The sequence below is a fragment of the Emys orbicularis genome, chromosome 19, assembly GCF_028017835.1.
Source record: "Emys orbicularis isolate rEmyOrb1 chromosome 19, rEmyOrb1.hap1, whole genome shotgun sequence".
Taxonomy (NCBI): domain Eukaryota; kingdom Metazoa; phylum Chordata; order Testudines; family Emydidae; genus Emys; species Emys orbicularis.
In genome coordinates this window covers 19,424,575-19,494,471 of record NC_088701.1, presented here as the reverse complement: position 1 = coordinate 19,494,471, position 69,897 = coordinate 19,424,575, and the positions used below count along the sequence as shown (strand labels likewise).

Sequence of the window (69,897 nt, the reverse complement as noted above, 5' to 3'; positions counted from 1 at the left end):
CAACCTGCTAGCCTAGCCCTGGGCTCCCCCTCCCTACCAACTATTCAGGTTTCATGACCTGGGCAAACAGCCACTAGGTCCAGGCATGGGACCAAAGCTCTGAGACCCAGGGCCACCCCCCTGCCCCCTCCTCCCCCAGTAGGGTGACCAGATGGTAAGCGGAAAATATTGGGACCACTGCAGGGGGGGGGCGTTTTGGTTTTTTTTACACTCACCCGTCCAGGTCTTTGGCGGCAATTCGGCGGAGAGCCCTTCAGTCGTGGACGGGCTTCGGCGGTGGGTAATAAACCTTGCCGCCAAAGACCGAAGCACCTGCCGCCAAAATGCTGCCGAAGACCGTCCGCGACTGAAGGACTCTCCGCCGAATTGCCGCCGAAGAGCAGGAAACAAAATATCGGGACAAATGGCATCCCGACCGTACTCCGGTCGGGACGCGGGACAAACTCCTCAAAATCGGGACAGTCCCGATTTTATCGGGACATCTGGTCACCCTATCTCCCAGTGAGGCACAGAGGGGAGTTTTGGATAAGGGGGACATTTACAAACCAATTTGGGGGGGTCTCCCCCAGATCCCCCCGCTCTCCAGGAGTCTCTCCTTCATTCCCTGGCAGCACGTACCCTCTAGAGAAGCCTGGCTGATTGCTCTTTGAGATCCCCCCCCATCCCATGGGAATAGGCCTTATGCAGAGAACCCCAAGCTCCAGCTGTCCAGGGACACGTGCCAGGGTGAAACTGTCCCCCCATGATTCTGCCTCCCCAGCTGTCTGTGCCAGATCCTGCGCGCATGCGCCAACGTGGCGAAGCAGGACTAGAACCCGCATCCTCTAGCTCCAGAGATACCTGCCCCCAGGGCCAACGAGAGGTGTGGGGAAGCCAGTACAAATTACCGGGGCCCAGTGGTCCGGAAGGGGGCCTGGCTTCCCCGGCTTCCCCCCCTCGTCGGCCCTGTTTAGCCGGTCCGCCCTTGCTGGGGAGCCAGAAAAAAAATTTTCACCGGGGCCCGAACCCGCTCTCAGCGGCCCTGCCTGGGTCTGGAAGCCATGGGGCTGCTGACATTTCCCCGTGGGCCCAGCCACTGCAGCAGCTTCACGCCCACCGAAAGCCGGCATGTCGCACGGTGCGTGGCTGTGGGTCCGTCTGTTTAGGGCAGGTTCAGAGAGGAACCGGGGGAAAGCCTCGCTCCCGCTGGGCTGGTTCGTGGGGGGAAGATCCGATCCTCCCGGTTGGTTCGATGCAGAGGGAGTTTGTTGCACAGAGCTGGTGGGCAGCGCTACTTTGCAATGTGTTGCAACACACAACACACACACACACACACACACACACACACACACACACACACACACACACACACACACACACACACTCTAACCCACAGAGCTGGACACGGAACCCAGGAATCCTGACTCCCAACCCTACCTCCCCGCTCTAACCACTAGCCCCCCATACCCCTCCCCGAGCTGGGAATAGAACCCAGGAGCCCTGATTCCCAGCCCCCCCCCCCGCTCTAACCACTAGACCCCACACCCCTGACTCCCAGCCCCCGCCCTCTCTAAGCACAAGCTCCCTCTTTCAAGTAGCAAGGGGGCAGCTGGGAAATGGGGTCAGGTGGCTGGGGGGGGGGGGGCCCAAGTCCAGCATCAAGGGGAAAAGCATCTCCTGCCTCCACCCCGCGCCCCTCCCTCTGGAGACCGCTGCTCCCCAAACAGCAGCGCTTGGCTACCTACTCCGGAGCCGACTACAATCTGGGCCTTGTGCTGCTCTCTTGGCCACGGCTCAAGTCAAACACCAGGGCTGATTTGTTGCCGTCGGTGGCAGGGGATGGAAAGGCGCGCACAGGTCTGAGGGGCCGCGGCCGCCACTCCGGGCGGCGCGGGAACAAGGGGGGCATTGAGGGGAGAGGTGGTTCCCCCAGGCTGTTTCCCGGCAAGCTCTCCCAATATAGAGATTTGGGGGGAGGGGGAGCTGACGCAGAGCCCTGCAGGGTGCGATGATGGCTGGTGGAGGAGGCCAGGGCTGGAATGAACTGGAGCTAGTCTGCCGTGCCCACCAGGACGCCCTCTCTTGGGAAATTTGCGAGGGGTGCCCTGACCTCATGCCGGCTTGTCCCCCACACTGCCCCCACCCCCCACCCGGGGCGCTGTGCAGAGAGGGGGCAGCCCTGCGTTTCCCCCTCCCCACGACCTTCCAGCCGAAGGGATGGCGTAATGGAGTTTGCACACCCCCCCCCCCCCGCTCACTACCGGCCCCTTGTGGTGAATCGTGGCGCTGTAGATGGAGAGCGCCCCCTGTGTTCACCAGCGGGTCCTTTCTCTCCGGCCTCTGGGCCGCTCCCAGCCCTGAGTTAACACAGAATCTTCTTGTGTAGATTCCAAGGCCAAGGGACCGTCGTGATCATCTCATCTGACCTCCTGGGTAGCCCAGGCCTGCAAATCTCCGTCTCCAAGAGCCCTTCCTTCCCCGCGGATCCTCCCCGGGCCAGCCCCCGCGGACGTTCACTAGCCGCCCATTCGGCATGGGCTCCTTTAGCAAGTAAGCCTGAGAAGCCCAGATGGGCCATCAGTCCCCCTCCCTGGTTGACCTGCGCTACTCAGGGGTTGACTGGAGCCAGGCGCCCTGGGCCAGCTGGTCTGCCAGTGCGAACCGGTGCCTCCATTCTTGTGCGGCATAAAGCGAGTGAGTCTGGGGAGTGTCTCTCCCTCCTGCCCTGGCTCATGAGGATACAAAAGGCTTCTCCTGCCTGAGGGGTCCCAACAGCCCCCCTTCACTGTTCGGCTCCAGCATGGGGTTGTTTATCACCAGCTCCTGCCTCCCTTCTCCCCCTCCCACCCCAGCTCTGTTGTTCCCCCACTCACTCACATCTCTGCAGCAGACTCCAGGGTCCCAGCCAAGTGGGGGAAGAGTCCCCAGGGTGGGGGAGTCTCCAGGCCAGTGGCTTGGATCTGGGCTGAAGCATTGAAAAAGGAGAGAGGACTGGGGATCAGGACTCCTGGGTTCTCTGTCTAGCCCCAAGACAGTGATCCGGGCATTAGAGCAGGAAGATTAGTAGTCAGGAGCCCGGGGTTCTCTTGCCACCCGTGTGTAGCCTAGTGTAATTCAGCACTACTAGTGGTTTGAGCAGGATGTGGGAGTCAGGACACCTGGGTTCTGTCCCTGGCTCGGGGCGGGAGTGGGGTCTGGTGGGTTAAAGCTGGTGGGCTGGGAATCAAGACTCTTGGGTTCTATTCCTAACTCTGAGAGGGGGATGCTGGCCAGCAGTTAGAGCAGGGAATCAGGACGCCTGGGTTCAGGAACTCTGCGCCCCAGGATGTTGGGCAAATCACTTCCCCTCTTTGTGCCTCAGTTTCCCCCGTCTGTACCACAGGGATGACAGGGGCCTGCAGGGGGGGAGGCTCCATCCTGACAGCCCTTGGAGGTCCCTGGAGGACAGAGCTAGAGAAGGGCCTAAGGTTCCCCTGGAGCCCCAAGCCCCAGTGACTGCACCTCGCTGCAAGGCAGCGCATCCCCCGCACAGGCAAGCAGAGAGGGCCTGAGTGGCCAGCGCTGCTCCCTGCAACTCCCCAGCCCCAGAGAAGCAGGAGGCCGTGGGATCCAGCCCCACCTTCCCCAATGAAGAGCTCCAGGGACTGGCGTGAAACCCCAGTTTCTTATGGAGACATGGGGCAGCTTCTAATGGAGCGTAGGGTAAACAGCAGCGCTACCACCGCTCCGAGCTCTCAGCTGTGTGGTCAGGCCCCTGAGGCAGTTCTAACTGGATCAGGGCTGTCTTGGAGAGGTAGTGTCCTCTAGTGGGTATGGCCGGTACTCAGGACACCAGGGTTCTACTGCCATCCCGGCTGGGTGACCTTGCACATGTCACTTCCCGTCTCCGGGCCTCAGTTTCCCCTCCTGCCCCTGGCCTATTCCAATTGGGCTTTCTTGCTCTGTGTCTGTGCAGTGCCTGGCCCAATGGGGCCCTGACCTCCAACGGTGCCTCTCGGCACAGTTGCAGCATAACTAGTCATTTCGGTGGCTGCATTCTGCCAACCGAGGGACTTTATGCTTCAAGTCGTCTCCCGGCTGTGCAGCTGTTAAAGCACTGCTGTGTTCCGCACCAGAGGTGGCTGCTCTTCAGTGCTGGGTGAAACCAGCTCAATTTCTCTGTGTGGGGCTTTTGGAGCAATTGGGATCTGACTTCTAGCCTTGAGCAAGTGTCTGGGAGTCAGGACTCCTGGGTTCTACTCCCTGATCTAGTCAGGAGTGCGGCTTGGTGGTTAGCACAGGGACTGGGGATCGTGGCTCCTGGGTTCTGCTGACACCCTGTTTGATGTTCGGCAAGTCACAGCCTGTGCCTCTGCCTCGGTTTCCCCATTTGCAAAAAGAGGACAAAGGCCAAATTTGGCAAATGCTCAGAGATGCATGGATGGCACGGGCGTGCCAGCGAGAGGGGGGAAACCTGCGCCCTGTCAAGCCCCTTGAGCCCCGGCTTTCCTGTGGGCAGAGCGCTGAGAGCCCGTGTCCAGCCACCCCGTGTGGTAGGAGGGAGGCCAGTGTTTCTGCAGGCTCGGCGCACGGGGATGCTGCAAGCACCTTACGTGTGGGGAGCAGAGATTTCCTGTCTCTAGGCCTCGGGGATGGCAGCCGCAGACCAGCAAGCTTCCGACGGCTTAAAATACCCTCGCCCCAGCAACAGCGTTTCCTGCCAGCAGCTGCCTCTCACCCTCTCGAGGTAGCGGCAGCTGGGGCCGGGCGCTGGGCGGAGGCAGGGGAAGGGGATCCAGCAGCACCTCCGCTGGGGACAGAAGGAAGCCCCCTACCTTGCTCAGCAGCAGCCCCTCCAGCCAAGGCACTGAAATGGGTCCCAACTAGACCATCAGGGAGGGACCAACAAGATGGCGCCTCCCAGCCAGCAGGGTGGAGCAGTGGGGGGGTTGCCCTAGGTCCTTCTGGGATGCAGAGGAACCCCCAAGCATGGGGCTGGGGACTGTAGATAACTCCCCCCTCCAGAACCAAGAGACCCCACGCACACAGCAGGGCAGAGGCCATGGCAGAGCCAACCTCAGCACCCTCTGTTTCATTCAGCCTCTGGGGGTCAAAGGCCCTTCAGCCCCGCTTCAGGGCAAAGCCCCCTGGCCTCCCTGCCAAGCGCTGGATGGGTGCGGGCTACGGGTGGAGGAAAGAGAGATGGGCGGGGGGGGGGGGGGCGAAGAGAGAAAGCAAGTGTAGCAGATAGAAGAGGGATGTATATGGGGATGGGGGGGTGTATGAGGATAGATAGATATATAGATAGATATATAGATGGGATATGTCTGGGGATAGAGAGATAAGATTAGATGGAAAGGGGAGATGGATGGATGGATGGACAGACGGACGCACGGATGGATGGATGGACAGACGGACGCATGGATGGATGGATGGATGGATGGATAGATGGACGGACGGACGGATGGACGGATGGACAGACGGACGACGGATGGATGGATGGACGGACGGATGGATGGATGGACAGACAGATGGATGGATGGACGGATGGATGGATGTGTCCCATGTGTCCCTTCTGTGCTTGAAGCTGAACTCAGGGGCGGTTGGGTTTGGAGTGAGCCATGGCGCCCCTCCTGCCCACAGCACCCCCTGGAGGGCAGAGGAGAATCAGGTCATGATGGGTAGCAAGGTGTCTCTACTGAGGGTGCTGGGCACAGACAGGACTGTGGGGTTTGCCAGCTCCCAGCCTGCATGGCCTGCTGTCACCAGGAGGGGTCTCTCTAAGCACCAACCTGAAGGTGACCCCATGTTCGCATCGCCCTCCCCACGGGGGGCAGAGACCCATGGGCTCTGGGCATGAGTGAGAACCTTTAGAGTGAGAACCAGCCCTGCCCATCTCCCCACCTGGCCCCGGGGCAGCGCTTGGCCTGTCCATATGTCTGTCTCTGTGAGTCTGTCTGGGTCCCTGTGATCAGGGGCGTGTCTATATGTCTGTTGCCGTGTAGGCTGTGTCCCCCTGTGTGGCTGTGACTCACTCTGTCACTGGGCAGGTGTCAGGGTGTGTGTGTGTATGTATCACTGCCTGTGTGTGTCTGCGTGTGTCTGTCTGTCTCTGTGTCTGATTGTCTCTGCATGTGTTTGTGTGTTTGCGTGTCTACATGTGTCTATGACTGCCTGTCTCTATCTGTGTCTGTGTCACTGCATCTCTGCATGTCTGCGTGTGTGTGTCCATGTCTGCCTGTCTCTGTGTGTGTCTGTGTGTCCATGTCTGCCTGTCTCTGTGTCTACAGCTGCCTGTCTCTGCATGTCTCTGTGTGTCTATGTCTGCCTGTCTCTGCATGTCTCTGTGTGTCTGTGTGTTTGTATCTCTGTCTGCCTGTCTCTCTGTGTGTCTGTATGTCCATGTCTGCCTGTCTCTGTGTCTACATCGGCATGTCTCTGTGTGTCTATGTCTGCCTGTCTCTGAATGTCTCTATGTCTGTGTGTTTGTGTCTATGTCTGCCTGTCTCTGCATGTCTCTCTGTGTGTGTCTATATTTTCAATGTGCCCCTAGTTGCCACAGCAACCCCCTGGCGTGTGACGAACCCTGCACTGATGTAATTCACCAGGGATGATGCAGCCAGCGGCCGCGGCGCCAAAAAGCTACATGAGCTCCGCAACGCTGTCCCTCCCCCGCTGCCCCCCAGAGAGGGTGGCCCACGCCAGGGCAGCCATGGCCAGAGTGGGGGAGGGGGCCTCGGGGGCTCTGCCCTGCTCCATCTCCTCCCCCTGCCACTCTGCTGGCAGAGACAGCTGGGGGCTGGCACTGGGAGCAGAGCCCCTGGCCTGGGCCTGTGCGGCTCGGGGAGGCACTGGCGGGGCTGCTGGCTCTAGAGGAGAGAGGGGCCTGAGCCAAATGTGGGCCCAGATCCCAGCGCAGTGTGTCCCATTTCTCCCATAAGCCATGTCAGCTTTCCTCCCCTGACTGCCACACACACCCGGACATGATCCCCATTTTACAGGCAGGGAAACTGAGGCACGAAGAGGGGCATAGACACAGAGTCCATAATACAGCCCAGGAGTCCTGGCCCCCAGCCCTTCCCTGCGCTAACCACTAGGACTCACTCCCCTCCCAGAGCCAGGAATACGACCCAGGAGTCCTGACTCCCAGCCTTTCCCTGCGCTAACTACTAGATCCCACTCTCTCAACATAAACATTTCCCAGAAACAATGGCCCATTTCTCGCAGCCACCTCCCGTACTGCCCAAGACACCCACCCCACCAGCTGCTCCAGCCCTGGCCCTTTCCCAGTGTTCCCCACACTCCAGTGCTGTACCCGCTGTACACTTCCTGTATCACTCAGTTTCTCAGCCAGGCACTGGCAAGCACTTTCAATGAGCATATGAAGGGTTAGGACATTAGGTCAAATCCCTGCCATCCTATAGTACAATGGCAAAGGGCATCAGGGGTGCCTGATTCTCAGGGCAATACGGCCCATTTGCATCACCTAGCTGTACCTAGGGCCATCGACGTGGGGGCAAATATCACCTCAAGACCCCTTTGCACTGCTAGAGCGGTGCACAGGGGCCTCAGCATGAATCCGATCCAGGCCTGGGGCGCACCGAATGGCGACGCGTCTCAAATGCAGCGTTAACCTGCGGAACTCACCGCCACAGGGTATTAGCCAAGCAAACAGCTCTGCTAGACTAGACCACAGTGCCTCTCGCCTACGATGCTACCGGGGATTCTCTTTTGGCTCCGGGGGCTACAGAGCAGGTGATTCTGGGTTCTAGCCCGCCTGGTGCCAGCTGATAGGGCTCAGTCCCAGGGCCCTTTCCTTTGATGGCAATATGGCTCATGTGCTTTAGCCATGAGCGGCTAATGGTCCAACATCCAGATGGCTCTTCTTGGCTTGATAGGGGCCCACCTTTGACCCCTGATGGCGAATGGTCATCCCCAACTGCATGGGCTCTCTTTGATGGAGGAGGAGGTGACAGCAGAGGGGGTGAGCGATGTTGGGGTCCACCCCACCTCGAGTGCCCAGCCACGGCATCTCTCGGGGGGCCAGAGATACAAGCCATGCCAGACCTGGAGCCTCAACTGCCAGGGGGTTGATGCCAGGGGGCAGGTCAGATCTCCTGCCCCACAGCGGGCAGCTCATGGGCTACCAGCTCCTACAATGAGCAAATCATGCCATATCTATCCCCATGGCTGCCCAGAGCCGGTTGGAAAGGGGAGGAGTGCCCCCTGCTGGCAATCCCAGGCTGGAGCAGGCATGGTGATTGCTGATCTCATAACATTACGGAGAGTAAAGGGGGGCCCATATCTATCCTTCACCCCACCTGGTGCTGAGGATTCCCACCCCGTTCCTTCTATTTAAACCATAGGGCATGAATACACAGCACCCCCTCATGCCGCATCCCAAGGGAACTGGCCGTTGATACAGGTGAGAGTAGCCCTGGATTTAAGGTGCTCAGTTTGTCACCCCAGGGCCTGGTATTTGCAAAACCCCCAAGGCCTCCAGTTTCAGAGGCGCTGAGTGCCCCCAGCTGGAGTCAGCAGGAACTGCAGGGCCTTAGGGCTCGCTCAACCGGGCAGGTGGGGTAGCCAGAATCAGTGGCTGCCTCCGAGCGTTGGGTGCACTGGCCCTGTGCCCGTCACAGCATCCGTCGCTCGCATCCAGCCCCCTGTGAAATTCTGTATTTGTCCTGCCGGGAGAGCAAACGCCGAACGTTTCTGTGAGCTCCCGGGGGCCGGGGCTGCCTGTTTGGTCTGTGTTTGTACAGCGCCCGGCACAGTGGGGGCCTGGGCCACGCCTGTGACAGCGATACAACTACTGCGCGGACTTTGTACCTGGGCGCATCGTTTTAACCCCCACCAGAGCCGACCAGAAACCCCCCCAGAAACGCCCGCTGGCTTTGCAAAGGGACCAAGGGGCTGCAGCAAGGGGAGCTGGGTGTCTCATTGCCAAGTGGCCAATCCCAGCCCGTAGCCGGGGGAAAGGAGGAGGGAAAGGCAGCTCCTTTCCCTCCCAGCCCTGTTTAACGATGAGCTTTTCACAGCGGAGCTGGGTAAGAGAACCCAGCGGGACCAGGCACGTGCTGGCGCTGGAGCCTTGGCTGGAAGCTGTTGGCATCTCGCTGGTGAGCAATGAGTTGGCTGGGCCTCGGCTCGCGGGCAGCCCCCAGTGAGCGTGGCGCTGAATGGGTCTGAAGATGCCCGCTCACTTCTCAGCACTAGGTGGCAGTAGGAAGCCACCGGCTCAGGCCTTCCAGTGCATCTTCTTAACCCAGCCCTGGGCCCACGGGTGCCCTAGAAGGTGGGCCCACGATGGGCTCCCACCCGCTCCCCTGCAGTGCCCAGCCCCCAGCAGCGCTCTCTCCTCCTGGACGGGAACCCCTCGCCCGGCAGCTCCTCTGCCAGGGTTTGGGGGAAGGCACATTCTCCGGACACCGGAGATTCCACCTCATCCACTCCCAGTGCCTGGCCCTGAATGCTGCCCCACCCTGCAGGGAGAGCCGCTGGAAAGCAGGAGCTAGGGCTGTGTGGTCTACTGGCTAGCGCGCTGGCCTGGGCATCAGGACTCCTGGATTCTGTCCCTGGCCCAGCTGTGCGACCTTGGGCAAGTCAGTTCCCTGATCCCTCTGTGCCTCGGTTTCCCCTCCTACCCTTTGTGTGCTTTTCAGGGCAGAGGCTGGCTGACCCTGTGTGTTTGGGCAGCGCCCGGAGTGGTGGAGCTGCTGCTGTGACCCAGATACTAATGAAGACGGGGCTGAGTGCTGTGTGGTGTGGGAGGGATCCAGGAGGCTGCCCCCACGAGGAATCCTGTGCCACACAAAGTTAAGGGGCACGGGGGTGGGGAGAGAAGGGGGACAGCATCTCCTGCTTTTGCCCAGAACCGGGCCAAGGGGAGCAGACAGGCCGGTCTCTGCAGCCTGTTGGGTGAGATGAGTTGGGGGGGGGGGTCTCAACCCATGTCCTAGGGGTTGGGGTTGTTTACAAAGTTTCCACCCCGTGTCAGCACTCGGCAGACAGGCTGTGCACTCCTCTCTGCCCCCGCCAGAGCAGGACTGGACACGCTGGCAGGGGGCAGGTGGGCCCGGGCGGCACTGCTTCCAGAGCTGGCTGGCGGCTGGCTGGGTCCCTCGAGGCGCAGCTCATGTCAGACAAGGCAGGAAGGGGTTGGTTCCCACCACTGCCTGCTTTGCTGCCTGACCCAGATTCATGCTCTGCCCCAGATATATTTAGACTCCTCCAGCGGAGTGCGGCGACGTGATGCACGTGCCAAAGCCCAGGCTCCCACGGTGCCCTCGGCAGGGGTCCCCCACACGCCACCAGCTCTGTGCTGAGTCCCCGGGGGGGGGGGGAGGGTGCGGATGAGGCCGTGCTGGCATAAAGTCCCTAGTGGAGATGCACCCGGCTGGTGCAATGCAGGGCGTGCGATGGTGTAATACGGGGGGGTGCCGGGGGCAGCCCGCCTGGGTGAGTCACAATGGTGCAAGCCCCGTTTTGCACTAGTGCAATGTGTTTGCACGCCAGCCCAGAGAACCCTCCCCCTTCCCCTCCCCATCACAGGAGCCTGAGAGCTGCTCTGTCCTGCAGCCGTGATTGGTGGGTGCGAATCACCTGTCCTTGGTTCCCCCCCCACCCCATGCACACGGCCCTTAGCATCTCACCCAGAGCGGAGAGCTACATTTGAAGACCGTCTCATAGGTCAGGCTTGTGCTAGGGCTGCTCTCGGCAGGCTTTTACCCCACGGGCTGCAATTCCTGCTAGAGAGAGCGAGAAAATGGGCTAGAGCAGGGGGCTGGGGAGTCAGGACTCCTGGGTTCTATTCTCATCTCTGAGAGGGGAGTGGGGTCTAGTGGTTAGAGCAGGAGGCTGGGGAGACAGAACGCCTGGGTTCTATTCCTAGCCCTGTTGCACACTCGCCCTGTGACCTTGGGCACGTTGGTTTCTCCTTGCCTCAGTTTCCTTGGGAGGGGCGAGGGTTTAATTCATTCAAGTTTGTAAAGTGCTTTGAGATCCTTGGATGGCAGGTTCTAGAGATGGGCAAAGTCACTGCAGGAGTTCCCCTAGGCTCTGGCTCAGCCACCCGCGGTTAACAGTGAGGGCAGCCGCCGGGCTGGACTTCAGATCTTTCGGCTCCAAAAGCCCAGCACCGCCGCCCACTTGAGCTAAACCTCCAACAGCTTTCGGCAGTAGAGGGGCCATGACACACAGCTGAGCTGCCATTCACAGGGGGGCAGGGTTGGGACGCACACACAGAGCAGGGCTCATCCCCTCCATCTGGGGGTAGCAGGGACACACACACAAGAGGGCAGTACTGGGATACACACATGCACATACTCTGAGCATGTTGTCTCTACAGCAGGGGACACACACACACAAGCCCATTCCAACCCTTCCCTAACTCACGTCTGGCGGGAGAGGGGAGTTTGAGGCTTAAGCTAGTCATGCTGCTAAAGCACTTGGGGATAGTGGTGGTGTGTAGATGGGGCTAGTGGATGATGGCAGTAAGTATTATCATGTGTCTTGAAATATCTCCCCTCCCCCCCCCGGCCCGTATGAGACAGCTCATGGTATTTATGAGCTGCTGAGGGAGGAAAAGGAGCCTGCCCAAAAAACAGCCCGAAGGTGAGATGGGACATGTGGAAATAAGTGATGACTTTTAAAAAACAAATCCGCAGTCATGGCCAGAGTTCTTGGCGTCCCCGCAGTCCCCAGCCTGGCCATATTTAGTGGGGGTTGGTCCTGCTTTGAGCAGGGGGTTGGACTAGATACCTCCTGAGGTCCCTTCCAAGCCTGATATTCTATGATAACACGCTGGAAAATGCTGACACCCCGGGAAGTGGAACCGTAATAAATCCCCGTCAGCATTGATTTTATGGTGCTTCAGAGCTGTGCCCAAGGGGTGTGTGTGTGTGTGTGTGTGTGTGTGTGTGTGTGTGTAAAAGCCCAGCTCTTTGTGCATTCACGTGTCCCCTCGTGATGGCCCGCAGCCCCGGGGGAGGGGGGTGCTCTCTGCTACAGCAAAGCTTGACCCCCCCCTGTGACGTTTGATTCTAGGTTTGTGGGGTCTGCTCGCTGTGGCCCTCTTGAGCGGGGCATTGTGGGGGCAGATTGGCCCGGTGGACTCTGTGCAGAGCTCTCTGGGCGTGCCAACCTTTGCAGCTCACCTACGGAGGGTGCCAGCAGGAATCTCAGGCCGGGTCTGCCCTAGTCACATTTGCCCGTGGAGCAGTTAGGGGATGATTATTTCTGGGGCATCTCTATGCTGGCCAAAGCTCTAGTGTAGACGCGGCTACGCCGGCAAAGCAGGGCTCTTGCTGGGGTAACTTATTCCACTTGGGAAGCCGGTATAAGCTGTGTCCACACTAGGAGGGCTTGCTGGGATAGCTATGCCGGAGAACCCCTCCTACTGTAGACCTAGTCTTTATAATGGATCCGTGGCCACCTCACACTATAACTCAGCTCCTCCCAGTCCACAAGCCCCTCCTGCTGAGCTAAAGGAGAATCGCCACTGGCTATTAGTAGCATAGGGGGCTATGACACGGAAAAGCAGGTCTTATCAATTCCATCCAATAGGGGGCAGCGATGGCACGTATGCACAGGTGCACACGCACACACCCCATCCAATATCCCCCCCCCCCCCCATTCCATATGCCACACACACGTGCACCATAGCCGGTGTTTCTCTCTCTCTTTCAGCCCCCCCCCCATCCCCGCTCCAATAACACCCCACCCCCGGATCGGTATGCCTGAGCTGCTGCCTGGGGGTACCAGGCCTCACTAGCGATGGGACTGAGGGCCCCTCTCATTTAATTCCCAGTCCCCTGGGGTCCTCACAGCTCTGCCTTCTGAACCGATGGAGCAGTGAGTGCTGGGACCTGACTAGGACTTGAGAGAGCAGTGCATGCTGGGACCTGTCCCATGCTGTGGGGGCTCTGTGGATCCCGGAGGTCTCCACCCTGCTCAGAGCCGTGACTGGAAAATTGCCTGGCGCGAGTGGGCTCCGAGCACGGATCTAGCACTCTGCCTCCAGGGACCTCAAAGCACACTGTAAATGGAAGTGGGTACCACCGTCCTCATCTTACGGAAGGGGAAATTGAGGCACGGAGCAGGGCCCTGACTTGCTCAGGGTCACCCAGCAAGTCTGTAACAGAACGGTCATCGAACCCAGGAGTCCTGTCTATCTCCTTGTCCCTGTAATGTAACCCACTACCCCACCCTCTTCCCAGAGCTGGCAATAGAAGAATACTGTCTTCCCCACCCCCCTGCTCTAACCACTGGCCCAAACTCCCTTTCCAGCACCAGGCTGACCTAGGGCCTTTCAAAGTGTCCAGCTCCCCAGGCTGCAGTCCTGCTCCTGGAAATCAATTCCCAAGCTCCCATGGGGGCCGGGTGTCTACGTGCCGCTCCCTCGGGCCGGGGTCTGCCTGGCAGGGGGCTTTCCCCTGCCCGGCAGCTGCGTCCCTGGGAGGCTGAGTGTGGGCACAGGGCAGCCTGATGAGCACAGGCCCCGTGCAGGGCTCAGCCGGCTTTAGGAGCCAAGCGTGCTTGGCCTTATGGAGCTATAAATACAGCCAAGGCCACTTTGCGGCGGGACCCGTGACCTGGAATATGGTGAGAGGGGGCAGGGCCCGCGAGCCACGGGGCTTTCTTGCTGGGTGCAGCTATCCGGCTGCAGAGAGCAGCTGGGCAGCCCGGGAGCATCTTCCCCAGGCTCTCTGCTGCCTTCCTCCCCTGCAATTACCCCAGACGCTCCTGTGCCCCCCCCCCGCCCCCATGTGCAGCTCTGCCTGCTGCCCCCCTCCCTGCCCTATGTATTGCCCCGCCTGTTACCGCTGCCCCACCTGTTACCCGCCCCCTTGCTGCCCCGCCTGCTGCCGCCCTTGCTGCCCCTCTCCCTGCCCCGCCTGCTGCCGCGCCCCCTGTTGTGTGGGCTGTTGCCACCCTCCCCACCCCCCCTGCTGCCACCCTCGCCCCCCCTGCGGGTGCCTGGCCTGTTGCCCCCCTCCCTGCCACGGGTGCCACCCCCCTTCCTGCTCCGCTTGTCGGAGGCCTGGAACCCGGCTCACCACCAAGTGACCAGCGCTCGGGTCTCTCCAGATGCTGCCGGATCCGCAGGCCCGGGGGGGCCGCCCCATCTCTGCTGCAACCGCGGCTCTGCTGCGGTAAGTTACCGGGGTCCCCCCACCCACCGTGACTTACCTGCCATGGTCAGGGCCGAAGGGACCGTGCAGGCCAGGACACCAGCACCTTGGACACGTCCCTGCAGCCTAGCTGGCCTCTCGCCCTGCTCCCACCAGCTGATGCGCCCACAGAGCTGGGGAACATTCCCCTGGAGGGTCGGAGACCACAGGGGCTCACGCCAAGACCAGGGACAAGGGCAAGCGAGGGAGCTGTGTCCCCAGAAATCCCCGGAACTCTGCAATGGGGTCCATTTGCCGTACTAGTAGCCAATGCTGTGAGCTTCCCCGCAGCAATGCCCAGCCAGGACACCTGCGCTGTGAGCTTCCCCGAAGCAGTGCCCAGCCATGGACTCCAGTGCTGTGAGCTTCCCCGAAGCAGTGCCCAGCCATGGACTCCAGTGCTGTGAGCTTCCCCGAAGCAGTGCCCAGCCATGGACCCCAGTGCTGTGAGCTTCCCTGCAGCAGTGTCCGACCAGGATGCCAGTGCTGTGAGCTTCCCCACAGCAATGCCCAGCCAGGACACCAGCGCTGTGAGCTTCCCCAAAGCAGTGCCCAGCCATGGACCCCAGTGCTGTGAGCTTCTCTGCATCAGTGCCCAGCCATGGACCCCAGTGCTGTGAGCTTCCCCACAGCAATGCCCAGCCAGGACACCAGCGCTGTGAGCTTCCCCGAAGCAGTGCCCAGCCATGGACTCCAGTGCTGTGAGCTTCCCTGAAGCAGTGCCCAGCCATGGACCCCAGTGCTGTGAGCTTCCCTGCAGCAGTGTCCGACCAGGATGCCAGTGCTGTGAGCTTCCCCACAGCAGTGCTCAGCCGGGATGCCAACGCTGTGAGTTTCCCAGCAGCAGTGCCACACTGGGGCATTGTTGTCAGCCTGACACAACCCGGGGAGTTCCAGGTGGTTCCCAAGGCTTCAGTAGCACCTATATCCCCTAGCTGCCTCTTGAATGAGGAGAGTGGTAAAGTCTAGTGGTCAGAGCACAGACCTGGGTGTCCAGTTCTGGGCTCTTTTCCCAGCTTGGCCCCATCACCCAGCCCTTGTATGCTGGACCAGCATCCGTATTCCGATTCTACAGGGGACATCGTGGGAACTGAGCCCAGGGGTCCCAGCCCCCGTCACGCAGACACCCAGAGCTGCTAAGTGCTGGAGTAAGGACCTAGGGCCCCGGCTTGCTGCTAAAGCCTCCCAAACAGGAGCCTGGGCTGGGGGCTGCCTCGACGATGCCGGCACGGCAGCGAAGGAGGCAGGACGGGGAGCAGGGAGCTGAATCAGGGCCGGGGGCACAGTGTGTATGTTGCTGGGGCTGACTCCCAGGAAGCAGGGACGAGGCGAGACTCTGGGCATTGGCTCCCCTGGCTCTCTGGTGGTGGGGTGATAACCCGACCGCTCCAGGGGCACTCAGAGGACGGCGGGGTAGCCCCTGAGACAGAGTCCTGCAGGAGGTAAGGGGAGCATGCCATTTGTGCAGAGACAGACATAATCCCAATGGGCCGTGGCACTTGCCTGAGGCGGCGGACCAGCATAGTGGCAGAGGTATTTGCACGAGCACAGGGGTATTTGCACGGGTGCTGGGTGTTTGCACAAGCACAGGGGCAGGGCTGCCCAGAGGATGCAGGGGGCCTGGGGCAAAGCAATTTCGGGGGCCCCTTCCATAAAAAAAAGTTGCAATACTATAGAATACTATATTCTCGTGGGGGCCTCTGTGGGGCCCGGGGCAAATTGCCCCACTTGCCCCCCCCCCGCCGGCGGCCCTGCACAGGGATAGTTGCATGGGTGTTGGGGTAATTGCACAGGGACAGAGGCATATTCTTGAGCACCAGGGTGGTTGCATGGGGTGGGGTATTTGCACACATGGAGGGGTATTTACCTGGAGGAATAGGCACATTCTTGAGCACAGGGATATCTGCACACGCACATGGGTATTTGCATGGGTGCTGGGTATTTGCACAAGTACAGGGGTAGTTGCATGGGGGTTGTGGTAGTTGCACAGGGACAGAGGCATATTCTTGAGCACACGGGTAGTTGCACGAGCACACGGGTAGTTGCACAAGTGGAGGGGTATTTGCATGACCACAGGGGTAGCTGCATGTGGGCTGGGGCATTTGCACAAGCGCAGGGGTAGTTGCACAAAGGCTAGGGCAATTGCATGAGCACAGGGGTAGTTACATGGGGGCTGGGGTAGTTGCACAAGCAGAGGGGCAACTTGCACAGGGGCTTATGTAACCCATGCCTGCTTGGTGTGGCGCTCTGTCTGGCTGTAGTGGCACTTCGACCAGCCAGCAATTGAGGAGTCTGCTACAGCTTTGGCTAAGCGCCACGTGGCTTTTAGCTCATGCAGTAGAGGCTCTTGCACTAAGTCTCAGAGGTCCTCGGTTCGATCCTGACGACCAGCATCTGTCAGCGTTACGCTTTTGCACTGAAGTAGTGATACGGCTCGGGGGAGTGTGGGAACATGGATAGCTGAACTGCGGTGAGGTCCCCGGATTAGCTCATACCCCCACACCCCGGCCCTCTCTTCCCCCGCACTGTGGGATGTCCCAGCAGGTTCTGCTGGAGCTATGGTGACCAGATAGCAAGTGTGAAAAATCGGGACGGGGTGGGGGGTAATAGGAGCCTATATAGGAAAAAGCCCCAAATATCGGGACTGTCCCTATAAAATCGGGACATCTGGTCACCCTAGCTGGAGCTGGTCTTGGGGGTGCTTTATGGCTGGGCCGCGTGTTTCACCCCTCATGCGTCCCACTAGGCTGGGCTGTGTGTGTGTGTGTGACTCAGGAACTCCATGGGGGGGCATCGTTGGGGGATCCCCCCCATCCCATCTACCCCACTTACCCCCAGCCACACCCCTGCCCCCCCCTCTTATCTGGGGTGAGCCATGCTCACATTGTCCCAGCCCATGTGCTACCAGGAAGTCACGCTGTGCCCCTCCCCCTCCACACATGCCTTAATCGCATTAATCTTCGCCTCACAGAACCGTGCCAGGGCCTCAAGGAATTAGCGGGGGCCGGGGTTGTCCCGAGGGGCCGGAACAGCTGGCGCCCGGCTCCTGTCGCTGGGCCGGGCGATCCCCCGAGGAGGCCAGGCAGCTGGGGCTCCGGCGCGCTTCACGTGACGCTCCTAAGGGCGCGGGAGGTCGATTCGGGCAGCGACGGAGGGTGAACCGGGCCCCCCTGTGCGACGCTGAGCCCCCAAAGTGCAGTTCAGTCCTGTGCTGGGTCCTCCATGGGGGGTGGGGGTGGGAACGGGGGGAGCATGGACCTGACCTTGGGGAGAAGGGCCCCGTGTGCTACCCCCACATCTCCCACTCACCTGCAGGGAGAAGGCAGGCAGCAGGCAGGCAGCCTGTGGTGTAATAGATCGGGGCTGGAATCTGGGTCAGCGTGGGCTGCCAAGGGTGATTAGAGATGGATCTCCCAGGATGGATCCGATCAGCACCTGCTGGGTGACCCCCTCACCCCCCTGGGAAGGGGGGGGGCACCAGGCACCCATCTGTTGCCCGGGTCATGTATATTTGATACTGATCTTTAACAATCCTCGATGGATCTGTGGCTCGGGCGGCTGGGGGGTTCTGCTGCATGTGGGAGGGCAGGGACAGGGCTGATTAGAAGGGGGCTCTGGGGGCCCCGAGCTCATGGGGTCTCCCATAATGTCTGTGACTGAAGTGAAATGGGTGGGGCCCCAGTGAACGAGACGTACCGGCGCCCCAAATTTCTCTCAACTGGCCTGGGAGAGTTCTGGAGCTGGGGAATCCCCCAGTTGCCTCCCTCCTGTGCCCTGGCCAGGGTTCAGGGGGTTCCACTGTGTAGGGGGACAGAGATCTGGATTGTGGGGACCCCCCTTAGCCCCTGTGCTCTGATGGGATTCAGGGGGTTCCATGGTGTAGGGGGAAGGATCTGGATTTTGGGGACACCCCCACTTTGTCCTCATGTGCCAAGGATCACATCTCTGTGGGGGCTCGCTGTCCCCTGGCTGGGTTCAGGGCAGCACAGTGCGAGAGGATCAGTTGCAAGATCGCCAGCTGTTCTTTGCCACAGAAGGGGAGCCCCCAAGGCTACTGTGGCTTGGAGGGCAGTAGCCGCAGTGTCTCTGCTGGTTCCACACAGCGTTAGGGGGAGGAATTCCCCACCCCCGAGCATTGAGAGCAGGATGTAGCCCTAATTGACTCAGCCCCACACCCTGCCCCCCTTCCCAAGGAGCTCACACCCCTCACCATCACTGTCTCATTGCTGCAATGCTGGACAGGCAGGGGTTAAAGCAGGTTGAGCGGGGGGAGGGGAGGAAGCCACTCAGCAGACCGCCCCCCTCCCCAAACTGTGCCACAGCATTGCAATGCCAGGGGGGACTTTTACTGGGCCGAGACCAGCCCCACCTCCTGAGTTACCCTGTAGCGTAGGGAATGTGCACTGAGCTGGGAACCCGGTGCTGATGAGGTCTAAACTCTCAGCTTCCACTCAGTGCTGTCTATATCTGTGTGCCCCAAAGCCCTTCCCACAAAGCAAGATCTCAGACCCCGCAACATCGGGCCAAAGCAAGTATAATTCAATTCTACACGCTCCTTGCTACAGATCTGTTAACCAAGCTTGCTTAAATAGAACCCCGGTCTCTAATACAAGAGAGCCACGCTGCCTTTGCGAAGAGACGGGCCAAATTTCTGCAGCGGGCTTGTCTGTAACCACTAGCCCACACTCCCCTCCTAGAGGCAGGAATGAGAACTCACAGTCTAGTGCTGCCTAGTGGAGAGCTGTGTAACCCACTAGCAAGGTGTGTGTCTTGCCCATGGGGTTTGTGCTGGGGATCCGAAGACGCTGGGCCCAAATCTTGGGGACCCCTCGCAGTTGCATGTGAGAGAATTCCTACCATCCCAGCTTTTTTTTTTTTTTTTTTTTTTTTTTTTTTTTAAAAACAGGTGGTGTCAGGGTTCCTTCCCCACTCTGAACTCTGGGGTACAGATGTGGGGACCTGCATGAAAGGCCCCCTAAGCTTATATTCCACCAGCTTAGGTTAAAAACTTCCCCAAAGCACAAATTCCTTCCCTTGTCCTTGGACGGTGTTGCTGCCACCACCAAGTGATTTAAACAAACATTCAGGGAGGGGCCACTTGGAGCCCTATCCCTCCCCCCCAAAAAATATCCCCCCAAGCCCCTTCACCCCCTTTCCTGGGGAGGCTTAAGAATAATATAACAACCAAATAGGTTAACAAGGTAAGCACAGACCAGACCCTTGGGTTTTTAGGGCACTAAAAACCAATCAGAGTCTTAAAAGCAGAACTTTTTTATAAAGAAAAAAGTAAAAGAAGCACCTCTGTAAAATCAGGATGGAAGGTAATTTTACAGGGTAATAAAAAGATTTAAAACACAGGGGATTCCCCTCTAGGCTCAACTTCAAAGTTACAAAACAGGAATAAACCTCCCTCTTAGCATAGAGAAAATTCACAAGCTAAAACAAAAGATAAGCTAACGCATTTCCTTGCTATTACTTACAATTTCTGTAATTTTAGATGTATCATTTCAGTAGGGAGCTGGGTTACCTGCTTGGTCTCTCTCTTTGTCCCAAGAGGGAACAAAAACAATGAGCACAAACAAAACCTTCCCCCCCTCCCCCAGATTTGAAAATATATCCTTTCCCCATTGGTCCTTCTGGTCAGATGCCAACTAGGTTAATTGAACTGATTAACCCCTTACAGGTAAGTGATTCTGTACCTCTGGCCAAGAGGGATTAAATGTTACTGCATACATAAAGATTGTTACCCTTCCCTTTATATTTCTGACAGGTGTTTATTGAATTTACCCAGCAAGAAACCAGACTTGAAACATGTTTGATGGTTTAACCCTGTCTAATTGTGGTGCTACAAGCAATGAAACGCGGGGGACTCACGTGCCACCCATTTGCTGCGTGTTTCCATTGCTCCCATCATGCCCTGGCAGGTCGGAAAGCTGAGCAGTGTGTCTGTGTGTGTGGGGGGGGTCGACTGGGGGAGATCAGGGGGTCTTGAGAGATCCTGACAAGCCCCCATAACAGGGAAACAAGCATTGAAATCAAATGCAAAACACCCCACTCAGGGACTGATTTAATACAAACAAGAGGAAATACTTTTTCCACACAAAGCAACAGTTAACTTGTGGAACTCATCACCTGGGGATGTTGTGATGGCCCAAAGTATAACTAGGTTAAAAAAAAACCTAGATAATTTCCTGCAGGATAGGTCCATCAGTGGCTGTTAGCCAAGATGGTAAGGGATGTAACCCCATCCTCTGAGTGGCCCTAAAACTCCAACTGCCAGAAGGGAGGGAAAGACAAGGGGTGGATCGCTCCAAAATTGCCATATTCTGTGACCTCCCCCTGATGCTCTGGTACTGGCCAATGTCGGAAGACAGGACACTGGGCTAGATGGACCATTGGCCTGACCCAGTCTGGCCATTCTTATGTTCTTATTATCGGAATCAGGGCCCATGCATGCTGCCGAGTCCCTCCCAGGCAGGCTCAGAAATCCCGTGCTGGCCTGTCTGGTTCCCAGAGAGTGTAGGACACTGCCTGCCTCTGCTCATGCTTCCCTCCTGTGATGGAAAGAGGGTTAGAGCAGCTGGAGATGAAGAAATCCTATTAGCCCATCAGGCAAGGGCTGGCATTAGCTCAATCTTCAGCACCAACAGGGGGCGCTGTACAAACCAGCTCAGCCCCCTTGCCCTCATGCTAATCCTCTGCTTCTATACAGCCCCCCTCCAGCCACAGAGCTCCCTTTGCTAGCCGGAGTGGGGGCGGCTGCTCCTTCAGCTCAAAGGCTTCGGTGCTGCATAAGGTCCTGGGTTCAAGTCAGGCTCTGGTTGGGTCCATTTGGGCACCCGTAACCTGAGGCTACTTTACAATCGTGGTGTTGGCCCAGTGAGGGGCAGTGCTCTGGAGCTTCCTGGCCATGGCATGTGGCTCATTGGGGTCCCTGAGCCTCCCTCTCCTGTCCTATCTGTTGGGGTCTCTAAGCCCCGCCTCCGTGGCCCATCTTTGTTGGGGTCTCTAAGCCCCACCCCTTGTGTCCTGTCTTTGTTGGATCTCTGAGCCCCGCCCCTCATGTCCCTTTGTTGGGGTCTGTAGGCCCTGCCCCCATGACCCATCTTCATTGGCGTCTCTAAGCCCCGCCCCTCATGTCCCTTTGTTGGGGTCTGTAGGCCCTGCCCCCATGACCCATCTTCACTGGCGTCTCTAAGCACCGCCCCTCATGTCCTGTCTTTGTTGGGGTCTCTAAGCCCCGCCCCTCATGTCCTGTCTTTGCTCAGGTGTTTATCCCCTCGCTGATGCTGGGGGGCGACAGAGAAGAGACGCTCTCCCCCCACATCCTTGCCCCTGGCACACCCCCGATTTATTCCGGGTTCCGCTCCCACTTTTCTTTCCATCACTTTCCCAATTCCCCACACTTCAGAAATGTCCCCCTTTCCCCTCAGCCTTTCTCTTTTCTGATTGCCCGCTTTTCATATTCAGTAGCCCCTTCCCCACCCCCGCCACCCTATCCCTCCCCTCCCCCCCATTTCTAACCCTCCCCACCCTTGGGTCCTCCTCTTCCATTCCCCCAACACACATGCTCCATTTCTGCCTCCCTCCATTTCTCCTTCCTTCTCTCCATCCCCTCTTTCTTCCACTCTCCCCACCCCACCCTCTGGGGGTGCTTGGCACAGGACACTCCTGCCCCCTTCGGAAAATGCGTGGGTGAGATGCCAAGGGAGGAGAGGGGAGAACAGAGGGGAGAGGGGAGCATGGGGGGGTGGGGTGAATTGGTGGGGGAGGGGACGAATCGGTGGGGGAGGGTGAATGAATTGGGGATAAGTGAATAGCTGGGGAGAGGGGAGCATGGAGGAAGGGGGTGAATCAGTGGGCGAGGGGGATAATTAGGGGGAGGGGTGAATAGTTTGGGGAGGGGGTCAATGTGCTAGGGAGAGGGGTGAATTGGCAAGGGAGTGGTGAATTGATGGGGGAGGGGGAATGAATTGAGGGGAGGTGTGAATAGGTGGGGGAGAGGGAAGAAGGGGGAGGGGTGAATCAGCAGGGGAGGGGGATGAACTGGGGGGAGGGGAGAGCAGGGGAAGGGGTGAATAGGTGGGGGGAGAGGGGAGAACAGAAGGAGGGGTGAATTGGAAGGGGAGGGGGATGAATTGGGAGAGTGAATGGGTGGGGGAGGGGGATGAATGGGGGGACGAATCGGTAGAGGAGGGGAAGAACAGGGGGAGGGGGATGAATTGGGGGAGGGGTGAATCGGTGGGGGAGGGGAAGAACGGGGGGGATGAATTGGGGGGAAGGGCGAATCGGTGGAGGTCCCCTCGCAGGCTAGTTGCCAGCTTTGGGGCTGGTGGTCCAAATGGGGCTGGGCCGGTGGGAGGATGACGAGGGGGTGTAGCCAGTAGACACACAAATGGGAACCTGGCAGAGCTGGGGAAGCGGGGGGTGGGGGTAATCCCCTCCCCCAGCCATCATCGCTTCCGATCGGGCAGCTTTTCCCGGGGCGGGTAATTAACCACGGGCCAGGAGCGCCCTAGCCAGCAGGGCTGGATTCGGTTCACCCCGGCCGGGGTGGCGAAGATTCGCCCTCACGTGGTGTCCTTCAATCAAGTTTTCCCTCCGGCTCACCCAGAAGTTCTGGGCCAGAGGGCTGGCTGGGGACCCTCCCCGACCTGTGCCAGGCTAAGCTGATCCTTCCCTTGGAAATCTAGTCACCCCGGCTTCCCCCTGCCAGATCTGCCCCGTGGGGGAAGCCAGGGGACATGGCAGGCGACCCAGGCCGGGGAAAGGCCGCCTCTCCGCGCCCCAGCTGGGCCTGTGCCAACAAGGCCGGCGCGGGGTGTGCTGCAGTGTGAGCTCACTCAGCGCTCCAAAGAGACATGTTTACTCGCCCCCAGCTCCTCCCCTTACCCATGTGCTCCGCAGAGCTGAGCTCACCCCTTTCTCCTTGTCTGAAATGTGTGTCAGTGGGGCATGGCTCGGGCTGTGTCACATGCAGTCAACACATGAGCCGTCTACGAAGGCATGCCAGCGCCCGACTCCTCCGCTCCCCTCCTGGCGAGGAAACCAGCGCTTGCTAATCCCTGAGTGAACAAGCAACCCTCACCCACACAGATACAGAGAAATCGCCAACCTTAGCAGCCCTAGTTGGAAGCACGTGGAAGCTACAATCGTCAGCCAGGGCTGCCTTCTGGAATCTAAAGGCATTTGGGCAGCTGGCAGCTCAGGAGTGAATACACCCGAAGGAGCAGCAGAGGAGAAAGCCGGGTGGCCAAAGACAAACCCACACAGCCCCCTAACACTCCTGCCCGCCTCTCCGAAAGGGGCCTGGGTGAAATTAAGGACGAGCAAGACAGAGATCACCATGGATAACAGTCCTGGTAAGAGAACAGCTTTCTGATCTGCAAACTCTTAAGCAGCACGGTCATGGATTGCCGTAGGGAGCCGGGATGTGTTTGGCGTGGGGGGGTTTGCAGACAAATAGCTGACGCACCTGGGGAGTTCGTCGGTGCTGTATTTATTTCAAGGATTCTCTTGCAGCTTCCAGAATGGGCTAGCTGACAAATAAGCTACTTGATCTCTGCTGCAGCTCAGGGGTGAGGAACAGGACAGACAAATAAATCAGAATCCCCCCCCCCTTTGCTTTATTTCCCTTCTCCCCACAAAACCCACTTGTGGGGGGGAGAGGCAGGTGGAGTTTTCAGAGGCTGGAATTTGTAAACTGGCAATATCTTGTTGGGTTTTTTTTGCATGGCTGAAAAGCACAAAAGGTTAAACCTGGGAGGGGAGGCTTTGTTGGGGGGGGCCCTGGGGGTGGGTTCCAGGGAAGGTGCTGAGCCTGGGGGGGAGGGGGGGGCGAATGGTTCCGTAGATGGATGGAGGCAGAGGGAGGATGCGGATCGGTGGTGCATTCTGTTTGATGGGAGAGAGCCTGCAATCCTCCTCTAACCTGTCTCCAGTGATTTCCCCCCATGGGATCGGCACAAACCAAGGTGTGTGACACCAGGTCCCTCCAGACATGGCCCGGCTCTCGGGAGGGTGGCAAGAGGAGCTGGCTAGCTGGGGCTTGGGTGAGCGATGTGGGAGGTATGGCATTGACCTACTAATGGGGAGTTTGGGGTCGACTGAGGTTCGGGTTGGGATTTCAAGCGGGTGCTTGAGATAGTGGGGCGGGCGGGGGGGGGGGAGTCACCGCTCTCATTTCCACGACTGCTGTGGGTGGCCCGACTCCGGATTGGCACTGGCATTGATCGAGGGCAGGATATGTCCACGGGAAGTAGGGATAATACAATGCAGTTCTGCCCCCGCCCCACCACTAGCCCCTTGGCGAAAGCTGCTGCCCTGTGGCTTGTAACCAGAGTTCACATGGGGACTCCTCTCTCTGTGTGCCAGGGGCACGGGAACCCCCTCCCCTCTGGGGCAGGGAACCCCTCTTCCTGTGTTTGATCCTCCTGCGTAAATCGCTTCTAAGCAGCTTGCAGAACTGGGAGGTGGGGGTGGAGGGAAGCATTTGAGGTCGTTAAGGTGTAACGGATTCCACTGAAATATCAAAATCAATCCCATAATGGCCTCCACCCCAGATGCCACAGGACCAGCTGGGGGCACCTCATGCTCATTTCTGGGATCGCCACAGCGTTCGTAGGTCCTGGCATCGCTTCGGTGGGCTGAGGGGGATCCACGCGATGGCATTTGGACATGATGCCATTGTGGCATCTTGCGACGTCACCGTGCGGTGTGGCGATATCACGGTGGGTCACATTGGTGTCTTGATGATGTCACGCCAGGGCGCATTGGCATCTTGAGGATGTCACCATGCTGCCCAGTGATGTCACACTCAGGTCGTGTCGATGTTTCGAGGCAGTGCTTTGAGACCATTGTGCCATGGGTGACAACACACCAGCTCACGTTGGCATCTTGATGATGTCGCGCCAGTGCTTGTCATGATGTCACATTTGGGTCACGTTGGTCCTTTGAGGTCACTCTGCCATGTGGTGACGTCACGCTGGGTTGGTTTCCCTTTCGACATCACCTTAGTAACATCCTGTCATACTGAAGACCCCTCGTGGCTGTCAAATAGGGGTATGCAGGGAACTGCACACATCCAGCGACTGAGTCGGCGGCAGGTGGGCACCAAGCGGGAGAAAGGGGGAGAGGAGGGACAAGTCTGCAGCCACCGGAGTAAATCGAAGCAGTCAGGGGGATGCGGCAGCAGATTTATGTGAAGGAATGCGGCCATGAATTTTCCCCAAAAGATCACAGTTTTCTCCGGGCCCTCCCCATATCTACCTGTCCATCCATCCCCTTATCCATCCCCCTCCCTGCCCATATTTACCTGTCCATCCATCCCCCTCCCTACCCATATCTACCTGTCCATCCATCCCCTTATCCATCCCCCTCCCTGCCCATATTTACCTGTCCATCCATCCCCCTCCCTACCCATATTTACCTGTCCATCCATCCCCTTATCCATCCCCCGCCCTACCCATATTTACCTGTCCATCCATCCCCCTCCCTACCCATATTTACCTGCCGATCCATCCCCTTATCCATCCCCCTCCCTACCCATATCTATCTGTCCATCCATCCCCTTATCCATCCCCCTCCCTGCCCATATTTACCTGTCCATCCATCCCCCTCCCTACCCATATTTACCTGCCGATCCATCCCCTTATCCATCCCCCGCCCTACCCATATTTACCTGTCCATCCATCCCCTTATCCATCCCCCGCCCTACCCATATTTACCTGCCAATCCATCCCCCTTCCCTGCCCATATCTACATGTCCATCCATCCCCTTATCCATCCCCCTCCCTGCCCATATATCTATCTGTCCATCCATCCCCTTATCCATCCCCCTCCCTGCCCATATTTACCTGTCCATCCATCCCCCTCCCTACCCATATTTACCTGTCCATCCATCCCCTTATCCATCCCCCGCCCTACCCATATTTACCTGCCAATCCATCCCCCTTCCCTGCCCATATCTACATGTCCATCCATCCCCTTATCCATCCCCCTCCCTGCCCATATCTATCTGTCCATCCATCCCCTTATCCATCCCCCTCCCTGCCCATATTTACCTGCCAATCCATCCCCTTCCCTACCCATATTTACCTGCCGATCCATCCCCCCTCCCTGCCCATATCTACATGTCCATCCATCCCCTTATCCATCCCCCTCCCTGCCCATATCTACCTGTCCATCCATCCCCTTATCCATCCCCCTCCCTGCCCATATCTACCTGTCCATCCATTCCCTTATCCATCCCTCTCCCTGCCCATATTTACCTGCCGATCCATCCCCTTATCCATCCCCCTCCCTGCCCATATTTACCTGCCAATCTATCCCCCCTTCCTGCCCATATCTACCTGTCTATCCATCCCCCTCCCTGCCCATATCTACCTGTCCATCCATCCCCTTATCCATCCCCCTTCCTGCCCATATCTACCTGTCCATCCATCCCGCTCCCTGCCCATATCTACCTGTCTATCCATCCCCCTTATCCATCCCCCTCTCCTATCTATCTATCTATCTATCTATCTATCTATCTATCTATCTATCTATCTATCTATCTATCTATCTATCTATCTATCTATCTATCTATCTCTGAGGCGCCCTCTGTGTCCCATAGGATCCTAGCTGTCTCCTTTTGCTGTCCACTTGTGTGTCTGTCTGTCTGTCCAGTCCATCCCGGGGCAATGGGACTCACACCCCCTGGCTTGAAGTGGTTTCCCTCCTATCCTGGGTTTACAGTTTGGTTCAATGGCTCTCAGCCCCCTGCTCTCCAGTGGCCACCTGGGCCATGGGGCAGCTCCCAAACATGCCCGTGCGCTATTCTTGCCTCCTGCCCCCTTCCCCCGGTGGTCAGGGCGCAGTGCTGGCGGCTGTGTCTTCTGACTGTAATTCACTCCGGCTGAGCTGTACATGCCCGAGGCTTCCCCGGTAACTCACGCTTAGGGGAAGATTGCCGGTGACTCAAAGGATGTCATGCAGGAGGGTGGGCGTGCCGGTGTGAGTGAGCGCGCACCCAGCCCCCAGCCAGGTCATTGAACCCTGGCAAGCTGGAACGTGAGTGTTGAACTCACCAGCCTGTCTTAGGCGGATCTCGTTTAGGAGGCTAAGGGCCTCAATCTTCTCCTTGGGGTCACGTGAAGTTCAAGGTGTTGGACACATTCCACAGCAGCCCGGGAGGTGCTTATCCAACCGGTCACAGCTGCTGCGCCTGCCGAGGTCACACTCACTGTTGTCCCAGGAAGCTCTGCTTGCTGGGGTGGGCAAGAGATAGGATGGTCAGGGCTCTCGGAGTGGTACTTGGGAGAGTTGGGTGGGGCTCTATGCACAGCTCTGCCACTGATTTGCCGGATGACCCTGGGCACATCACTTAATCCTCCCCCGTGCCTCAGTTTCCCCATCTGTAGAACGGGGATGGCCCAGCCCTTCTTCGTGAGGGGCATTAAATCCGTTAAGGATTGTAAAGTGCTCAGACAGTACAGTGGGGACTGTTCAATGATGGGGACCTAGAGAAGGTGGGAGATGCCCATTTGCCCGCTGGCGGCGGGAGCTCATGGAAGATGGCAGCTGAAATCTACTGAGATACCTGTCCGTACCTGGTGCACTCTCAACAAGACAGAGAGACCCTGCCCCAAATCTAAATAGACAAAGAGTGGGAGGGGAAACTGAGGCACGGAGAATGGCAGGGACTTGCCCAGGGCAGGACCTGCTCTGTGTTACAGTAAGACCAGACTTGTGATTGGCCCTTCCTAATAGGGATTGTTTACCAAGGCTGCTGGTTTGTGGTGGGTCAAGAGAGTTGGTTTATAGTGGTACCAGATGCCTTGGTGATGGGCACCACCCTACGCTGCTAAGTAAAATCCCAGGGCCGTGCTCATTACCGGGGTGACTGCATCCCGCACAAGTGCAAACTGGGAGCAGCAGCTACCCCTCCCAGTGTTCTGAGTGCCCCCTAGTGGCAGTCCTCATTATAGCACCGCTCAGTGCAAGGTGAGCTCATTGGACTGCACTGCCCTGTGTCTTGCAAGAAAAATGGAGGTTAGCTGCAAACCTCACTGTCTGCTGCCTCTAGGTCCAAATCTTCCTGTGCTGCAGCACCTCTTGCTCTCTGTCTCCGCTCTGCACCTCCCTTCCGGGACCGATGTGCACGGTGCCTCGCAGGCGAGCGGCCCCCGGGGTTTTAAGGAAGGATCAGAACGGGCCTCTGATGATTCAGAGGCGAGTGGATGTGCCCATTGCCCAGGCATTGTCCATCTCCCTGCAGGCAGGGGTGCCCACACAGCCTATTCCTCGCCCAGAATCTGGATTTGGGATTCTTACAGGGCACAGTTGAGGGTTAATCCCAGGGCTTTGATTATTTGGGATGAGTCTGCTGCGGCCTGTCGTGGGACATCACATGACAGCGAGGGGGGTATTTCTGCAGGGGGGGGTGTGTGTGATATCACGGGCATGCCTGAACGGGCCTCTGGAAGAACCAAAGCGATAGCTTCTGGGTTATCCATCCAATACAGTCTTCTGGTGCCGCTGGGAGCCTGGGCTGGGATTCTTAGAAGTGTCTAAGGGAGTTAGACTCCTACATCCAATGGGACTTAAGCACACATGAGGCACATGGGCTGAATAGGGACGGATTGCAGGATCAGGGCCTTTATCGGTGCCAGATGCATCCTCGGCCGTGATCCAAAAAGACCCATTTCTGTTCCCCAATAGCCAGGCGTTTATGTCCCCGGGATGCGCTCTCTGCTCAGCTCTGCATTGTTATTACAGGCAGCTCCCCAGGTTAGTGGCTTTGTTCTTTGTCCAGCACCTAGAGAAGGTGGGAGATGCCCATTCTCCCGCTGGTGGCGGAAGCGCCGGAAGACGGGATCTGAAATCTACTGGCAGGCCTGTCTGTACCTGGCACACTCTAAGCAAGATAGAGAGCCCCTGCCCCAGATCTACATAGACAAAGAGACAGCGGGGAAACTGAGGCACGGAGAAAGGCCGTGGCAAAGCTGGGACTAGAAGCCAGGTCTCCTGAGTCCCAGCGAGGCCCTATATCCACGTGCTCCCCTCGGCGCTGATGAATTGCACACCGGCGGCCACCAGCCCAATCCCTTTGCCTCCTGCATACCAATCACCCGGGCTTGTAGACACCAAGGGCTGTCCCTCCCTGCTCATAGTTGAATGGAGGAGTGCCTTATCCTCCCAGACACCGAAAAAGAACCGGGGTAGGTTGGCAGTTCTCCTTGAAGCGCCCAGAACGTTCTCCTCGTTCACTAATCAGCACGTTAATTAGGGAAAAGGGGGGGTGGGAGCCAGTGCTCGAAACAAATATCTCCAGGGGGGCACTGAATGTTGCCTGGGCGGCGGGGTGATTTTTTCCCCCAAAGCTGAGCTGGGGCCGGAGGAAAGCAGATGGCTTGATTGTTATCTCGGCCGGGATTTCTGCACACTCTTTGTTTCAGGGCTTTTTCATTGTGCCGCTGGAGCGTGGGGGGCTTGTCTCCCCTCCCGGAGCTATCCAGCTAGTGGGGAGGTGCGGGGGTGTATGCGCAAGGGTGGGGAGTTCGTTCTGGGCTGCCACTCCCCCCCCCCCCCCCCAGTCCCTGATCCAGAGGCTGCGTCACCTCATATATCTCTTCCACTGTCACGGTGACATTGACCTAATTTGCTCTCTCTGCTGCTTGTCTGCAGGCGTCGGCGGAGCACCCAGGTGCCAGGGAGGCTGAAACCGGCTTGAAAATGAATTGCGGTGGGCAGGGAAGCTGGCCCTAGAGAAAAAGGGAGGGGGGGGGTTGCAGTTGGTTAGGCTGTCTCGTTTGCATGGCAACTGGAAAAGCCCTCTTGTCTCCAAGGCGAAGGGGAGGGGTTGCCTCTTGCCTGGTTCCTGCTGGCCAAGGAGATGCACCTGGCTCTGGCCCGAGCATCATCTAGCTCATCCCCAAGATATGGGCTGGACACAGGGATCACCGAGGGAGGGTCTCTGGCTGAGGCCATGCAGGCGTGGTGGGGGAGGATCTCTGGCCTGGGCCATGCAGGGATCCTTGGGAAGGGGTCTCTTGCCTGGGCCATGCAGGGATCCTTGGGAAGGGGTCTCTTGCCTGGGCCATGCAGGGGTGGCTGGTTGGACTACACAGGGGATCAGATTAGATTATCGAAGTGGCACCTTCTGGCCTCAAAATCTGCACCTCTGAAAAGAGCTTTTGCTGGAGAACAAATACCAGGGGGAGCTGTCTGGTTCTCTGTTGCTTCCATGCCTTCCCCTGTGGGCCCAGCAGGCTTTAAAACAGCCCCTCCGAACAGCTTTTTCTTTCGTTGCTATGGCCGCGAACCACAAAAATCTAGAGCCAAAATTGGGAGCATCAGGGACCATTGCACAGAGCACTGGACTGGGATGCTGGCTCCTCTTGCCAGTTTTGCTAGTGGCTCTGTCCGTGCCTCAGTTTCCCTCTCCGTGAAAGCAGGGATAAGGCTACTCGCCTGGGGACCTGGGTAAAGCGCTTGGAGGGCCCCGGATCGGATTATGTTTGCAGCCCCTTCCCCAAAGTTTGGGGTGGGAGTAGTGGTGGAGGGGATGGGATCAGACCCGTCTCTGCTTGGAAGGGATGCCCCACCCCGACTTTCATGACAGGCAGAACCAGAATGCAGATCGGGGTCCAAAATGGGGAACTCTGCTCCCCCGTTTATTGTTACCCCCATCCGCTCATGTGCAAGGGGGGTCGCTCTGTACAGTGACTCCCCACTCAACTCTCCAGAGACCCCCCCCATCCTGTCCCTGTCCCCCCTCACCCACACGCCAACCTCTCCCACCCCCTTGTAAATCTAGCGCAGTCAGGCACCCCTACAGCGTGGGCTCCCCAATTGCTCAAAGGACTGTGGCAGGGGGCTGCTGAACACGGGAGGGGGTCCTCGAAGCCAAGGCAGGGTGGTCACCTCAGCTGCTGGCTTTTGCTGCTCCCCCCCTTGGTAAAGCAGGGTTTTCCACTCATCTGGCTTGGAAGGAAAGTGTCCCCAAAAGCAAGAAATTGACTGGTTAAAATCCACCCGCAGCTCAGCTGGGAGCGAGAGGATGCAGGCTGCTTTGGGGCTTCCCCCAGGACCCCTGGATCTGTACGCTGGGGGGAGGGGAAGCCCCCCAGCATCAAGCAAGCCAGAGGCCAGGAGGCCAGAATTTCAGCTCCGATGTAGGCACTGATGCAAGTGGCTGCAACTCGGGTGTGTTGGATGCTGGAGAATCTGGCCCTGATTTTGTCCCAGTGTGAGCTGCTGGGTGCGGGGCTCTCTGGAAAAAAATCAGTGCCTCTGTGCAAACTGAGCCCATGGGAACCCTGGCCTTGGGTTGTCTTAGAAACTCCAGCCCTAGATGGTTGGAGATTTTGGTGATGGGACTGCGGAAGTAGTTAGACTGGGGGGGGAGCGGGAGAGTCATTGAAATACGGTGCTCCTGATTATTATTATTCATTATTGTAGTGCAGATGTGCTCAAGAGTCCCAGGCACAGAGCAGGACCCCATACCAAGAGAACATCGCTCCCCCACTGCTGAGATGCAGCCACCTCTGGGCTGGGGCATGGCAGCTGATTCTCTCGCCCAGATCCCCTGAGAGCTGGCGATCCTGGCTGCCTGCCCTTGCCCCCTGACGCCGGACACTCGAGCTCTGCGGGGCGCGCTTGCCCTGCTGTCTCTGTTCCCAGACCCGCGCCTGTTCGGAAGCTCCAGCCAGCCCGCAGATGCACTCTGATTTGCTTAACCTACTTAAGCCAAAAAAAGCGCGAGGCAGTTTCCTCCCCCCGCCCCTCGCTCCACTGGTGAAGGAACGTGCTGGAAGATTAAACCCTGCACGAGTAGCTAGTGTCTCCTGGCAGCGTAGCTAGACGCGTGTTCCCTTTCTGGGTAATCTCATTTATTTACACTTTGCCATATGCAGAGACGCAGCATCCCATCTTGCGGGGGGGGGGGCTGTTTCCCCCCCCCCCGGGGGCCCCAGCTTGTTCTTTTTGCAGGAAGTTGCTTAGAGCTCAAGCACCTGAGATGGCTGTAAACGGAGGCTTGTGCCAGGCAAGAAATTTGGAGCTGGATTTTCAATGCCCTGAAATTCAGGGGTGTTCTGGTCTGGGCCCAGTACGATGAGGCCTGAATTGGCAGAGGATTCTGGGCACTGTCACTAGTGGGGAGCTCTACAAGCCAAGGAAGTTAACACCCTTTGTGTAACCCAGGCTGCAGCAGCCTGTCTGGGGGGGGGGGGGGGGGAGGGAAATCACCTTCATCCCAACCCCCTGCAGCACCTATGTGACATGGGACGGAGTGGGGGGAGGGACAGATTGGATTGAAGATACCAGGTTGTATCTTGGCTTCTGCTGGGGGTCAGGAACCCCAGGTCCAACCCACGCCCCCAACAAACTCCAGGGCACTGGAGATACAGCTCCAAATGTCCTGTCTCGCTCCAGCGAGGAGTCCCAAGCCGGGAACCCGAGATCTGACCTTCAGTTGCCCGATGCGACAAGTTATTTTACTGTGGGTGAAACTGACCCACTTTCTTGCTCCAAATCAGTGACAGACATCAAGATCTCGCAGGGTCGCGGGTATGTGTGTGAAACCCCCCCACACTGGCATGAAGAATAGGCCTCCAGTCCAAGGCTTCCCCAGCGTGGAAAACACACAGGCAGAAGGGACACTGTGGGGGGGGAGGGGTGTCTGATTTTCAGGGCTGCCACCCCCTTGACTTCAGCTGGAATTGTGGGGTCCTCAGCACCTCTAAAAACTCAGGCAGTCTGCAACATTGGGGTACCCGGAGTCAGCGAAGCCAGGATCAGAAAGGGGTCAGCATGACCCTCCCCCCCCCGGCCTTTGTTTACCCATGAACCTAAATTTGTTTTTGAGTCTTTTATTTTATTTTTTATTTTTTTGGTATTTGGCTGCAGTTCTGGACAGATTGCAGGGGGAGGCGGGGAGAGTTTAAGAGACACGTGTGGGACTGCAAAGGCCAGCTTGGATTCAGCCTCTAAATAACTCTGAAAGCCAAGCACACACACACACATACACACACACAAATATGCTTCCCGTGTCTGGCGAGAGAGGATAATGGGGTTTAAATGCTGCAAACGGATGGCGGCGAGCCGGCCCGGACTGTGAAATGTACAAGGACTCCCCCAGCTGCCGGGAACTGGGGAAGCTGCGGAGTGTGACATGCCTTATAAATACGTTTGAGAGCGCAGTGGGATTTGCCTTTGTCAGGAGAATTCAGGTCACCAGGTACAGGAGGCAGCAGCTGCTTTCAGCACAGCGCTGAGGAGAAGGTGTCTTTATGATTGATTTCCCCCCGCTCCCCAGTGCCGGTGAAACACACACTGTGGCCTCTGCTGCCTTCCCAGCTCTGGTAGCTCGGCTGAAATCGGTCCCCTGGTGGTGATGGTTGTTTTTTTTTTAATTTATTTTCCCCGACGCCCCTTTTCCGAAAGCAGCGGGTCCCCGTGTCAGATTGTCAAGGCCATTGTGCTAATCGCCACTCTGGGGCGGCAGGTGCCAACCGGGCTGGAAATGGCTGCAGCAAAACAGAGACGGGAAAACTGAGAGGCCCTGGTGTCCATGGCTAGAATACTGAGCTAGGCCTCAGGACAGCTGGGCTCTTCTTCAGCTCTGCCACTGCCCGCCTGGGTGACCTTGGGCAAGTCACTTCCTCTCTCTTGGCATCTGTTTCCTCTGCCACTCTTTGTCTATTTAGACTGGGCACTTTGGGGGGCAGGGAGCCCCTCACTCTGTCCGTGCAGCGCCCAGCACAACAGGGCCCTGATCTCCACTGGGGTCTCGACATGCTATGCTAATGTGAATAGTGGCTCATTTATCAAAGAGAAATTGACTGAGGAGTCTAAGGGGAAATGGATCTAAATCTGAAGGGGGGGATGTGCCATTGGGGGCTTCCCCTGCATTCCCAGCGCTTGAAATCAACAGGAGTTGTGGGTTGCAGGACTGGGTCAGTGTCTGGTTTGGGATCCCGCAGTGTAAGGTCCTGCAGTTGGATGGGGCCAGGGCTGTGGGATATGCAGTATTGCAATCTGCCCTTTGGGGATCCCGATCCCCCAACATCCCCTGCCCAACCACCGTTCCTGTAAGATGCCGGCAGCATCCAAACAGGAAAGCAAGCCCCCGTCTGTATCGGACCTCGAACCCAAGCCACTAGGGCGAGTTCAGATCCAGGGTTGTCGAATCCAGACCGAGCCAGGGGGAGAGAGCTGAATTATAGGCTGCTTGTACGTTGTGGGGCTCTAACCCCCTTTGGAAGGGGCCATGATAGGGAAGCAGGAAGCACCAGGCGTGGGGCTATTTGCTGATCTGCCGGCTGCAACAGCAAGGCCCTGTCGGGGGGAGGGTGCCCCCGCAATGGGACAGCCCCGTTCTGTTAAAGGCCATCAGACGAGTCCAGGGTACCCAGCAGCCGATGGGCCCTAGCAGTCCCCCCCCATTAACACTTCCAAACCCTGGCACACACCAGCAGCTCCCCTGTTGGGAGTGCCCGGCCTTAGAAAAAGCCCTGGAGAGAGTCCTTGGGGCAGCATGGAACCCCAAACGGAACCGCTGGGTCCAGATCTAATCCCAGAACCCAACATCTGCGTCCCAGCCTGGATCCAGAGCCAAACTCAGAACCCGACGGCTGGTTCTGGTTCCAGACCCGAAGCTGAACCCCAGCAGCTGGGTCTGGAGTCAAACCCAGCAGTTGGCTTTAAGATGTAAGAAACCCACCGCCCGGCTTTGCAGAAGGAGTTAACTCCAGCAGGCTGACGGTCCCAGCTTCTGTCCCTCGCCCAGACATAGACTGGACCCACTGCCGGGCCTTGGCACCCAGCGACGGACAGACCCGAGCCGAAGGGGAGCAGGGGAATGTACACCTTGCTCAAAAATAAATGTTTAAAGCGTTTTCAAGATTTTGGATGAATGTCAGGGCCAGGCGTGGGCAGGAGCATTTGCCTGGATGCAAAACCCCAGCATGGTAATGGTTAACCCCTGGCACTGCGGCAGGGCCGTAGCAACAAAGAGCGTGGCCCCCTCCGAACGGTGGCCCCCTCCAAACATATGTCCGGGCGGGGCCCCTTACAATGCAGAAACTGGAATACGGTATTTATTTTGCCACTTTTAGGGGCCCCCTTCCTTGCGCTCCGGTCGGAGGGTACGGAGGGCGCTCGCTACGCCTCTGCGCTGCGGTGTGGGGGCAGACCTGCCCTCCACCCCCAACTGTTTGCATTAGTGCCACTAGAAAGCCTAAAGGGTTTTGTTCATTTGTTTGTTTGTTTGTTTAAGAGCTGTTCATTTCCCCCTCCTGTCTGGGAATGGACATCTGGGTTCTGGTCCTAGAACTGGGAGGGGAGTGGGGACTAGTGATTAGCGTGTGGGGGGCGAAAGGGGGAAGGTCTGGGAGCCAGGACTCCTGGGTTCTGTTCACAGTTCTGGGAGTAGGGGTAGTGGTTAGGGCAGACAAAGGGCAGCCAGGAGGCCTGGGTTCAGTTCAGAGCTCCAGGAGGGGAGTGGGGTCTAGTGGTTGGGGAGGGGGCTGGCAGCCAGGACTCCTGGGTTCTATTCCCTTCCCTCTCTCGGCACAATGGGACGGGGGGGCGGGTAGCTTTGAGATGCAGCCCCGGTCGGTCTGTCCGCCCGTCCCCTTTGCACACGGGCACTTTTGCTGCTAATCCCCCTCCCCCCATTCGGGGGTTAGGGGCGTCCGAAGGAGGCAGCTTTGGGTGCCCCCCCCCCCCCCATCGCATTGCACCGAGCCGGAGCGATCGCATCCCCGCCCACCCGAGCGCGCCGGGCCGCCGCAGCCATGTGAGCAGCCGGTCAGGTGTCCCCGGGGCTGGCGCGGCGCCCGCCCGCTGCTGTTCCCGGCTCCGCGCCCCGGGCGGACACGTGCGCGCCGTGACCTGATTGTGGGTGGTGCGGCGGGGGGGCGGCCGTGTCCTCTCCTTCCCCTGTGGCCGCATCGTCTGCTGCCCCCTCCCCACGGCGTGCCCCCTGCCCCTCCCTTGTGCCCCCCGCCCCCCGGCGTGCCCTCTCCTGCCCCTGCCCCTCCCTTGTGCCCCCCGCCCCCCGGCGTTCCCTCTCCTGCCCCTGCCCCTCCCTTGTGCCCCCCCGCCCCCTGTTGTGCCCTCTCTTACCCCCTGTCCCTCCCTTTTGCCCCCCACCCCCGCAGCATGCCCTCTCCTACCCCTGCCCCTCCCTTATGCCCCTGCCCCCGTTGTGCCCTCTCCTACCCCCCACCCCTCCCTTGTGCCCCCCGGCATGCCCTCTCCTACCCCTGCCCCTCCCTTGTGCCCCCTGACCCCCGTTGTGCCCTCTCCTACCCTCTGCCCCGATCGTGCCCCCTTCTGCCTCCTGTCCCCCGTCCTGACCCCTTCTGCCTCCCTCCTGTTGTGCCCACTCCTACCCCTGACCCCCATCGTGCCCCCTTCTGCCCCCCCCCGTCATGCTCTCTCTCCTTCCCGCTGCAAACTCCAGCATGCAAAGTGGGACGTAGGGGTGTGTCTGCATCCCAGACATCCTCTCTGTCTGTCTGTCCCTCTGTTAGCTAGATAGACGGGTGTCAATCCTCTCATTTCTGCTGCCAGCTTGGATTTTAATCAACTGTACATGAGGAAGGGGGGGGATTAAAAATTGCACTGGGCTACTCCAGTCCAGCCCCTCCCAGTGGGGGCGCTGTGGGGAGCGGGGCAGGAGCGTTGGCTGGGGGGAGCTCCTGGCTACTCCAGTCCAGCCCCTCCCAGTGGGGGCGCTGTGGGGAGCGGGGCAGGAGCGCTAGCTGCGGGGGAGCTCCCGGCTACTCCAGTCCAGCCCCTCCCAGTGGGGGCGCTGTGGGGAGCGGGGCAGGAGCGCTGGCTGGGGGGGAGCTCCTGGGTACTCCAGTCCAGCCCCTCCCAGCAGGGGGCGTTGTGGGGAGCGGGGCAGGAGCGTTGGCTGGGGGGAGCTCCCGGCTACTCCAGTCCAGCCCCTCCCAGCAGGGGGCGCTGTGGGTGTCAGGCTAGGAGATAACTACTGCCAGGCTGCCTGCACTTTCCACACACTGAGCCCTGCGGGCAGAGAATTTGATGGGACTCTCCTGCCCTGGGAGCTGGGGACGAACCTTTGGTCTGGGGAACTGTCTAGGAACAGGGCTGGGTGGAGATGGAGCATGGCACCCGTGCTTAGGTGGGGGCGGGCCACAATGGGATGCAGGGGGGCTCTTGCACAGAGAGGGCATGGTGCCATGCCCGCCTGGGCGAGCCCCTAGCCTGGTGAGTATTCCTCGCCGAGGGCAGGGGGTTCATTCAGGGGGCAGGATCTACCTGCTTTAGGATCTAGTGAGGACGCCCTGGCCGGGGCTGGTACCCAGACAGAACCCAGCAGTGGCTACTAAAGGTACTGGGCTGGAGTCTTGTTTTGCAGTGGTGGGCACTGGCAGGCTGAGCTGGGGCACACAGCTCCCCGGGGGCATGACCCCGACTGCAGCCGATCTCTCTCTGCCCCCCAGGCCGAATGGAGCTGATGGCAGGAAAGAGATCTGAGTTTCACCCCATAATTTTCAGGGAGCAGACAGCAGGAGATGGGCTCGGCTACAAGTATTTGCTCTGAGCTGGAATTTGGGCAGCGGGGGTTGAGTCCGGGCAGCGCCTGCCGGGTTAAAAGACCGGATCAGGCCTTCTTAAAATCAGGCGCAACTCCAGAAAATGCCAAGGGGGGAAGTGCTTATTTTGGGTGCTGGTGGGTTTAAACGCCCTGGGCTATCGCGGAGGGGAATGTATGATGGTTCCTACTGTGGAAGAACCGGTTCCTGCCGCTTGCAGGTAATAATAATGAGCTAAGATCTTTGAGTCAGAAGAGCAGCTCTTTTCCTGATATAGGTCACCAGGAACGTGCGTGCGTGTGGGTGCCCACGTGCGCAAGGGGGCGAGGTCTCCTCCCCGCCTCCGTGGGCTCCCGCCACAAAATCTTCACACAGTTTGCTGTGACTGAGGGTGGAGGGGCCTCTGCTAATGGAAAAGGCAGAACTGGGATGGCGGGAGGGGGCTTGCGGGTGGGGACTGAGGGGCATGGACAGAGGGTGAGTCAGTGTACGACCTGGATTTGGCTCAAAGCTCTCGCTCAGAACTGGGCCTGCGGGGAGATGGAATCTAGGCAGCTGGCGCCCCCCCAACCAGGGCAGCTCCGCACGCCAGGCGTCCCTGGGAATCTTGGCATGACCCCTGCCGTACCCGCGGACCCTGGGCCAGCTCCCAGCGGGATGATCCGGGTTTGCATTTTGTCCTCTGTTTGTTTGCCCTACTTTCCGCAGCACGTGCCTCACTGCCCCACATTCCCCGCAGCCTCGTCTCAGGGCTGCCCGGCGGCTGTGTGTGTGTGTACGTGTGTGTGTGTGTGTGTGTGTGTATGTGCGTGTGTACACAGGCTGACACTGTGTTCCTCCCCCCCCCCCCCCATGCTGCAGCTCCACGTGAGACACTGGGATGGCTCCAGGGGACTCCAATCTCCCCGTCTCCCAGCCAGGTGGGCTGTAGCTGCTCCCTGGTCCCGTCCCCTCCAGCTGTCTATGGCCAGGGGAAGGGAAGCGACCCTGAGTCTGTGCAGGGCTTCAGAGGCTGCATCCGCCCTGCCGCGGGTGATGGGGTTCATCAGTTGCACAGATTTCGCCCTGCCCTGTGTCTCCATGTCTTTCCATTTTCATCCTCCCCTTTCCTTTGCCCTGCCCCCTGTTCTTTTGTTCCCCCAGGAACCCCAAGATCACTCCCCCATCCCCATCCCAAACATCCAACCCTGCCCCGATCGTATTAAACCCTGGCAGGCCAGAGCCCTGGGGGATGGATGCCAGCCTGGGTCCCCAATACGCAGCTCCCCTGCCCCTACAGGAGGCCGCAGACCCTGAGCACCCTCTATCCCAGTTGTTGCTTCCAGCTGTTTTCTGCAGCAGGACTCAAGCCAAGATTCCCCATCTGACCTCCCCTCTCACTGCTCTCTCTCCCCCAGGCGGCGTGATCCTCTACGTGGGCTCCACGGCTGGCTCCAGCCCCACCCCGGGCAGCCCACCCGGCGGCTACCTGGTGCCCTCCCCACAGCACTCCCTGCCCTCGTCGCTGGAGGAGCTGACGCTGACCGAGATTGGGGCCATCAAGCCGCAGGGCTCCAGCTCGCCATCCTCGCCTAAGGTGGCCTTCCAGTTCCCGGAGGGGGTCAGGTACCCCAGCAAGGGCCAGTCGCCCCCCACCCAGAGCAGAGTTGCCACGACCAAGCAGAACGGCATGACCGGCACCTTCACTAGTGAGTGACCGGGGCGCAACTCTGTCATCATCCCCCTGCTCCAGCTGGGGAAACTGAGGCACCAAGAGGGGAAGGGACAGCAACTCAGCAGTAGAACCCAGGAGTCCTGACTCCCAGCCCCTCTGCTCTAACCACTAGACACCACTCCTCTCTCAGAGCTGTGGATAGAACCCAGGAGTCCTGACTCCCAGCCCCCCTGCTCTAACCGCTAGACCATCCAAAGCAACAGGAATATTGGGAGGTAGGGTACTCTCACATGAAGCCACAAGGGGCCAACCTGACACACAGCTGGGACCATGCACCCCCTCTTTGGGGGGTCCGCAGTCCTGTGGGGCTGGCAACCTAGTCTGGCTGGAAACGGGCATCTCCAAGCGGCTAGTTATTGAGTCTGGGCAGTAGTGGGGAGGGGGCTGCATCTTCGGGGGGCAGGTGGGACCCTGGGGCTGGGCAGATGGTTGGAGGGAGGGGATGGCGCTCCTATCGGTCGGCCCCTCCCTCTCCGTTGGGGGGGCTGCAGTGGGATGGGCAGGAGGGGACCGAATGAGTGTGATGCTCACCCCCACCCCTCCTTGCAGAGACGGGCGGGATGGTGCTGTTGTGCAAGGTGTGCGGGGACATCGCCTCCGGCTTCCACTACGGCGTCCACGCCTGCGAGGGCTGCAAGGTGAGGAGGCGGGGCTTCGGGGCGGCCAGGGACCGAGTTGAGGCAAGGAGCCTCCTAGCAAGCCGCGGCGTCACCGTGATGCCGTTTCCCGGGGTGACCCAGCTCCGAGGGGAACTCGTTGCCAGGACAAACAGCCCCCCAGGCTGAGTGGGCAGGGGGCTGGCGGGCAGGGCGGGGCAGGCTGGGGGGGGCACAGATGGGGCAGGGTTTGCCTGGCGCTGACTCCTCGCCCTGTTGGCCCCCTCCAGGGCTTCTTCCGGCGCAGCATCCAGCAGAACATCAACTACAAGATGTGCGTGAAGAACGAGAACTGCATGATCATGCGCATGAACCGCAACCGCTGCCAGCACTGCCGCTTCAAGAAGTGCCTCGCCGTCGGCATGTCCCGCGACGGTGAGCGCAGGGATCCCGGCCTCCCGCCCCCACCCCGACTCCTCCCCCGGCCTGGTCTGCCCTTGGGCACGGCCAGAGTCACGTCTGCCACCAGCCTGCTCCCTGCCAGTGCCCCTCAATCCCGACCCACAGCCCCACCTGTTATCCCAGCCCTGGGCTCCCCCCATACCCCCTCTGCCAGTGCCCCTCAGTCCCGACCCACAGCCCCACCTGTTATCCCAGCCCTGGGCTCCCCCCACACCCCCTCTGCCAGTGCCCCTCAGTCCCGACCCACAGCCCCACCTGTTATCCCAGCCCTGGGCTCCCCCCATACCCCTTCTGCCAGTGCCCCTCAGTCCCGACCCGCAGCCCCACCTGTTATCCCAGCCCTGGGCTCCCCCCACACCCCCTCTGCCAGTGCCCCTCAATCCCGACCCACCGCCCCACCTGCTATCCCAGCCCTGGGCTCCCCCCACACCCCCTCTGCCAGTGCCCCTCAATCCCGACCCACAGCCCCACCTGCTGTCCCAGCCCTGGTCTCCCCCCACATCCCCTCTGCCAGTGCCCCTCAATCCCGACCCACAGCCCCACCTGTTATCCCAGCCCTGGGCTCCCCCCACACCCCCTCTGCCAGTGCCCCTCAGTCCCGACCCACAGCCCCACCTGCTGTCCCAGCCCTGGGCTCCCCCCACACCCCCTCTGCCAGTGCCCCTCAATCCCGACCCACCGCCCCACCTGCTATCCCAGCCCTGGGCTCCCCCCCATAACCCCTCTGCCAGTGCCCCTCAATCCCGACCCGCCGCCCCACCTGCTATCCCAGCCCTGGTTCTCTCTTGTGCAGACTGTCTGAACTGTGCTGACTGTTTCTGATCTGCCACCAAACCTCCCTTTCCCCAGGAGACCCACATAGGAATGTAGCTGGGGATGGGGGAGGCGGCTTGGGGCGAAAGGCTGGTGCCCTGCCCCCCTGCGGCGGGGCCCCACATCCCCCTGAGACCCTCCTGCTCTGCCCAGTCAGCAGCTGCCCCAGCTGATAAATGGGAGCTCTGTGCTGGGGGCTGATTTATGGCTCTGAGCACGGATGTGGGTGGGGGGGCAATGGTGTGGGGGGATGCCAGGGCCAGGCTGTGATGAACGGCTCGAGCTTCTCCCATCCACTCATGATGGATTTGTTAGACTTTGAAATGGCTCGTCAGCATTAGCGTGCTAAGAATGGCCGGGGAGGGGAGGGGTGCGGTGTGAGGGGGTGGCAGAGAGACCTGGAGATGGGCTGAGACCGAACCCAGATCTATGGAGGTGGGCTTGGATCAGCACCAGAACCATGGAGAAGGATCAGGATTGGGGCTGGGACCACACCCAGATCCATGGATCAGCACCAGAACTGCAGAGATGGGCCGGACCATGATTAGGGCTGGAACTCGAGCCGTGGAGATGGGTCGGGACTGGGACCAGAATCAGAACCAGGGAGGTGGACTGGGACTGGGACCAGAGGTTTCCCACCTGGACCTCTTCACTGGGACTTTTGCCTCCCCTGGCTTCCCTCCTCTCTGCCCCGATGGTTCTGGCTCTTTGCTGGTTTGGGACAGGGACATGTGAGAACCAGCTCCCTGGATCTCAGCACCATCGACACCCAAATACATGGGTCCCACACACCCGTCCAACCACTAGTCAGGGGGTGGGGGCAGCAGGGGCCAGGCTCCTGGGTCCCGCCTGTCGCGTTGTGCCAGGTAAAGCTCGCTCACTGTTCCAGAGCGCAGGGCGGAGGGGCACACAAAGTAGATCCTAAGGGTGAGCAAACAGCCCGGGGATCTCGCCTCCCTTGGGCCGGATCTTCACGGGCAGGTGGGGGGAATCAGGAAGGGAACTAAACCCCAGGACTGAGCAGCAGCCTCAAGGACTCCCCAAAGCCCCAGGGGCTGTAGGGCAGGAAAGGCCCACGGGCATTATCCAGGCTCACAGCTGCTGTGTTAACGGGGGGGTGGGGTGCAGAGAGGGACAGGGGCCGGGGGGAATAGGGGGAGGTGTGGTATAGACTGGGGAGGAAAGGGACAGGGATGGGGAGTTGGGGGTGCGGGAGAAGGATGGAGGAGGGGGGAGGGAAGGGAAGGAATCCCAGGGCGCTCTCCCCCCCACAAGCCCTGCCAGTTCCAGGCCCATCTGGGGCTTTGCGGGGGCAGCGGGATCCTGTGTGCGGGAAAGGAGGTTTCTGGGTCACGGCTGCCATGTGCAGCCCCCGCTCCAGCTCAGGTTATGGCAGCAGCTCCCAGAGCAGGCGTCAGCCTCCAGACTCTCCCCCGCTCCTCCCCACAAAGCCCCGGGTGGGCGTGAGAGCCAGGCTGTGTCCTGCCCAGCACGGGGCTCCTTCATCTCCCACACGTGCCCCCTCGCATGAGGCTGCAGCACTGGGGCCCGATCCTGCTTCCATTGCCATGTTACTGTACAGGATCGGGCCCCTCCGTGCTACACCCGCCGGGGGTGCAGTGTGGGGAGGGGGGCATCCCTGGGGATGCTCCTCCCCCTCCCCTGTGATACACCCCTTCCCCACCCAGCACAGGCAGGGCTGGAAATCCACTCCCTGGAAAGTCTTTTGTTGGGTCAGAGTTATTCTGCTGTCGGGCCTCAGGGGGACAGGTGGGGGAGGAACCGGAGGCTGAGGAGAAGGAAGATACTTGTTATCATCAGCCAGAGGTCTCCAAGCACTTTGCAAAGGTGGAGCAGTATCACTCTCCCCAACTTAACAGATGGGGAAACTGAGGCACAGAGCAGGCAAGTGTCTTGCATAGCAAATCGGAGTTGGTATGAGAACCCAGAAGTCCTGGCACCCTTCCCTTCCCCTGCCCCCAACCACTAGATCCTCACTTCTTAGGGCTGGGAATAGAACCCAGGAGTCCTGGCTCCCGTTTCCCAATTAGACATCACTCACCAAGTGTGGGAATAGAACCCAGGAGTCCTGACTTCCCTTCCCCCTGCTCTAACCTTCTCGTCCCACTCCGCTCTCAGAGCTGAGGATAGAACCCAGGAGTCCTGACTCCCAGCCCCCACTGCTCTAACCACCACCCCACTACCGTCCTCCACCCAGGAATAGAACCCAGGACTTTGTAGCTGCATGCCAGAGATCTGATCTGACACCAGCGCAGCCGCATTGACTTTAGTGAGTCTCTCCTGAGTTACACCAGCCTGCGTCTGGCCTCAGGTCGGGACTTGGGGGAACTCCTGGATGGTGAGACCAGCGGGCAGGAGCAGAGGGAGCCACGCGGTCTGTCTGTCTCAAGCAGCCTTGATAAAATCTCATACTCTCCCCCTCCCCCCGTCTCGGCCTAGGCAGAGGTGCTGGACGGTCCTATAGCAGTAGATTGCCCCCGCCCCAGCCCCTCTGTGCGTCTCCCATGGGCCTTGGTGCTGCTTCTGACCCACTGACCTAGTTACGGAGAGAAGTGGAGCAGAGACGTGCCAGGCAGGGGGTGATCTGGGCAGGAGAAGGGGGGTAGGCAAAGGTGCCTGTGGGGCCACTGTGGGGGGAGGGAGACATCAGCCAGTGGTGTGGGAGAGGCGCATGGGGGGTTATGTAGGGGGTGTGGAGTGCAAAGCGAGCTGGCAGGAGCTGTGCCAGTCTAGACACACAGGGAAACAGCTGCATCGTGGGAGGCAGCTCTGCGATGCAGCGTGCTCTGGGGTGGAGCGCAGCAGCCAGTGCGGCCATGTAGAACAGGCCATTACTGTTACTACCTGCCGCGAGTGGGGCCCTGCTGCATGCGCCACGACGGGAACTGCGGGTGGTGACAAGCCCCTCGTGCCACCTCCTCCCGCCTGGCCCTGGGGGGCTCTCCCCCCAGTGCTGCTGGCTCGCTCCCTCCCCGTTGCTCTCTACCCCCAGTAGGGGGCGCTCACGAGTGCACCCCTAGTGCCTGCCCAGCTCACGCTCTCTCTCCTTCCTCCCCCCCCCAGCGGTGCGCTTCGGGCGCATCCCCAAGCGGGAGAAGCAGCGCCTGCTGGACGAGATGCAGAGCTACATGAACAGCCTCAACGAGGCCCCCATGGACGTGGGGCTGGGGCCCGAGGGGGAGGCGCCCCCCAGCCCCGACGCCCAGGAGGAGGAGGCCATCGGCGCCATCTCGCGAGCCTATCACGACATCTTTGTCAGCGGGCAGGACCGGCTGGGCAAGCGGGCCGAGTCCTACCCCTCACTCAGCTACGCCGACCAGCAGCTCAACAACGGCTACGCCTACGGGCAGTACGACTCGGCCGGCCTGCCCCTCTCTGGCTACGGCGCCTGCCCCCAGGAGGCCCCCGGCTACGTGGACAATGGGCCCCGCCGCTTCGGCAACGACATCTACCAGGCCCAGCAGGCCGGCTACCTGGCCAACGCCGGGCACTACCCCACCTTCGACTACGGCTACTCCGAGGGCAGCCCCCAGAGGGCGTGTCCCTGGCGCTCGGCCACCAGCAGAGGCATTGTAAGTAGCCAGGCAGGACCCCCGATGGCAGGGGTTGGGGGGAGGGCACGGGCCCTCACCTGGGGGGAAGCAGGACTGGCTCAGTTGGGTGTCCAGAGGGGAAATTGACAGGGAGTGACTGGCCCAGGCTCACTCAGCCGAGTCAGAGTTGGGACGAGAACCCAGGAGTCCTGGATCCCAATCGTTTCACCCTGCCCTAACTACTAGACCCCACTCCCTTCCCAGAGCTGGGAATAGACCCAAAGAGTCCTGACACCCAGCTCCCCCTGCTCTAACCACTAGACCCTACCCCCTCACAAAGGACCAGGAATAGAACCCAGGAGTCCTGACTCCCAGACGCCTCCCACCACTCTAACCATTAGACCTCCCCTCCCCAAGCCAGGAATAGAACCCAGGAGTCCTGACTCCCAGATGCCCCCCTCACTCTAACCAGATGCCCCCCCTCCCAGAGCCAGGAATAGAACCCAGGAGTCCTGACTCCCAGACGCCCCTCCACTCCACTCCACTCCAACCATTAGACCCTCTCCCCTCCCAGAGCCAGGAATAGAACCCAGGAGTCCTGACTCTCTAATTCCTAAGCCGTTGCCATCTGATTGTATTCGAATCCCTCCACCTCTCCCTGCCCCGTAGTAACTTCCTCCCGCTTCGGGTTCCCAGTGGGAGTGAAGGGTCCTCTGCAGCCCTCTGGATTGAGCCCCTGAGCCAACAGGTCTGCAACTGGATTGACACCAAGAAGCAGCTTGGTTCTTAAGGGTTGGCTCCCCCTGCTGGGCAGCAGCGACGCTGCAGCATGCTCACGCGTTCTAGGGCTGCATTCCAGGGAGGGTCTGTCTCTGCAACCCCATGTGTTGCTCCACGGGCTCCCATACAATCTCCTTTGGGGAGACTCCCCCTCCCCCCCCAACAGTCTGAGAGGCCAGATCCTGCCAGCGGCAATCCAGAGTCACTGAGCCCCCCCAAATGTGGACCCCCTTCCAAATCTGGATCTCATTCCTCCGGCTCCCCCCAAATTTTGGTCTGATTCTCCAGCTCCCCCCCAAATCTGGCTCTGAGCCCCCCCCCCCCCGTCTGGATCTGATTCCCCCATCCCCAAAGTTTTCAGGGTGTTTCCATTCTGGGGTCCCAATCCAGGCCCACCCTGCCCAGGTTAGGAGGCTGGTGCGCCTCTTGTCCCTCCCTGCGTTGGTGACCCGCCTTGCTCTCCCCACCCAGGCGTGCCCGCTGAACGCCAGCCCATACTGCAGCGACGGCAAGAGCAGCCAGCAGGTGTGGGAGGAGTTCTCCCAGTGCTTCACGCCCGCCGTCAAGGAGGTGGTGGAGTTTGCCAAGAGCATCCCGGGCTTCCAGTCGCTCTGCCAGCAGGACCAGGTCATGCTCCTCAAGGCGGGCACCTTCCAGGTCAGTCAGATGCCCTGCCAGCCTGAATCTGGGCCCCTCCTGCCTAGAGCGTGTGGCCTCGGGCTGCACCTGTAGCTTTGGCCCCGGTGGTGTCGGGTCTGGTCTGTTCCCTTCACCCTGAGCTGACACACACTGACTTGCTGGGGATATCAGAGGGAGCTGGGTGGCCATAAACCCGGTCAGCAGGGAGAGAAACGCAGGTCCACCCGAGACTGGTGATGTCTGGGAGCCAGAAAGTGGGTGCCCAGGAGGGACCCCAGAGGAGAAACACAGGCTCAGTTACCCAGAAACTGTGACCTAAACTAGACAAATTAAGACTTGAAATAAAGCACAGATTTTTATGTGAGTGTAATTAACCATCGGCACAACTTTTACAGTCATTAAGTCCTGACATGGGGAGCAAATATTTTGTAACGGGTGCTTTGGTCTTGCAGAGAAAGGTCTGATGCCAGCCAATGGCTGGAAGTTGAAGCTAGACAAGTTTAAACTGGAAATCAGGTGTACATTTTTAACGGTGGGAGTAATTAACCATTGGAACGATTCCCCAAGGATCGTGGTGGATTCTCCATCACTGGCAATTTTAAAATCAAGACTGGATGTTTCTCTAAAAGATCTGCCCTAGGAATTATTTGGGGGAAGTTCTCTGGCCTGGATTATCCAGGAGGTCAGACTAGATAATCACAATGGTCCCTTCTGGCCTTGGAATCTATGTGTGTGTCCCTGCTGCTCTCTGCTGGAGGGAGCAAGCCTTCTTTTTGTGTGTGCACGCCCCTTACTGCCTGGAATCAGAACTACCGGCCTGTGTGTCATAGTCCCCATACTGCTAACAGCCATGGGAGATTCTCCTCTAGCTCCGGGCTTTTGCAGCAGGAGGATTCAGCCAGGTTCTGCCCCTGCTGTCTAAGTGGCCATGACATGCTGGGCACAGATTCTGTTACATTGTGTTTCATGTGGGAAACATCAGGTGGGGGATAAACTGCTGTCCTAACGGCTCCAGAGTTCCCTTGGCGAGTTCGTCTGTGGGGATCCGACCCAGGACATGCGTGCCCAAACAGCTTGAGATAAAACTTCAGTAGCCTGCATGTACATGGCCCAGGCACTAGACCCATGCTACTACCATGGATCACCCTCATCCCAAGCCTCAGAGCTTCCAGGGCTATTGAGTTTTCCATCCAGGCCCCCACTTGTGCAGCACCCTCGACTCCCACTGGGAACCAAGAGGGAGGAAGTTACTCCAGGGCAGGGTCGGGGATCGAATCCAGTACCTGTGCATCTAAAGACCTAGTGGCTAGAGCACTGAACTGGGGCTTAGGACCGGCTGTTTCCCCTCCCGTGCCTCAGTTTCCCCATCTGTACAATGGAGATAAGGATCCTGACTTGCTTTGAGATCTACTGATGACGAGATCTAGGTAAGGGCTAAGTACTATTCTGATTATCATTGCCTGAGCTAAGAGTCATAGGAACATAGGATGGGAAAGGCTTCCTGGGTCAATGAGTCCAGTCCCCTATTATCACAGGCAACCTGAGTTTATAATTATGTAACTCATCTGACACCCCCAGACTCCTAAACCCTGTACACTGTCTGGCCACTAGAGGGGGACATTATCTGGATGCCGCCCGGCGCTTGTGTCAGAGCGCCCCCTGCAGGCTCAGCTCTGACCTTCTCCTCCCCTCCCGCAGGTGCTGATGGTGCGGTTCTCCTCCCTCTTCAACCCCAAGGAGAAGGTGGTGACGTTCCTGAGCGGCGAGACCTACTCGCTCTGCAGCCTGCGCTCCATGGGCATGGGCTGCCTGCTGGACGCCATGTTCGAGTTCAGCGAGAAGCTCGGCTCCCTCGGGCTGGATGCCCAGGAGATGGCGCTCTTCATGGCCGTCGTCCTTGTCTCGGCAGGTGGGTGCGCGCCCCGGGGCCAGCGGGGGGATCTCTGAGGCCGGCTTCCCCTCGCAGTTTGTGAGCTGTTGTGTGTGTGTCATACGCCCTATACCGCCGTCACGGAGGGAGATTCCCCTGCAGCGGGGACCAGTTGCTTTTTTTGGGAGCAGGTTGGGTATTAATGTCGTGGCTCATCTGGTTCATAGATCGCTCTGGCATCTCAGACGTGGATGCCGTGGAAATCCTTCAGGAGACCCTCATCCGGGCCCTGCGGACTCTGGTGACAAAGAAGCACCCCGACGACTCCACCCTCTTCCCCAAACTCCTCCTGCGCCTTCCCGACCTGCGGACCCTCAACAACCAGCACTCGGAGAAGCTCCTGGCCTTCCGGATCGATCCTTAAGCCCACCGGAGACGCCTGCCCTCCGAGCCTAGGGGGAGAAGGATCAAGAACAGTCACCGGACCCAGCGCCTCGGGCTGCATTTAGCTCTTTCGAAGACGAGGAAGGAGGGCTCTGGCGCTGCCGGGCAGCACGTGGCCTGTCGGAGCCGGGCTCTGCCAGCGCACATCCCCCAACCCGGGGCGATCGGGTTCAGGAGGAGAGAGCACACCTCCCGCACGGCGCTCTGTGCAGCACAGCAAGGCCTGGAGAGCGAAGCAAACATGCATCCGAACTGACCGCACCAACACAGACACAGTGTATATATGTGTATAGAACTCTTTCTCTGTATTGTGTTGAGGTTCTAGTCTGTATATAAGAGCCTGGATATGTTGTACATACAGCGCATCGGTAGATCTCGGGGGGACGGCACACCCCATTCATGTTTCATTTGACGAACTAGTTCCTTCTTAGGGTGCATGCTGTTTTATCCCATTCCGCTCCGCCTCCACCCTCCGTTCGTACCAGCCCTCTCCTATGGAGAAAACAGCACAGATGGCTTGTGGACCTGCGCTCTGTGGATGGTATAGGATAGACTGGATCAGGAAGTGATATGCAAGGAGCCTTTTCGTCAGGGATGGTAGGAGCACTCGTCCAGTCCCCAAATCCCGACCTGAGGCCAGACGTAGGATGGGGTAAATCAGGAGAGACTCACTAAAGTCAATGCTGTGCTTTTTCCTGGCTGGTATTTTTTAAAAAACGTCTCACGCCATCAGGGCTTTCAGGGAGTTTTTCGAAGAGGCTGACGTGCGATGGCTTGGCCGGACAGGGGTGGGATGTGCTACCTGAGGGGGGCGCTGTCTCTCAGAGGGGAGAGGTTGAAGGAGGCAGATCTTGAGTGCAAGCACACTTCCATTAAAGAAACAAATGGCTCCATTTTGTTTTGCTCCCATTCAGCCCTGCCCTGCTCTAACCACTAGACCCCATCCCCAAGCCAGGAATACTGGCTCCCATTCCCCACCCTATGGTCTAACCAGTAGACCCCACTCCCCTCTCAGAGCCACAATTACAACCCAAACGTCCTAAATCCCATTCCCCCCACCCCAGCCACTAGACAACTCCCCCACTGCAGAAGAGAATGGCTCTGGTTTTGTGGGGAAGGTGGCACTGTTATAAGATGGAGACAAGTCTGGGGACCAAAAGTGGGGCCAAAGCTCCCCGGCTTTGCATTTCGATACATATCAGATCCTGAAGGTCCACGGGGAGAGGGAACTAGCACACCAGAAGGGAACACTTTATAGTTTGTGTTTGGTTCTTTGCCGAGCTCAGAACATCTGCAGGGAGAGGGGGAGCCGCGCCGCGCCTCGGCTCCTGGCCCCGCGGCTCTGTTCTTTGTTTGTTTGTTTTTAAAAAGAGCAACAAAACTTTGCACTTTTCTGAAAAATATAAATGTACAGAAAAAAATAAACTATCCCCTATCCCAACTCGGAGCATATCAGCAAAGGGATGCCCCCCTGGGGCCCGGCTGCTAAAAGCCCTAGTGCCTGGCAGTGGAAGAAAAGAAACGGTTTATTTTTGGTCTAATATTGAAGTGCAATAAATAAAATAAAGACTTGCTTAACGTTGAGCTGAGTGTCTACAGTTTGATATTGTTGCTACTCCAGGTGCACCCCTCGCCGAGACCAGATCCTCCTTGCACTAGGTGCTGTCCATCCATAGCCCCAAGTCCCCAGCTCCCGGAGTCATGGGAATCTATGACAATTTCCATTTTTAATTTTTCAGAGTTTCTAGCTCTTGTGGTTGGGGAAAACATAACCTTCTAAGGGTCTGAACGCCTTCCTGGTGAGGGCCTTATTATATTCCCATGTACACAGGTCTAAATCTGGAGTCACTCCAGATATTCACTGAGACCGTTCAGATTAGCATCGGGTTTAGGATGCAATTTTACCCTGTCGGGGTGATTTCGCTTTTCTCCCTTCTGTTCATTCCCTTACTGATTGGCCCACAGAGCCACCTACTGGATGACTTGCTATCAATCTATCCTCATGCACCCCCCCATCTAGCTAGCCTAAGTCATATATCATAATCATGGTATGGTATCTAAGCACATCAATTATTCACTTTTGGGCTCAGTCTCTCTCTGTTCCAGGGGGACAGAGTGAAGTGAGTGAACCCCATTTTAAGAAAAGGCAATCGATTGTGCAGCAGTGGGAATCTGGAGTAATTCTGTCAGTGTGGCCAACCCAACCATTCAAGCATCAAGAGTCCAGCCCTCCCAAAACCATGCAATTGGCTTAAAATTCCTGAGGTTTTAAAAATACAATAATTTGGGGATCCTTTAGTTACTGTCCGTTTTTTTAGCCTTCAGGGATCATGTTTTCCAGCTTTTCTCCTCAACCACAAGGGAAAGACACCTAAGCTAGTACATCCATTTATTGAAATTTTAAAAAACCTTCCCGATCCGTCGCTAGCTTTGAGTGCTCAATAGCTGACCTTCCACTGATCTTCTGCATGCCATCCATCCATCACCTCCTGGTCGTCCCCTACTACAATGACCTTCCACCATTCTTTCCATAATAATTTTCTCAAGGTTATTCCCATCTCTATGCCTCAGGTGACCACAGTACATAAGTTTACATCCGTTGATTTCTGACATCTGGGTCTGCTTCTCGCCAATAATATTTCCAACATAGGCATTTGCCCCTTTTTTTTTCCATCCAAGGGGGAGGGATAGTTCAGTGGTTTGAGCATTGGCCTGCTAAACCCAGGGTTGTGAGTTCAATCCTTGAGGGGGCCATTTAGGGATCTGGGGCAAAAATCTGTCTGGGGATTAGTCCTGCTTTGAGCAGGGGGTTGGACTAGATGACTTCCTGAGGTCCCTTCCAACTCTGATATTCTATGATTCTATGAAAAGTCTTTGCCAGCACCACATTTCAAAAGCTTCAATTGTCTTCTGGCCATAGGGTGACCAGACAGCAAGTGTGAAAAATCAGGATGGGGTTGGGGGGTAGTAGGCGCCTATATAAGAAAAAGCTCCAAATATCGGGACTGTCCCTATAAAATAGAGACATCTGGCCAACAGCACTAACTTCCCATGATTCACATCCAGAAATTGTTCTGAAAAAATTAGGCTTTTCGCCAGTTGCACCTTCCCACATTTTGAGATGTAACAGTTTTGCCATACTTTCTTAAGGGAGGCCACCGCTGAGTGAGCCATCCTCAGTTATTGATCTTACATGGTAAATTTGTAATGATGTAGGGGTGACTAGCGATTAGCCAGAGGACTGGCTGAAGGGACTTTTTCTGCCTTTAGGGAGAAATAACAGAGTGTAGTAACTATCGTACCATCCTCACATCGCATGCGAGCAAAGCTCTGCTCTGTGTAATCCAGCGTCGCATGAAATGAAGGATAGGAGCAAAACTACCACCCCAACAAGTTGGTTCCAGAGAAGGCCGAGACACATGTGACCAAATCGCAAATATCTGTCACATCATTGAAAAATGCAGAGTGCATTCATCCATTAGTCATGTGTTTCATTGACTCCCCAGAAGTGTTAGCTAGTGTCCAACGCCTCCATCTTTGGAGGACACTGGCAGACATGGGGATTCCAAAGCCTCTCATTGAACTCATCACAAGTTTCTATCACCAACAGGCCAAAGTGCAACCAGCAGGTTTTCCACCGGGTGCGGGTGAGACAAGGGTGTATTTTGTCCCTAAGACCCTTTAACATATATGCAGAATTTATGATGAAAGAAACTTACTTTTTTTTTTTTAATGAAGGCTGAGATTCTCTCGTATTCGCGTGACTTCAGGAGCTGGGACTTTAAGAAAACACGCCAACTCACAAGAGTTGGTAACACTGCCATGAAGTCAATGGAGTTACACTAGTATCAAACCAGTGTTGGTGTAAACAGACTCAGGAGCAGAGATGGGTCAAAACCAAAGCCTCAAAGCTGGATCCCTCTGAATTTTGAGGGAAGGGGTAACAATTCCAATCCCTTCATCTGACCTCACCTTCGTGGCTTTGGTTCCAGGATGGGAATACTCCCAGAGCAGGCGCAATCTAGGACTGCTGTTGGCCGCCCTCCTTTGCAAGCTAGAATCCCGGAGGCACAAGGGTGGTGAAATCCACTTCCAGGCCCGCATCTCCCATGCCACACAGCAGAGGATCCAACCCTCCCACTCTGCAAAGTCTCTTTGTCCAACACCCAGTCTGGGACCCTCCGTTCCAAAAGCCTGAAACCTTCACTGTCCTACTGTAGCGTCAGGGCTCATTCTGCTGAGGAGGAAAACCAGCTGGTTTGGGAACATCTGCTCAGCTGTGAATGTTGCCCAGGAAGTGATTATCTGGTGAGAGATCGTAAGTCCTGGTGGAACCCACCTTGCAGACAAACACAGCAGTAGCAGCAATAGAGCCACTGACACCCAGAGCCAAATTCTGCTCTCACACTGGCGTAAATCTAGGTTAACTGGGCAAATCCAGGCTCACAATGAGGCATGCAAGGAGCCTCTGCTCCCTGGAAACATGCCCCTTAATCTCTTTAGCAGGTTTTAGCCCAGTTTTGCGTGCCACTGCTGCCCACGTACTAAAATGGGTTGCTCTCTCCCATTTCTTGTGATTCGTAATGACATCTCATTTCCTGGCTCCAAATGCTGGAGCATGATGCCACACACACCCTTTGAGTTGCTGCAATTGACCCCAGGGCAAAGAGGCAGCCCCAATGGAGCTGGAGACAAGTGCCCTGGCACCCAGCAGCCAAATGGGGCTGTGCTGGGGGGAAAGTGCTTCTGAAGAACAAAGAGGAAAGACACTGTATGGTCCAGCAGCACAGCAGAGCAGGGATGGTGGGCCACTGGGTTCGATGTTCCCGTCTGTATCACGGCCAAGCTGTTTGGATCCGAGGAGTTTGTGCTGCTCCCGGGGGAAAGGAATCGATGGGACACTATTTTAGCTACATTTTTAAAATCTATTTCTTTACAAACGTGCAGGGTGAAGCCCTGGGGTCACACAGGGATCCTGATCTCTGCAGCACTAGGCTAGCAGGGGCTGGGAGCGCTGTGGAAATGATACCTTCAGCCCCAGGAAGAGCAAGGGGCAGGCCTGGTGGTAGGCTGGGGAAGGAAAAGGATGAATGACGAGGTCCAGTGGTTACTATGGGACTAGCCCTGGTGATTCGGGGTTTAAGTTCCGGCTGTGTCGCTCGCTGGCTTCCTGTGCGACCTTGGGCAACTCACACAGAGCTTGTCTCTATGACCATGTACTGCGTGGCAAGCTGAGGTATAACTCTACAGATCTCTAGTCTTTAGCCTCTCTGTGCCTCAGTGTCCCATCTTTAGAATGGGGGTAATAATATATAATACAATAGCATTCAACATCCCTGTGGTGGGAAGAACACCTCAACTGCCCAACACTGTGGCCTTTAATTTCAAAAGGGGGAACTATACAAAAATGAGGGGGTTAGTCAGACAAAAGTTAAAAGGTTCAGTGACTAAAGTGAAATCCTTGCAAGTTGCGTGGGCCCTTTTTAAAGACACCATAATAGAGGCTCAACTTCAATGTATACCCCAAATTAAGAAAAACAGTAAAAGAACTAAAAAAGAGCCACCGTGGCTTAACAACCATGTAAAAGAAGCAGTGAGAGATAAAGAGAGTTCCTTTAAAAAGTGGAAGTCAAATCCTAGTGAGGCAAATAGAAAGGAGCACAAACACTGCCACTTAAGTGCAAGAGTGTAATAAGAAAAGCCAAAGAGGAGTTTGCAGAACGGCTAGCCAAAAACTCCAAAGGTAATAACAAAATGTTTTTTAAGTACATCAGAAGCAGGAAGCCTGCTAAACAACCAGTGGGGCCCCTTGACGATGAAAATACAAAAGGAGCGCTTAAAGATGATAAAGTCATTGCGGAGAAACTAAATGGATTCTTTGCTTCAGTCTTCACGGCTGAGGATGTTAGGGAGATTCCCAAACCTGAGCTGGCTTTTGTAGGTGACAAATCTGAGGAACTGTCACAGATTGAAGTATCACTAGAGGAGGTTTTGGAATTAATTGATAAACTCAACATTAACAAGTCACCGGGACCAGATGGCATTCACCCAAGAGTTCTGAAAGAACTCAAATGTGAAGTTGCGGAACTATTCACTAAGGTTTGTAACCTGTCCTTTAAATCGGCTTCGGTACCCAATGACTGGAAGTTAGCTAATGTAACGCCAATATTTAAAAAGGGCTCTAGGGGTGATCCCGGCAATTACAGACCGGTAAGTCTAACGTCGGTACCGGGCAAATTAGTTGAAACAATAGTAAAGAACAAAATTGTCAGACACATAGAAAAACATAAACTCTTGAGCAATAGTCAACATGGTTTCTGTAAAGGGAAATCGTGTCTTACTAATCTATTAGAGTTCTTTGAAGGGGTCAACAAACATGTGGACAAGGGGGATCCGGTGGACATAGTGTACTTAGATTTCCAGAAAGCCTTTGACAAGGTCCCTCACCAAAGGCTCTTACGTAAATTAAGCTGTCATGGGATAAAAGGGAAGGTCCTTTCATGGATTGAGAACTGGTTAAAGGACAGGGAACAAAGGGTAGGAATTTATGGTAAATTCTCAGAATGGAGAGGGGTAACTAGTGGTGTTCCCCAAGGGTCAGTCCTAGGACCTATCCTATTCAATTTATTCATAAATGATCTGGAGAAAGGGGTAAACAGTGAGGTGGCAAAGTTTGCAGATGATACTAAACTACTCAAGATAGTTAAGACCAAAGCAGATTGTGAAGAACTTCAAAAAGATCTCACAAAACTAAGTGATTGGGCAACAAAATGGCAAATGAAATTTAATGTGGATAAATGTAAAGTAATGCACATTGGAAAAAATAACCCCAACTATACATACAACATGATGGGGGCTAATTTAGCTACAACGAGTCAGGAAAAAGATCTTGGCGTCATCGTGGATAGTTCTCTAAAGATGTCCAAGCAGTGTGCAGAGGCGGTCAAAAAAGCAAACAGGATGTTAGGAATCATTAAAAAGGGGATAGAGAATAAGACTGAGAATATATTATTGCCCTTATATAAATCCATGGTTCGCCCACATCTCGAATACTGTGTACAGATGTGGTCTCCTCACCTCAAAAAAGATATTCTAGCACTAGAAAAGGTTCAGAAAAGAGCAACTAAAATGATTAAGGGTTTAGAGAGGGTCCCATATGAGGAAAGATTAAAGAGGCTAGGACTCTTCAGTTTGGAAAAGAGAAGACTAAGGGGGGACATGATAGAGGTATATAAAATCATGAGTGATGTTGAGAAAGTGGATAAGGAAAAGTTATTTACTTATTCCCATAATACAAGAACTAGGGGTCACCAAAAGAAATTAATAGGCAGCAGGTTTAAAACAAATAAAAGGAAGTTCTTCTTCACGCAGCGCACAGTCAACTTGTGGAACTCCTTACCTGAGGAGGTTGTGAAGGCTAGGACTATAACAATGTTTAAAAGGGGACTGGATAAATTCATGGTGGCTAAGTCCATAAATGGCTATTAGCCAGGATGGGTAAGAATGGTGTCCCTAGCCTCTGTTCGTCAGAGGATGGAGATGGATGGCAGGAGAGAGATCACTTGATCATTGCCTGTTAGGTTCACTCCCTCTGGGGCACCTGGCATTGGCCACTGTCGGTAGACAGATACTGGGCTAGATGGACCTTTGGTCTGACCCAGTACGGCCTTTCTTATGTTCTTATGTTCTAATACTTCTCATCCTCATGGAGGGGACGAGGTGGTTGTGAAGATAAATCCATTCATGATTGCGATGTGCTCAAAGGTTGCGGGAATGGGAGCCACGGAAGTACCTCGGACAGATAAAAGGGGAGCACTCCCTGGCGGATCTTCCTGCTGACAAAATGCCGGCCTTGTTGCTACGCATGAGTGGGGTGACGCCATGACTCCAGGAGGCTGTGTGCTGTGATGGGAGGTGGTGCTTTGTCCCCCAGCCACTTATATGCACCACACTGGCATTTTAAGGCCTCCCAGCCCTGCCACGTCACCGGGCTGCATCACATGGCCACATTTTTATGGGGTCCTGGCTGGGCCAGGTCACCCCATTTCAGCGTCACATGACCACAGCTGTGGTGCCAGATCTGCACCCCACTTTGCCCCTGCCCCCAGGGTCCTGTGGCCATGTTTGGACCAGGCCACACGGTGATGTCACGCACCAGCAGCACCAGGGTGACACTAGGATGTCGTGCGCCGTCACCACGGCGATGCGAGGATGTCATGAGCCATCACTATGGCAACGGTAGGACGTCATGCACCAGCACCATGGCAACGCTAGGCTGGCCTCATGGGCCCAACCCCGCCCCACACTCAGTGCCTGCGGGGGGAGGGGGCTCTTTGGGGAGGGGTCACGGAGGAGGTGCAAGGTCACAGCGCGGGAGCCGGGCGGAAGCAGCAATGATCTGCGATGCTCGCCCTGTGGGCGGGGCCAACGCGTCTCCCCCATCACGTGACCGCCCTCCAGTATGGCGGGGCCCTGGGCTGCCTCGCACGAAGGCCGGCGGGGTGTCGCGGAAGCGGGTCGGTCGGGGCGGGGTGCGTGTGAATGAGGCGGGCGGGCGCTGGCGAGGAGTCCCCCTCCCCCCCCTCCGAGCGACTGGGGCAGGTGAGGGGCTGAGCGGGGAGCTGAACGCAGGAGAGACTGTGGGGAGGGGCTCGGAGCCCCTGGGAGGAGGGGGGCCTCGGCGAGGAGTGGGGGGCTCTGTAAGGAGTGAGGAGCTGGAGGGGGGAGGGGAAGACTGGGAGGCATGGGGAGCTGGAGGGGGTTCTGGGGGGAGGCTCTACGGGGAGTGGGGGGCTGGAGGAGGGAGTGGGGGGGAGGATATGCGAGGAGTGAGGGGCTGGAGGGGGTCTCTGGGGGGAGGGGGAGGCTCTGGGAGGAGTGGGGGGCTGGAGGGGGTTCTGTGGGAGGGGGAGGCTCTGGGATGAGTGGGGGGCTGGAGGGGGTTCTGTGGGGGGAGAGGAAGGCTCTGGGAGGAATGGGGGGCTGGAGGCAGGGAGGGGAAGACTGGGAGGCGTGGGGAGCTGGATCTGTGGGAGAGTGGGGGGGCGGGAGGGAGCTCTATGGAAGAGGGGGAGGCGCGAGTGGGTGCTCTCAGGGAAGAGGGAGGCTGAGGCTTTGGGGGGAGTGGGGGACTCGAGAGGGAGCGGAGCTGGGGTGTACTTTTTGTGTGGGAATGGAGAGTTAGTTGGGGGTTCTGAGACGAGTCCTTGTGGGGGGGCCTGGGAGGCTGTGAGTGGAGGGGTTGGAATGGGAGGGATATGCTGTGAGGAGTCCTGGGGGTCCCTCTGAGCTGGGTGGAGCTGCCTGCCAATGGGGGCTGTGGCCCCCAAGTGCTCTTGATGGGGTTGAGGCCATAACTCCACATGGTTCCCCGGCTCAGCTTTGCCCTTTTCCCAGGGAGGCGTGGGGAGATGCTGAGGTGACTCCTCTCCCTTCCCAAACCCGGATGTAAAGTGCTCTCTTCTGTTCAAATGTTTCCTGATGCTAACAGGGCTGCTCTTGCCACTTTGACCATGTTTTCAGCAGACTGTGTTTCTATTCTAGTGAGTTTCTCCAGAGTACAGGAGTCAATGTGGTGATGATTACTGAACACACTGGCCCCCTAGCAACTGTACTAAGAGCAATCTCAAGCTCTTTCACATTTGATCTGTCCTCTGGCTTATCTTTGAGCTCAGGTGGGAGACTGTTGGTCAGAGGAAAGCTTTGATGTCCTGTATGAATTTGCAGCAGGTTCTCAGACCAGAGCCCAGACGTCATCATCACAAGTTGCAGGTCTCAGCCTATAGGCTTAAAATTGAACAGAGTATGCAGGCTAACCTGCTCTTTCGCTCCTTGAACAGAAGAATCCCTTCAGGTCAGGTTGGAGGCACATGGGCAGGGGAACGCGGGTGATGCTGGCTCTGCCCCAGCCTACGCTGTTCTCCCTCTATGACTAAACAGGACTTTTGCCTCCAGAGTTTTCAGTCTGGCACCTTTCACCATTGCTTTACCAAAAAAAAAAAAAAAGTCTCTTTAAAGAGCTACAAAGAAACTCAACGAGAGCATTTGAAGCGCGGTTTAGAATAACATGAAGGAATGCAGATACAAGGGGAGGCTTTATCGTGCCATACTCAGATTGAAGGAGTGGATGGTTCCAGGCACTTTCTGGCAATCTTGTAACGTACAGGAGACCTAAAGGAAGCCACTCTATGGTAATCTCTGTGAGGTTTGGCTGTGAAACTGGTGCTAGTTTTTCTTTAAAAATGTGCCAAGTTGAGAGTTAAAATCTCTGATTTAAGTGTCCCCAGTGGATCTTTCTTTCAGGAACACAGCCGTAGAGATACAAATATCACACAGCAGATCGCATGCTTTTTTTTTCTTTTTCTCACTGTAACTGTTATCCTCCCATATGACTTGAGGCTAGGAAAACAGGATGTGATTTTTTTCTAGCATTGATTTGTGGCATTAGCTACTCTGTCCAGCAGTCTGTTGGTACCAAAACCTTTACATCCATTCACAGTGAAGAAGTATCAAATATCATTAAACCAATTGTACCATCTGTGGCCTTGTCTTCACTACCGTATGTTATTGTGTTACTACATAATTCCGTAGAGTCAAGTTAGCTGACAGCATACGTCCCATGATTTTGTGATCAGTGTAGATAAGGACAAGTTGGAGTCCGTGTTGTTGCTAGATGAGGTTAAACCCCAGGGGTACAATGGGGGGAAGGTCTTTATCACACAGGGTAAGAAGGATGATCTAGTCATGTATGGTGAGGACACTGGACTGGGATTCAGGAGACCTGCTTCAATTCCAGCTCAGACACAGACTTCTCGTGTGACCTTGGGCAAGTCACTTAACTTACATCAAAGAGATCTGAACTGCTGTTGGGATTTGAGGTCCCTTATCGAGAGAGGGATGGCAGAATACAGCAAGTTCAGATGATGGTTCACATTTTGAATATTTGCAAATATGTGGTTGAAGGGAGGCAGATGAAACAGCCAAAGGGAATCCTAGGAATTACCCCTGTAGGATGGTCTAAAAGCCTAAATCACCTAGTCAATATCTCTCAGTCCTTGGCTCATGCAGGATAGCTCCCTGCAATGTATTCACCGGTGTTATATCCTGTCCAGTTCTAAACATCCTAAGCAATAGGGCTTCCAGTACTTCCCTTGGGGAGACTCTTCCACAGCCTGAGAGATCGCAGTCCCAGAAAGGTTTCCCTAATTCTCAGCCCAAGTTTCCCTTTGCTTAGCATCATCCCATGACTCCTAATTATACACCTCTTCCCCTCCCCTTGGGCCACCCTGAATGAACATTCCCTGGCTGCACTTCCAATCATATGTCTCATCTACGCTGTGGGACTTGGGGGTCAAGTGGGAAGTTTCAGAGGGAGGCCGTATGCCCAGCTAAGAACAGAAGGGCCATAGCGCTCTAGGAAGGAGGGAGCATCCCATGGGGCATGACCATCTCCCATGTGCATGGGAGCCTGAGGTTAATCTCCAAGCAAAGCCTGTTTGACAGCCGTGCAAACTGCTATGTGCTCAGGACTGCTGACGGTCATAAATCCAGTAAAGGTGGCTCTCCCATCTGGGTCTCACTGCATGTTCTTCTCTTCTCTCAGGTGCTTTGGAGTAGACCCCAGGGGATGCACATGATGTTTTGAGGCACCATGCTGTTCACTGCATATGTCGCCTTTGCTGTCCTGCTGGCAATATGCATGGGTTTGGAGTTCTCCGCCTGCCGCACCAAGCTCACTGGCAGTGCCTGTACCAACCCTGCCTTCCTGCGGTTCCAGCTGGACTATTACCAAGTGTATTTCCTGGCTCTGGCGGCTGACTGGCTACAGGGCCCCTACCTCTATAAACTCTACCAGCACTATCACTTCCTGGAAGGCCAGATCGCCATCATTTATGTCTGCGGCTTTGCCTCTAGTGTGCTCTTTGGACTGGTCTCCACTTCCTTGGTCGACTGGCTGGGCCGCAAGAAATCCTGCATCCTCTTCTCCCTGACCTACTCGGTCTGCTGCCTCACCAAGCTCTCTTGGGATTACTTTGTGCTGGTAGTGGGGAGGATATTAGGGGGGTTGTCCACAGCCCTGCTGTTCTCCGCCTTCGAGGCGTGGTACGTGCATGAGCATGTGGAACGGCATGACTTCCCGGCAGAGTGGATCCCGGCCACCTTCTCGAGGGCTGCCTTCTGGAACAATGTCATTGCGATCGGAGCGGGGGTGACGGCCAACTTCTTCGCTGAGTGGTTGGGCTTGGGCCCCGTGGCCCCATTCATGGTCTCCATCCCCTTCCTCATGCTGACGGGCATCTTCGCCATGAAGAACTGGGATGAGAACTATGGCAAGAAGAGGGCACTGTCCAAGACTTGCGTCGATGGTTTGAAGTGTCTCCTGTCTGACCGGCGTGTCTTGCTCTTGGGCACTATCCAGGCCTTGTTTGAAAGCGTCATCTACATCTTCATCTTCCTCTGGACGCCCGTCCTCGATCCCTACAACCCACCTCTGGGCATTGTCTTCTCCAGCTTCATGGCTGCCAGCATGGTGGGGTCATCGCTGTACCGTATTGCCACCTCCAAGAGGTACCACCTCCAGCCCATGCACATCCTCTCTCTCTCTGTCTTGATGGTATTCTTCTCCCTCTTTATGCTGACTTTCTCCACCAACCCTGGGCAGGAGAACCCTTCTGAGTCCTTCCTGGCCTTTTTGCTGATTGAACTCTCCTGTGGGCTGTATTTCCCTGCCATGGGCTTCCTCCGGCGGAAGGTGATCCCAGAGAAGGACCAGGTGGGCGTGATGAACTGGTTCCGCATCCCCCTGAACCTGCTGGCTTGCCTTGGCATGCTCATCCTCCATGACAGCGACTACAAGACGGGTACCAGGAACATGTTCACCATATGCTCCGTGATGATGGTGATGGCGTTGCTGGCCGTTGTTAGCCTCTTCACCGTGGTCCGGAACAACGCAGAGCTCAGGGTGCCTAGCCCACAGGGGCAGAATGAGCTGTCCTCCCCGGAGCTCTGATCATGCGCCCGGCACAACTGCCCTCCCCACCCCCGGTACAGTCTCCAAAAGCTTAACACTTCAAATACCATGACTCTGGGCTAGAGGGGAGGACTCTGTAAGTGAGAGAGAGACTGTGGAAAAGACAGCTGCTTTGAGGACTGGTCTTTGGGTATTGGGGCCGGTCCTGTATGTTTTAACTTTCACTTGGGAAAAACGTATTGTTTCAAACAAAACTTGTATAAATCACAAGCAGCCTGTGGCGAGCCCCCAGCAAGTATTGTTTGTTCCTTCCCACCCTGGAGTGCCTGCATCCAAAACTTCCTAACCCGGGCCTTCAAACCCTGGGAGCCCCCCGCATCCTCTATTCTGTAGCTGCCACATTTGGAGGTGGCGGGGAGAGGCCAGGTGGTGGGAGCACATGTCACAGCTGCTTGGCTCCTAGCTTTTGCGGGGGGAGAACAAGGAAAGAGACTCTCTTCACGTGTTGGAGGTATTGACCCCAGTTACTGCATGAGCCAAACTCCAAACCCCTTCATTCTATTTTTTTTTTAATAAAAAAGAAATAAAACTCTTTCCTCAGAGAAAAGCTCTCCCGTGATTTTATTCCTTTGTGTCCTGAACGGAACAGAAATTTAATTATTCTTAAGGTTGTTGGTTCAAGGGCTGCAGATCCACCTTCGCTTCACTTGGATTTGTTGGGGCCAGGAGATGACTTGTGGGGGGGGGGGGGGCTGCTATTGATTAGGATTTTAATTCAGGCAGATATTAACCCCCCTTTCCCAACACCCTGTTAGACAGGAATTGAGAACTGAGTTTGCCGATGCCTAAGCTCTGTATGCAGCTGGCTGTCATGGAGTACCTGGTTCAGGAGACATCTGGCTCTCTGCTACTGCATGAATATTGAATAGACAATTCCTCTCAGCAACTGCAACCTCAAGCCCAATCTGGAGTTCTGAGCACGCTACATCTTAGAACAGAGCGTATGACTAGTGTGGTGGCATGGTTGTCTCTAAACATGGCTGGGTTCCCACAGAATGTGATTAAGACTTGGTTAGGAGCCAAGGCAGCTGACGACAATGAGTTGCCCTTGCCAGTCATGCCAGGCGTATACTTGTCTTCCTGTATCCAGTTCAGTAGTTTCAGGTGAAACTAGTTTGGCCCGTCCTCCATGGCCAAGTGTGTTGCCCTACGGGTTGCTGGTGCTGCTCTTTGCCCGTCCTCTGGGCACTCGACCCCCTTCTGCGTTAGTTTGGGATAGATGCCCAGCTATTCCCAGAATGTGCTAATGCAAATAGGCTTTGACAGGGTGGTAGGTGTGGCCACCTAAATAGGTTTGAAGTTGTGTTGGGGACATGGGGGGGGGGGAGAGAAAGATGCCAGGACCTCCAATTAAACCATGTTTGTAAGTGGGCTGGAGGAGTGTCAGGAACTGATTACAGAAACATGACGGTACTCAGGGCCTTACGGGTGCAGCGTGCTGGTCCATCTTAGTTAAAGGGGCAGTGTAGTCTTAGGTCTATCAAGAGGAAAAACTGAAGCCTTGCCCCAGCAGCTTGCTTTCCCCTGTAGCAGTTTTTCCCAAACTGGGGTTCGTGAAATGTTACAGGGGGTTCTCAGGAAAAAATTCCCTAATGGCAGACAGAGCTGTCCCTAGGGACCCCAGACAGCAGCGGGCCAGCAGCCCGGAGCCCCGGACTTCCAAGAGCTAAGCAGATCAAAGCAAGAATATCTATCACACTGAGGAGATTTAAACTTCAAGACTCCTTATAAGAAATGGAAAAGGAGGTGGATATTTTTTACTGTTTTAAAAATTAAATAGGCAGCTAGTGGTGTTTTTAAAATTATTATGAAGAACAAGTTTAAGCTTTGTTGTAACGTGTGTTGTTTGCCTGGACTGCTCAACACCTGAATGATTGTGTAGGAGGAACTCTCTGAGTTGACTTCTTAAATACCTTCCTGCTGTTTCACATCTGATACACCTCTACCCCGATATAACACGAATTCGGATATAACGCGGTAAAGCAGTGCTCCGGGGAGGGGGGGGAGGGGCTGCGCACTCCGGTGGATCAAAGCAAGTTCGATATAACGCGGTTTCACCTATAATGTGATAAGACTTTTTGGCTCCCAAGGACAGCGTTATATCGAGGTAGAGGTGTACTCCTTGATGAAACATAGGAGCCTTGTCTTAGAACAGGCTTATTCAAAGTTATACAAGCTACGAAAGTGAGATCTTGGAAGAGTGTTGCTGTTTTCATAATGTAATAAAAATACTGTAATGATCAATAATAATTAATAATAAATAGTGTGTAATAAGCATGTCATAAAAACAAATTTTATATTTCCCAGATCACTGTTTTTATATTTCATACTCAGGTAAAGGAGAAAATCCCTGGAAACATTCATTTTTAGGAGGGGGTTCGCGAGACTTGACATTTTAGTGAAAGGGGTTCACAGGCTGTTCAAGTTTGGGAACCACTGCCCTATAGAGAGCGCCCCCTTCCTGTTTCATGGTGAGTGACAAGTTAATGCTCTGTGTCACCCTGAAGTGCTGTGCACAGAACGACTCTTGCTAAATTAAAACTCCCATTGCAGCTCCCCCTACTGGGATGCCTCAGCGTGCGCTCTTCTTCAGTGCCCCCCTGCCTCTGAAGGCGACCCCTGTAGGATGAAGGGGAAGGGTGGTTAGGACACTAGCCTGGGACTTGAGACCCGAGTTCAGTTCCCTGCTATGCCACAGACTCCCTGTGAGACCTTGGGCAACTCTTAGTCTCTCTGTTCCACAGTTGCTGACCTGTAGAATGGGGATAAGAGCCCTGCCCAGCCTCACAGGGGGATTGGGACGTGTCCTGGATCCCCAGGAGCTGTGCTATGCCCCAGTGTTTAAACAATCCCTTGGAGGAGTCCCTTCAGTTGGCCAGACCCCCAAGGGGTCCCATTCTTCCTTAAGGATCGGCCATGTGGCCTCAACACCTCTGTGACTGAGCCCCGGGGCTCCTGCACCCATGCTTCATACCATGACCCCCGCCCAGCAAGAATGACATAGACTCCCGCTCAGAGACTTGTCCACTCTTCAGGGACCAAGGCACCTCAGCAAGGATTTGCAGTGATGCCAGGCAGCCTTTTCAGAACAGAGCCGGGTTTGTTAGTCACCTGCAACACGGCGTCGGGAAGTCCCAAGGTTGAGAGAGAGAAATAAAGACTAAAATGGAGTCCATTCTGCCCAAGCCAGCATGCCACACGGGCAAGCTGCTGTGGACTCCATTTTGGCTCTCTCCTCTTTGTCAGTGCAAAGGGAGCGCTCTCACCATCTCAGCCCTTACGCCCGCCACCTGATGTCTTCTGGGCCATTGTTCTTGAGCTGGGGCCTTTGCTCTGCTTCCCTGCCAAGAGCTGGGGGGAAATCTCCTTTTTGGTATGAACATCCTGGCTAGTCGGTGGTGGTGACCCCAAGCATTCAAAAATCGTGAGGTAGGCCCCCCAAAAAGTATGACTGGCTTAAAAATCTTGAGATTTAAAAAATAATAAATACATTGTGTGTTCTTTTCATTTGCTTTCTGGGTTTCTGAGCTTTTAGGTCACCCCGGGGTCACATTTTCAGGCTTTTCACTGCACTCATGGGGGCCAGAAACTTACTTTGTATTGTGAGTGTGCAACATGGGGATCTGGCAGGGTTGTAAACCGGCTAATGCCCTTAGTTATGTTAACACCGCCACCTTAGATTATTAAAAAAAATGGATAATTTTAGAAATCCAAACTACTTGACACTTTTAATGTTTTGTTTAGTTTCTGCACGTTACTTAGCATGACCACTCGGTGAAAAGTCAGCTTCACTTCCTGGTTCTAAGAGGGCCAGATTTTCTACAAAACTCAGCGGTGTTCATCCTTTCCCATTGCAGTAGCATCTGGGAACTGAGCACTTTGGAAAATCAAGGCACCGCTCTGTATTCCCACTGTACACTTTGGTGTAGACACTACTGTGATGTTCCCCTCTGGAGTTATCTGGACCGGTGATCTGCTAGACCTCTCCAATCCTTGACTCTGGGAGCCACCCTTACCCTGCTCTGCTGTGAGAACCCCCACTCCTGTCCTGGGCTGTTCACGCACAGCCTCTGGCATGTAAGCTGCTCCCAGCTACTTGCAAGCGAATGACACTAGCCAGTATCTCCAGTCCCAGACACAATCCTAGGAACCTCCGTCTTGCACTGTCCAGTAATGCCTGCTGGACGCTGTAAGTTTGTCAATTTAACAAAGAAATTGATATGTACCATGCTTGTTATCCTAAGGCGAGCCTCCAACACACTGCAAACCAAACGCACTGCTTCAGGTAGAATAAACAAACAGATTTATTAGCTACAAAGATAGATTTTTAAGTGATTATAAGTCAAAGCATAACAAGTCAGAGTTGGTCAAATGAAATGAAAGCAAAACACATTCTAAGCTGATCTTAGCACTTTCAATGTCCTTAAAAACTTAGGTTTCAGAGTAGCAGCCGTGTTAGTCTGTATCCGCAAAAAGAACTGGAGTACTTGTGGCACCTTAGAGACGAACAAATTTATTTGAGCATAAGCTTTCGTGGGCTACAGCCCACTTTATCCGATGCATAGATGCTTCTCACCACAGGCTGGCTTTTCAGTCAGGCTCTCCCGTTTGATCAGTGGTGGTGTCTGTAGATGTATGTGGAAGAGAGAGAGCATGGCAAAATGTCTCTTCCTTTTATCATGTCCTTTCTTTCCTCTTGGCTTCCACCCCCCTCCCCGCCTTCAGAGTCAGGTGAGCATTATCTCATCACAGTCCCAAACTGCCCAAAGGAAGGGGGTGACTCCCTCGAGGGTCTAATAGATTCTTTTGTTGCTACCTAAAACAGGGTTAATTGTTCCTGTGAGGCTGGGCTGGGTTTGTCCTATCCATGCCCTGATGAGGTGTGAACTGCCTCTCTGTTCTTGGTGAGTTTTTGCATGGGCTTGCTTTAAGCCATAAGGATACATTTTCAGCCTCATAACTATATACATTAAATTAATACCTATAACATTACTGTAACAATTACTATAACATCACTGTGGCAGATACAGAGGGTCACAACTACCTATGCCGAATATTGTGAGACTCATGATAAAACTGAGACTCATGATAAAACTGAGCGCTGGCCGGAGCGCGACAAGTCCCGTGGCCCAGTTCTCCTGGCTGGAACTCCGGCCGGAGCGCGACAGCCCCGCAGCCCCACTCTCGTGGCTGGAGCTCCAGCCGGAGCACGACAGCCCCGCGGCCCCGCAACCCTGTCCGGAGTGCCGCGGCCCCATGACCCCGGCTGGAGCGCTGCAAGCCCCATGGCCCCGCTCTCCCGGCTGGAGCTCCGTCCGGAGCACGGCAGCCCCGTGGTCCCACAACCCCGGCCGGAGCACGGCTGCCCCACGTCCCCGCGACCCTGGCCGGAGCACGGCAAGACCCGCGACCCCCCTCCCCCAGCCGGCAATCCGAAGTGCTGCCGAAGACTGGGAGCGCCGCCCGGTAAGTACAAGCCCCAGGAATCGGGCCCTGCATTTGTTAAAGCCAGCCCTGGGGACTTGCCCCCAGCACTCAGGTGTCCACCTCCCTTGTGGTGCAGACCCAAAGATATATTATGAAATCTGCCTCCTCCCTCAGTGTGGAGGAAGGTATGCACAACCTCTTATCTCCCCAATTGTGAATTGTATAACCGGGGTTATATTATAAACAAGAAATATGTTTATTACTACAGAAAGTGAATTTTAAGTGACTACAAGAGATAACAGAACAAAGCAGATTACTGAGCAAATAAAATTAAATATGAAAACTAAACTCAATATACTTAAGAAACAAATTACAAAATGTAATTTCTCACCCTAGATATTGTCACAGGTAGATTACAGAAAGTAGTCTTGAAAGGCAGCTGCACTGGCCTGCAGCTGGAGTTTTTAGGTATTTCCACTCACAGCTTGGATGCCCTCCCAGCCTGGGTTCAACCCTTCTCCCCTCAGTTCAGTTCTTGCTTCCAGTCTGTGAGTGGAAATGCCTTAATTCTCCATCAATATCTAGGGTGAGAAATTACACTTTGTAATCTGTTTCTTAAGTATATTCAGCTTAGCTTGGGCCTCTGCCTGACCCCCGGGCCCGAAAGCAAACCGGCCACCAGGTCAACCCATTAGATTCAATGGGCCGGGGGCAGGAGAGATGTCAGTGTCCGAGCAGTTATCCCAAGTATTAGCTGTCAGGAATTTGCAGCAAAGCAACGACTGACCCCTCTCTAGAAAGCATAAGGAGCTGTGTCCCAGAAGCAACTCTAAGGGGCGGGGGGAGTTTTTTGAAGAGGATGGGAAACTATATAGAGAGGCTCCTGCGGGAAAGAACAGTGGCCCCGGGCAACCCTATAAGCAGTTGGTTGTACCCAGCCAGCACCGGGGGGAATTAATGCTGGTAGCGCATGAAGGTTCCTTTGCTGGTCACTTGGGGGTACAGAGGACGTATGACAGGCTTAGAAGGAATTTCTACTGGCCAGGAATACAGAATGATGTGAGAGATTATTTCAGGTCTTGTGCGGTGTGTCAGGAGAGGAAAAAACCTGTAGGACCCCAGAGAGCTCCCCTGCGTCCCTTACCTGTCATACAGGAGCATTCCTGAGGGTGGCAATGGACACTGTGGGTGCGATGCCACACCCCACTCGTAGGGGGAACGAGTATATCTTAGTGGTGATGGATTTTTCCACTAGATACCCTGAGGCAGCTGCTCTGTCTGATATAGAAGCTGAGACAGTCGCAGGAACTCTGCTCACTATAGTCAGCAGAGTTGGCTTCCCTAAGGAGATTTTGTCTGATCAGGGGGCAAACATGTCGCAGTTATTCAACGAGCTATGGAAGGTATGTGGCATGACGGCCCCCTATCGCTCCCAGACCAATGGGATGGTGGAAAGGTTCAATGGGACCCTAAAATCCATGCTGGGAATGTATGCCAAGAAAAGAGGCCAAAGTTGTGACGAGTGATTGCCGTTCCTGCTGTAGGCTTACAGGGAGGTACCCCAAGAGCCCATGGAATTTTCTCCCTTTGACCTTCTATATGGAAGAAAAGTGAGGGGACCCTTCAGTCTCATTAAAGACACATGGAAAGGGTGCCCAGACTGGCATAACAGGCAGGCTCAGTGGTATCTCAGCATATCAGGCGGCATCCAAAGGGGGGCAAACCGTCACTGTCTGTATTACAAAACTTGTGCTATTCTTCTGGGTGACACCCCCAGACAGTGTGGCATCAGCACTGCCTAACCTGCTTGATGTCCCATTAAGGACCATGAGCTATACAATTGACCCATTGAGAGAAAGCAAGGGATACACCTTATGACTCAACAAAGCATATGCAGGGGTATAGCTTGACCTTGGCATTTCCAGTGAGGGCTGCCCCAGGAATCCCGGTCACAGTGCAGAGAATGGGACTAGGGACAGGGGGGAATTTGGTGGAGGAGGGAATGAGTGTGTGTGCACAGATCCTCTGGCATGGGGTAATGGAGGGATCACAGTGCCCCTGGCGCGGGGAGGAGGGTTTGGAGTTGTACAGAGCCCCTGGCATGAGGGAAAGGGGAAATGTGGGACATACAGAGCACAGGGCACAATGTGGAGAGAATCCCTGAAGTAGAAGGGGTTGGGAGATTGGCAGGCAGGGAGTTTATGGGGGCTGGAGGGAGGGATGCAAGGAGCCCCATGTATGCAATCAACTCGGTTTGCAGGAGCGACGACTGTGTCCCCTCTAGTGCTAGGTATTAAATATGGACCGTTCCCTGCAGCTCCTATCCCAAGCATAGCGGAGATTTGGGGGGGGAAAGGGATTAATTGCACACTCAGGTTTGCACAGTGGTGGGCCCGGCTGATGGTGCTGGTGCACACGATGAGTTTGCGCACTCGGGCTGGCAGGACCCTCGCTTTGCACGGGGCACACACTGGAAGGAGTTTAATTGCAAAACGCAACCCACCCACCCCCCACTGCTAACTCTCAGCCAGAGCGACCCCGAACTACAATCCCCAGCATGCAGCGAGGCAGGAAGGGGCGGGGCCCGGGGCGCCGCGGGCTGCTGATTGGCTGGGGCGGAGATTTGAACCGGCCCGGGCGCGGGGGTAGGGAGACGGCTTCGGTTGCTGTTACCCCCAACCCCTCCCGGCTCGCTGTGAGTAGGGGGGGGGCTTGTGGGCAGGGACTCTAGAGGGGGGGCACCGTGGGGGACAGCGGGCGCTGGGAGGGACCTTAGGGGCTGGGGGAGGGGGTTGGCTGGAGGAGCCCCGGGGTAGGGAAGGAAGGAACAGGGAACTGGCTGGAGACTGGGGGAGGGGTTGGGGGGAGGTAGGAGGGGGGC

General features: G+C 56.5%; 2 protein-coding genes across 2 annotated transcripts; both read left to right on the top strand.

Annotated features, from left to right (window-relative positions):
* Positions 1-24,796: 24,796 nt before the first annotated feature.
* On the top strand, positions 24,797-48,539 carry LOC135891631 (nuclear receptor subfamily 1 group D member 2-like). The gene is made up of 9 exons (XM_065419242.1): positions 24,797-24,862; positions 29,799-29,856; positions 39,085-39,375; positions 39,951-40,039; positions 40,288-40,432; positions 44,357-44,865; positions 46,078-46,263; positions 47,944-48,154; positions 48,343-48,539. Exons 1-9 carry the CDS (start codon positions 24,797-24,799, stop codon positions 48,537-48,539), a joined length of 1,752 nt encoding a protein of 583 aa, XP_065275314.1.
* An 11,670-nt stretch (positions 48,540-60,209) lies between these two features.
* MFSD5 (major facilitator superfamily domain containing 5) lies at positions 60,210-62,126 on the top strand. The gene has a single exon (XM_065419527.1). It carries the CDS (start codon positions 60,210-60,212, stop codon positions 61,566-61,568), a length of 1,359 nt encoding a protein of 452 aa, XP_065275599.1. The 3' UTR covers positions 61,569-62,126.
* The last annotated feature ends 7,771 nt before the right edge of the window (positions 62,127-69,897 follow it).

Bases quoted from the DNA above. Each gene is read 5' to 3' on its own strand.
- LOC135891631 (XM_065419242.1), top strand. From the start codon at position 24,797: ATGGCATTTGGACATGATGCCATTGTGGCATCTTGCGACGTCACCGTG. The intron at 44,866-46,077 runs GTAAGTAGCCAG...CTCCCCACCCAG, and splicing joins CGGCCACCAGCAGAGGCATT to GCGTGCCCGCTGAACGCCAG. The intron at 48,155-48,342 runs GTGGGTGCGCGC...TCTGGTTCATAG, and splicing joins CGTCGTCCTTGTCTCGGCAG to ATCGCTCTGGCATCTCAGAC.
- MFSD5 (XM_065419527.1), top strand. From the start codon at position 60,210: ATGCTGTTCACTGCATATGTCGCCTTTGCTGTCCTGCTGGCAATATGC.